This window comes from Ammodytes marinus (genome assembly GCF_949987685.1).
Source record: "Ammodytes marinus genome assembly, chromosome: 12".
Taxonomy (NCBI): Eukaryota; Metazoa; Chordata; class Actinopteri; order Uranoscopiformes; family Ammodytidae; genus Ammodytes; species Ammodytes marinus.
The window spans coordinates 24,448,829-24,520,917 of NC_137216.1; the positions used below are offsets into that span (position 1 = coordinate 24,448,829).

The 72,089-nt window shown below is 40.8% G+C and overlaps 1 protein-coding gene across 1 annotated transcript; it reads left to right on the forward strand.

Moving 5' to 3' along the window:
• Positions 1 to 13,419: 13,419 nt before the first annotated feature.
• arhgap20 (Rho GTPase activating protein 20) lies at positions 13,420 to 49,571 on the forward strand. Its single transcript, XM_080038682.1, is given in 16 exon segments — positions 13,420 to 13,692; positions 17,312 to 17,397; positions 25,441 to 25,617; positions 26,845 to 26,994; positions 27,761 to 27,802; positions 28,141 to 28,225; positions 28,400 to 28,477; positions 28,740 to 28,806; positions 29,597 to 29,803; positions 34,586 to 34,776; positions 36,165 to 36,329; positions 37,747 to 37,856; positions 38,453 to 38,642; positions 44,379 to 44,482; positions 44,484 to 44,491; positions 45,946 to 49,571. Coding segments are annotated over 16 exon segments (3,435 nt in total). The 5' UTR covers positions 13,420 to 13,599; the 3' UTR covers positions 47,628 to 49,571.
• Positions 49,572 to 72,089: the final 22,518 nt, after the last annotated feature.

Below are 72,089 nucleotides of genomic sequence, written 5' to 3' on the forward strand. Positions count from 1 at the left end.
GTGTATGTGTGTGTGTGCGTGTGTGCCTTTGCCCCTGTATGGCACGCTGCCAAGAAATAAACAGAGCTGTCCATTAGTCTCCTATGACTGTCTTCAAAGAGTCACACACAGACCGACTCTTTATCTCTCCCTTGTCTCTGTTCCTCAAAGACACACACACACACACACACACACACACACACACACACACACACACACACACACACACACACACACACACACACACACACACACACACACACACACACACACACACACACACACACACACACACACACACACACACACACACACACACACACACACACACACTTCTTGCTTATCTTTATAAATACCAGGATCTAATTTCCTGGACTTTCACCCTTAATTATATATATATATATTAAAGCCTGACTGTCAATAACTAAGATAGTAACATAAGATGCTAACATTTCCTAAGTTTAAAAATTGTGCAACAGTAATGAGGAGAATGATTTGCAAAAAAAAAACGCAAACATGCACACAACGGTTCTGTTATGACACAATGTGCAGCAAAAACCAATTCCACTCATGGATCCAAAGTTGGTTCTGCAAAGCTTAAAAATAGCAACAGGCGTTCCCTGGAAGCAGAAAGTCGTCAGAGAGCTGAGTTTGTGTGTGTGTGTGTGTGTGTTACTTTGTGCCATTAACACATTTCTGCGACTGTGTACTGTGTTAGTTAGCATCTGATTATTGGGCTTTTGTCATTTGTGTGTAGCAATGTGTTCATGGTTTGTGTGTATGTGTCCTTAAATTAAGGCGGTTTAACTGTGCCTAGAAAATGGAAAAAGTTCCACATTGTAATTCTGGTCCAGATCCTGGTTTATTTCTGGCACTGTATAGCTGAGACATGCCATTTAGTCTCATTAAGACAAACACACACACACACACACACACACACACACACACACACACACACACACACACACACACACACACACACACACACACACACACACACACACACACACACACACACACACACACACACACACACACACACACATGCATCCTTGCCTTTAATAAAATCCAGACCATTCCCTCCCTGCTCTTGCTGGTTTAGTGAAGCCACAGTGGAACGGGATCCCGTCAAATTACAACTTTAGAGAGCCGCTCCCTCGACCTCAGATCAGCTTTGGAGCTGCTCTCCAACATCCAACCCAATTCAATGTCAATGGTATAAAATGACTGCTATGGTATTCAGATGCGCTATTTCATGATTAAAAGTAACAAAATCTTCATAAAACTTGAACCAAAATTAGCCCAGTAAAGAATTTAACCTTGGCTTTCATTCAGTGAAGTAGTGTAACGGTACATTAAGGTACATTTTGATGTATTTATACTTGAACCTTTCTAGTTTGTGATACCATATGAAAATTATACTTTACTGGATATGAGTGGAAAATAATGTACTATTTACTTCTCTAAATTAATTTAATAGGCAAGGTTACTTTTCAGATGAAGATTGTATTATGTAAACATGCGACCCAATGATGAAATGTCCATTATGTTATATAGCAAACCAGTCAACAGAATGTAAAGATGTCAAAGCTAGCTCTCCTTTGACAACTTTAAAATGCTGCTTATACACATCAATGAATCAGTAACAATCCAATAATATATTGTGTCAATATCACAATATGATATAAACAACTTTAACTTGATTATGGCTGCTAAATCTTATGTACTCCAACTAGATTAAGCTTTCTGAATGCATTTAGTTGTAATGCGTGCATTTTCACAGTGCTAGCTGGTGCACGTTTGAAGCCATTTATCTCAATTCCTCTTCAACCACTGGCGTGTCTGTTACACATTATGTCTCAGCACTCATGTGAGCCCTGGTTCACAGTCATGCTCAGTCCTCAGTCTTCTACTGTTGACCTTTGACCTGTTGATTACTGCCTGTTTTTTGATGTTCATCCTTCCCGTAACCGGACAAGTTGCACTAAAGGAATCTGTCCAATAATTGTCAAATTGATAATGTGTTGCTCATGAATGATGCATTTTTCAATCTTGGGCCATCAGCTGAGTTCAGCATCCATCCACTATAATGATCCTGACCTCCGGTGGAATGTAGGCTTTGACCTCTCCACCTTTGACCCACAGCGCTTTGATAAGAGACGGCTGCTAGTGATAGCGACTCACACACAGCAGGGCACTGCCGACACTGTTAATGTGAGCGCCGACTGACGTGCTCACACCACGCACATACACACACATACACACACACACACACACACACACACACACACACACACACACACACACACACACACACACACACACACACACACACACACACAAGCTGGCAGATGGACTTTACAATCTCTCTCCTTTGCACTCACACACACACACGCACACACACACTCGTGCACGCAAACGCACACACACACACACACACACACACACACACACTCACACACACACACACACACACACACACACACACACACACACACACACACACACACACACACACACACATACACACACACACACACACACACACACACACACACACACACACACACACACACACACATGAGTGATAAACAGTTGAGGCCGCTGACTGATGTGTACATAAACACACTTATCCCCTCCTCTTAACGCTGCTGATTAGATTTTCTGTCTCGTCTGCCGGTCGGACTCCTCCAACAGAGAGTTATAGAGCAAGTGCTGTCATGACACTCTCTCTCTCTCTGTCTGTCTCTCTCTCTCTCTCTTCCTCTCTCTCTCTTCCTTTCATCCTGCTGTGCTTTCAGACACATTATTCAACGGCACCATCCACTCTTTCATGCAAATAAACATTGGCTACACATCATTGTCACATGACTGCCATTGTCACTACTACAGACGAGAGTCCGTATTATGTTCTCAAAGCCTTTTCCATTTTTGGTTGTATGTTTAGTTCCTACCACCACAAAATATTTTTTTTATTTATTTTTCTCAATTTTCTTTGGAACACAGACAAGCAGAGTTTATTTGAACACACTTTTCAAACACAGAAGTACTTACGCATGATAAGAATAATTTAAAACTAACAAGAGAAATACAATTGCTTTAAGTAGAACGTTTTAGAGAAGTAGAGAAAAGGCAATCTATTGCAGGAAAACAGAAAAGTTAGTAATTTCGATGTTTCTAAGTGAATATTGTTTGGTGAATTTCAGATCATCAGGAAGATGCTCCAATCTGTATACAGCATAGTAGATGCATATTGTATGGCTCTGACTCCAAGTAATGCTATAGCTGACTGTTCCACTAAGATGGAAGTTCATGCATACAGTGTCAGGTACAGTTTTTCATACACAGCAACAGTAACCATGGCCATGCAGCGAACCAGAATAGAACTACCTGTGTTTTTTTCTGCATCAACAGATAGAAGGTATGATACCCGAGGAAGTGGTGTTTTCCAAGCAGTCTAATTATTTGCTCCACCTTGTCAAGCTGTCAGACGCGTTGTTGCCAGGTCTGATGAGGTCAGGGGTGTAAATCCCCCTCCGAGAAGCTTAGCTGATGGGCCGGATATGAGCACATATGAAATGTCTTTGTGTCGTAAAGGGACGTTATTGCCTCCACTGGCTGCCAGCAGGGGGCCATTTGATTGGTTGGATAAATGTTGATGAATTCCTCAAATGATTTATACAACACCATTAAAGTAGTAATACATAAGTCAGCGTTTGCTTTTCTGAATTTCAATCCTACAATAATAATAATTATCATTACTGATAATCAAACGCGTCCAGTGCCCAAGATAACATCTTCAAATGGTTCTTGTTGTTTGAACCGTTGTATAGAATCCAATTGTATTCAATTTCCTATGACATAGAAGAGAGACAAGCAGCATTTTTGATTGATCGATTCATCAGCTTATCATTTCATTACTACAAATAAGATATTTCAACGATGTAACTCATCTTCATTGAAGGGTTTAAGGGAAGCAACAGACCAACATGTATGAATGAGCTTCTGCATGTTATCTCTGACTCGCTAACTCAACCGTTGCACGAAGGTCAAACTGTTTGGGAGCGATCCTTGCTCCAAGGCGTCAGTGAGATTTCAACTGTGAAATCAAACTGCTTACATTTTGTGATAATGTTGCTTAAGGGGGACCTTTGTACGGACCTTTCAGAGTCACCACCCAAAGGGATTTTTCCCCCTAAACTTACGCAGAATATGCTTATGAATGATGTCATGACTTTGTATGCTGTTTGGATGAAGAGGCCGCAAAACGTAAGCCAATTATGTTAGACTCACCAAAAATGAATGCAAATATTTCCTGGCAGTATGATGACCCACTGACATTTCATAAACAATTTAGTGGAAACTCCATGTGCGTTGTATAACTGTGTATCAGTGAATGCAAACATTTGTCAACCAAGACATGATTTAAGAGAGAGCTTCAAGCGGAATAAGATCTTCACAAACCAACCCTTGCACCTTGAATGTTACTTGCAATAGCTGCTTTCCGCAAACAACTACCATAAAACCTACCATTTTTATGCTTGGCTGCAATAGGAATCAAATTTTGGCTTTGGGATGTTTTTTTTGCTTTGTTTATGGTGGAAAATAGCTACACGCTGCTGCAGAAGGGTTGAGCAAACATTCACCGAGGTCAAAACATGACTGATTCCTGTCTAGGAAATAATTAGAGGATGGCCTTTGTTCGGAGATGTCATTGTTTAGCTGATGGGGTCGTGACATGAGAGTGAGCCTGCAGGATTGTAAAGGTGTGGTTTCAGTAAATGCTTCAGAAACAGGCAACCGGGTCAGTGTAAGAATGCGTAATTAAGTGTGGTCTTAAGTCTTTTAACCACAGAAAGACTTTTGCTGTTATATTCATTGATGCACTTTTGCAAAGGGCTAAGGACATGATTTACATTGTTTGGGAACACCAGATAGGTGGAGTTCACTGCAACATGACAGATAGTGTCAGGTAAAATGTCAATCTCACTCATTTGCATATCCTGAGTAGCTTGCATGCTTTACATGAATGAGTGAGTATTTCTCACAACCTTGGGGCATTTAGAAGAGGACCAAATGGTGATGCAAGGAGATACAGTCAGAGTGTTCAATACTTTTTCCTAGGAATGTGAATTTAAATGTAAAAACTAATTCATGTAACCTTTCACCATATACTACTACCACTGTACGATCCAAACCCCCATGCTCACACAGAACCCCTGCACCTCTCACATGGAAACCCTGTTGGGTTGAACCTGTAGCTGCTGACACAAGCGCGCGACCCCGTCACTGAGACCAAACAGTGCTGTCGCCCCTGAGGAAATAACTTAACCTGTCCTGCTGCATCCTCAACATGACTTTTAAAAAAAAAATAGTTTCTCGAAGATCAATCGCACACGCACACGCACAAGCACACGCACACGCACACACACACACACACGCGCACACACACACACACACACACACACACACACACACACACACACACACACACACACACACACACACTATTATATACTTTTACGTAATATTGGAACAGATAATGTAACAAGGTGCTTTTAACTTAAAATTAAAGTAATATAATATAATGGCATAGTTATGTAAAGCATCAAAACCAATAATTTCAAAACACACTCACATTTACCATGTGTCATCTGGGTTCTGTGTTGTGTATGTCAGGTGAAATACGTAACAAAACTAAAGCATGCAGCTAGGCCACATACTTCTGCAGGCAATGCGCCGTGACATACAGTCAGGATAATACAGTCACAACAACAACAGCGTTAAAGCGTAAACATTGGAGTGTTTCAATAGCATCCCTCACTCTGTTGGGAGACTCTGCTAATCAGATTAGCAGGGTTAGAGGGTCTGGGAAGTGGAGGAGGGGTCTCTATGTGTGTGTGTGTGTGTGTGTGTGTGTGTGTGCGTGCGTGCATGTGTGTGTGTGTGTGTGTGTGTGTGTGTGTGTGTGTGTGTGTGTGTGTGTGCGTGCGTGTGTGTGTGTGCCCAACTAGAGAGCAGATGTAACAGCCCAACAGCAAGGCTCAGACCGTCTGTTTCTCTGTCTCTCAGTATCTCTCTCCGTCTGACTGGCTGAATGATCGCCTGTCTGTGTCTTTGTGCGTGTCTCACTGATTGTTGTCCGACAGGTTGGGGTTTAAGACAATCCAGAGGTATCAGAAAATGTTGTTGACAAATGGCAACTTAAAGGTTCACTTAAAGCAAAATAATATATTTCTTTTCTTTATATACCTTTTGGGACATCTAATCGTCAACATAGCTTTTGATTCACCTGACAAAGAATTTATCTTTTTTCTGACATTTCATTAAATGAGTTTGTTGTGCTCACAACATTGGAAAATATGCTAAACAAATAATCCCTATGAAAACTTCTATGAACATCGGAGTAAATCTAAGATGTCTGCAAATAACAGTGAATCAGTTTAACCAGATACCACTAGGGCTGTCTTCTTACTGGAAAAAAAGTTCTGCCTTAGTTTTCTCTTATTTAAGGACTTTGCAACAGTGTTAAGAGAGAGACTTTGTGAGAAAGAAAAGATAAACTGGGAAGACTGGTTGTGATGAAAATGGGAGGTGAATGGGTTGGGGGTGGGGGGTTTGTCAGGTCTGTCCCTGAAATGACAGTTGACGGTAGCAGAAAAAGCAACCGCTTTGAACTTTGACAGCGAGGAGATGATTGGCTCATAGATGTTTTGGAAATAGTCAGTCTTTCCTCATTGAAATTACGCCAAGATTCATTTTGTAGAAATCTCGTTTGTGTATATATGTTTTTCTTCATGAAACAAGTCTAAAGAAAAAATTTAAAGTTGCTGTTATTTACAGCAACTTTACATAACTTTGGTTAAAGTAGCCTGACAGTATGATAGATTGCATAAACTTGTCGTGTGTGCTTTTGAGTCAAACGACTGTAATTAAAGAAACCCTGGTTGTAATTCAGTACTAAGAACCTGAATAACCCTATTTGGCTTCATACACGCAGAAGGTTGGCATATATACCTCTTATAACTTTCAGACATAATTTGGTTTTGAGTGGTCTTGATTTGATGATGACTTGATGGTTCCTCCAGTCTAGAACAAGCCCTAAAAATGTTTTACAAAACTGGAGCCAGGTCTGGAATATAGTCAGCAGCAATGGACCGCTAACCCAGTATTTCCACAGTCTCCAACACAATGTTGTTTCAATGTCTTCCCTTCACCTGAGTGACTACCCCTCTTCACCACAGGCTTTGTCTCAGTCTGGTTGAACCCATGGCCTGTCTCCTCCATACATGTCTCCACCAGGCCGGATCCGCCTACGCCTCTCTCTGCCCCACAATGTTTAGACAAAGTGAAAGAGACAGAGACACACTGACTGTGAAGGGAGAGTGATGCTTAAATTTCCGCCTTCTCACTTTGTATAACTGACCCTGATGTTTGTCTTAGAGGCTTGAGCCCATAAATCCCCTGGAAGGAGTAAACAGATCATGGTGGACTGACTCAGCATGCAAATACAAAAAGTATTCACCTACTGGAAATCTTTACAAGTCTTAAAAATGCTCGTCATTGATGCAATGTTTCAGGCTGAGTCAGTGATTCTGTCAAAATCAGTGAATATCTCATCACGATACGCTACCTGTACATGTGTGAGCTGGAAAAAAACTATGTTACACACCCCAGGCTCTGTAAAGGGGCAGGGTTTACAGAGCCTAGTCTGTGTATCAACAACAGATTTTTTTTCAATGCACAAACAGTGAAGACAGGTAGCGGATTGTGAGGAGACATCACTCATTTTGACAAAAAGTGATCTCCAAAATCGCTGTCTCCACCTTTAACTCTTAATGTTAGCAATTCAAAGCGCATCACATTTCAGATGTAAAGCACTTTAACTTGCCTTGTTGTTTAAAGGTGCTGTTAACTGGCCCTGCCTTGCATAAACAGTAGAAGCTTTGTGCAATGATTCTTCTGGAATAAACTATAAATAAAGGACATTTTCTTAACCACATAACTCCTGCATAAAATGCAAACTAAACTAGGTTTTATGGGTTTGGAAAGGTCCTTCAAGACCGTCTTCATAACTTAAAGCATTGGTCTTCTGATCAAACTTTTGACTACATGACATGCAAACTTTTGTGGCTGTGTGAGTAATGACTGTTGTCTCAGAGAGGCAAGGGCGAAGTACCAAGATGTTGTTGTAGCGCAGAAGAAAACTTATTTTGGGGTAAAGAGCCTCTGGCTTTAGCACGGTTTGAGACCCATCCCCTATAGAAAGTCAATGTTAGGACTTCTTGATCATAACCCAGATTTTCCTTTAACATTAATCAAGTAGTCAAAACTTAACCAATAATTAAGTATTAAGGTGGCAGAGCAGTAAACGATAATTAATCATTTTTAATGGTAATTTATAATACTTTAGAACAGGGGTTTTCAAAGTGTGAGAGAGTGAGCCCCCCCTCAGAGAACAAATTTCAGCTGAGCCCCCCCGCCCCCCCCAAAAAAGTTCTAAATCCCTGTGTGTTTTGAAAGATCTTTTAATTATTTTACACATTTTAAACAACTCTGTTCCTATTTTACACATTTTAAACATATTTTTGAAACATTCTAAACATCTTTGTGCGTTTTAAACACATTTTTTTAAACATTGTAACATCTAAGTATGTTTTTGTTCTGCTTTTTTTAATGCATTTGAACATCTTAATGCAGCGGTTCCTGCTTCCTTTAAGCATGGATAGTAGTGACTGAGTGTGCAGCGGAGTGAGAAAGATAGGCAGACAGACTTGCCCAAATTATTGACTATTGTTAAATGTTCACACACCCAGTTTTCTTTCGCTAGTGCCTCCAATGTCCTGCTGTGTGAAAATAGTAGCCAGCGGATTTTTTTTTACCTTTTTAAAGTGAAATGCATGAATCTGGTGCACTTTGAGAGGAAAATTAGAAGCTATTGAAGAAAGACACATGAATTTTCCATAAAAATATTAATTTAAAATAAAATATTATGCAGGGTCCTCTGGGTTGGGCTTGGTGCTCTTTTTCTTTAACAAGACATATTTCTCTGTAATATAGTAAATGCATTTAAATGCAGTGAGAGGAACGTAGCAGAAGAACTCTTGTCCAGCTATCTTTATTTCCACAGACGAGGTTGAAATAGGCTATAGACTATACACAGTGCATGGGCAACTGAAGGCAGCCCCATTTCCAAATGTTTTTAAATACACTCAATACACAATGTGCATGCCATGGACGTGAACATGACGTCACGTGATCAGTTAACCTCGGATTATCTCCCAGATGATCTGGTTCAATTATTAGGCTATTAACAATCTAGACCAAAACATTGTATTCCTTTTTTGTATGATAACTTACATTTGCTTAATATGATGTTGATATCAAAAAAACTAACACAAACTTAAAAAAAAAATTAAAATTAAAAAATCTCATATTCATCTGCGCCCCCCCCTGCCATAAAGGGCGTGCCTCACAGTTTGAAAACCACTGCTTTAGAAGGTAGTAGGAAATTATATTGTCTGACATTTTTCGGCAGTAGGGCAATACCTTCTATTTGAGCTTTGATGGAGGGTAGATCGTTTGATCTCTCTAACAGTATCAGTACATGATTTGCACGTGTAGAGTTTTTCTAGTGTTCTAAAGGTGTATATTTCTGCCAGTGACCAGAAAGTACAGTCTCCCACAGCATGAAAAAATCTACCACCCACATATCATTTTTTCCAGAATTTGTATAGCCATACCTCAAACTTTTGTCGCCCGGAAACCTCTGGATTTTGCCGCTCAGGGAAAAAACCCAAAGCAGACAAACAGTGGGTCGTTATTTTTGGCCGGCAACGTGGAAGTGTGGCTTCTTAAAGTAGCAGCAGTGGCGGCGGAGGCGGTGGTGGATACCGTTTTGGGTCACAGCGACTCTCCTGTCTGCCTTGAGCATCATCAAGTGTCACACATTCTCCCTCAATCCATCCATCCATCCATCCATCCATCCATCCATCCATCCATCCATCCATCCATCCATCCATCCATCCATCCATCCATCCATCCATCCATCCATCCATCCATCCATCCATCCATCCATCCATCCATCCATCCATCCATCCATCCATCCATCCATCCATCCATCCATCCATCCATCTATAGCTTCTACAACTGCTCATCATATCCTGATGTGGCCTTTCCTCAAAAATCCTGTACGAGCATGTGTGTTTGTTTTCAAAGTCAGGAGGGAGGGAAGGGTAGAGTGCTTTTTAAATAGATATTCAGCTATGTATAGCGTGCGTTCGGGTGGGCTCTGGAATGTGTTTAAGGTGGAGTCAGCGATTGAAGAATGCGTGTTGTCAAAATCAATTTTTGTCAAATTCAGTGAATATCTCATCATGATCGAATACCTGTCCGCAGGCTACTGTGTGTGCGCTAAAAAAACCTGGTCTTTAATACACAGTTTAGGTTCTGTAAATGGGTATGTCGCTAACTACAGTGGACAACTCTTCTGTTTACCGACCAGTGTACAGAGCCTAGGCTGTGTATGACTACCCCAAACACAACACAGACAAGCAGAAAGCCTTGTCATGTCATGTGCAGCTCCTGTCAAAATCTCTGGACTCTCTCCGGCTCATTTTCTCTCTCTGGATTGGACTGTTAGCCGTCCAAGTGGATACTCTGCCCGGCTTCAGGTTTTTCAATAGCCTGACTCTCCAGGCGTGACATGGGCACATTCCCCTTTCAGACACACTTCAAAGCAAACGCCAGATGATATTCACAAGGAGTCAAGGACACATATTGATTCTCTGACTTTGCATTTGAGGGGAGATTCCCTAGCGCAGATTAAGGCTTCCTATTTCTCCCTGAATTGAATACACTTGGCCAAGGTTATTTCAGGCATGAGGAGAAGTTTGCAGTGCACTTTAGGGGCTGGATAAAATGAGTGTGTGTCTTTGTTAAAGGTATAACAGAGAGATGTGTTGCTTTTGTCATGGATATAGATAGGAAGAAAACGCTCCAAGATGCACATTTTATTGTCGCGACCAGGCGTCTTCCAGTGACATAGTGGAACAATGAGGAAAGCAGGAACAAAACATTGCAGCAGCAGCAGACGTGGTCAACCAGTGGAGTTTCCAACCACATTTTTTGACACACCCTCAATTTAGTCTCCCTTTTTGCTTTGGGTACCTCCAGACAGACTATACTCTTGACAAACAGCAGGAGACAAAAACAGTCATATAACCCCCTTAAAACTTGGAATCGTGAGGTGCAATTTAGGTTGAAGAACAAATAAGACGTGGCCACACTGGGGCCCTCGATGAAAGGATGATTTTTGTTGCAGAGAGAAGGAATGTAGAGTTGAAGCCAGCGTTGTGCAGGCAGAAAGCCACAGTATGGACCAGCTGTTGATGCATGCAGCCTGTGACGTGATCAAAGGGAATGGCTACAGCGCTATCAATGCTCTTATCATCGTTTGCATGCCACTATTCAGGCGGACAGATACGATGGAACAATTGTTGCATACCTTTGGGTTTGTGCAAAGGAGACAATGGTTTACAATGGGCGTCATAACATAGGAACATCATCATGTAGGTTATCACAGTTTGTTTTGGAGTGGTAGACAAACAGCCATACAGATGAATTGGCCTCATGTCTCTGCCAAAAGGTTGACCTTACAAATGCAGTTCCAATGAACTGTGTTTCTTAAAATGGTTATCCACATTCAGGTATGGCTAGAATATTAAAGTCATAACTGCGAAACCAATGGAAAAAGAAATATAATCCCAAATGCTAAAACTCTGTTTGCATGGTCAACGGATCATTTAACTTCTCCGGCTTTGATGGAGGGTACTCGTCTTGCCTTTAGAATTTTAAAAGTAAACACTCCCACATCTCCTACAGTGAGGTGTACTGTATCCGTAGCTGTAAAGGAAAATGTGTCACGCGTCATGCCCATGTAGAAAAAAAAATAGTGTGGACATTCCTCCCCAACAGTCATGTTATTCTTGGCCCTCTGAGTACATTCTTACACCTGGCGGCCGGGAGGGGACCCTCTTCAAACCGCTTTCCTGTCGTACAAGAACAGTCAGCCTCTGTATGTGCCACTGACTGCCAGACAAGGAGAACATCTGATGGCTCCTTCATATAAAAACACACACTTGTGGGTACACACACACACACACACACACACACACACACACACACACACACACACACACACACACACACACACACACACACACACACACACACACACACACACACAAGCTTAGGCAGAGTAGAGCCAAAAGCATGCCTTCTTTCAGGTACATGAGCTGCGTCAAGACGTGCAGATTAGCACAGAGGAAGACCAGAAGTTAGTTCTGTTTTCAAAATAAAAGAGGCAAATAAATGATGAAGTGACCGGATTGTACAGATTAACAGTGATGGAGATAATTCAGACATTAGAGGAGGAAGTAGATCACCACACACAAACTATTAAATACCAAAAATTACAAACTGTAGGTGTGATTATATACTCAGAAATGAGCTTAACAACAATCAACTGTGAAGCAGAAGTTACATTTTATCGACTGAGCAGCCTGAGAGAAAACAACGATGTGATGGATCTTGCGTTCAAAATCGCATACTCTTTCTTTTTACTATACTGCATACTGCAGCTGTCCATACAAAGTATGTAGTTTGCATTCATTATGCAACAATTGGGACACAGGCCACTACTTACACTTGAAAATGTCGTCACAACATCAAGCTTTGAACTGGACCCTTTTGATTGAATATTTGTCACATTGCAATGGGTCAGAACTGCCAAAAAGACATGCTGTTTTGCGCACTCAAAATTGCATTGTAGGACATCCTGGTATTTTTCGGCATACTGCATACGACATCATGTATTGGGACATCTTAATTCTTTGTCTACCATACTCAATAGCATGGAAGTCTGGGTATTGGAATGCAAGGGTCAAATTCAAGGCGCAATGTTCTGACGAAATATTTAAGTATGCTACGTCCCAATTGTATGTAGACCTATAGGCATACTGCATGCAAACTGAATACTTTGGACAGCTGCAGTAGCCTATATAGTGGGCATATAGTAAAAAGAAAGAGAATGCCATTTGGAATGCCGGGAGGAATACAACTCTACCAGGAAGCCATCCACTTTGCTCAGGTATCTGGCTTTTATTGAAAACAGTGTGACATAACATTGTAGTTTAACAAGCACTCCTGACATTTGTCAAATATATCTTCGTCTTCAAACTTAATTTTACTAGGCCAGAACTTATTTAATTAGCTAGGCCTACTTTACGTCACACAAAATCTTCCCCTATTTCGTGTTTTTTTATTTTGAAAAGCAAGAGCGGAAGTCATGTGTTTTTGGTCCCCGCTTACTTTCCAACATCAGAGTGATTTGAGGCGCTCAGGGCGAACAGCGCTCAGACAGAGACAGACACACTGTAGTGGAGAGCGCCGTGCGGAGGTTACACATTGGCTACTATTCCTCCGGATCTATACCCTTCTGCATCATGGATTCTCCCCGGGCTCGTGCCTTGCTCTCCGCCGGATAAACTTTGGACTTATCGCTCTTATCATGGGAATATACTGTCGGCGCGCGCTGCCCAGTGGATCTGTACAGACTTGATGGAAACCATGTCACCGCAGCAGGGGACCATGGGACAGAACAGGTCCGACTCTCTGACGGGAGACAGCAAGGCGCTCCCAGAAAACAAAAAGGTACCAGTGACGCGTCTCTGCGGGAATGTAGCCTAGTTGCTGAATTAGGCCGATACTCATTAACGATCAATTCGTATTTTCCAATTAGCATACACTCGTGGTGGCTGAGTATCATATAATGATCCCTGCAAAAACTCTCAGCATGCTGTCAATTCACAAGAGTGAGTTCGAAGGCAGAATATTGTCTTTTTATCTTTAAATGCTTTTGCTTTGATTGCATAATTTTCTACTTTTTTTTGTTTTGTTTTACATTTATTTTTGTTCTGATTTTAATCTGCAGTTTGACATGATTCCAGTGAGGTCAGTTTTGGATCATGGATCATGATTAAATTGATGGTGCTGTGAGCTCTGGTGGGCATTCTGCCATGGTTGTATTTGATACAAAGCGCTGCAGTTAAGCCTATTTAAGCATTTGCTCTGGGGTTGTTTTTTTTTATCAGACCTTTGTATATGCTACTTGACGATTCAGTGCGTTTGATTTTATCTGATTAATTTTGCTCTCTATAAACTACATAGCGCGCACACAAATGCCTTTTAAAATTAAAGTGTAGCCTACAGATTTTTTTTTTTTTTATGAAATGAAAAGTAAACGAAACAGCCTCGTCATTTCCACATTTTGTAGTGGGCTACTTGTGTTAAATCGTGACTTGATTAAAAATGAACCTTCTTAGTTTTAACCAAAGCCCAATCTGACTTGACTGGTCTCCAATTAGTTTGTATAGCCGGGTAGCCCAATCCTGAATAAATAAAGCAGGATCTGATTGAGCTGATGAGTCCAGAAGGAATCGCATAGCAGAGCAGGATAACGTGCTTTTAATAGTATTTGGTTAATCAGACATGAGTCGTTACCACGTAAACACAGAGGAATGATCCCTCCACTGCGGAGCCATATGCTCTGTAACCCCTCATTACTAGCAGCAGTTCAAAAAAAAATGCACATTGTTAGGCTATAGATATTTATTGTAGTTTCTCAGCCCAGTTTTGGTCTAAATTCAAAATGCTCTTTTGAATTTGTGATTCTGCATCAGTCAGTCAGTCATTCGCTCAGTTAAGTTGTGGGTAAACAGCGTCCCCATCCAGTGCGTGTTTCAAAGGGTGTAACTGCACCCTTAAGCATGCAAGGATGTGAGTGGTGAAGGTGAGCGTAGAAAGCCATCAGTAGCAGGTAAACCATGACGTCAGTGTTTGTTTTAAGAAGTAGAGCAAGAGTTGTTGCACCTGGTAATGGGGTTTTAATGACAAACATAACCAATAAGCCGGATCCATTCACTGTGCAAACTCAGTGGACAGATTGACATCAAAATCAAAGTATGATAGTTTGCAGATCGTGCATGATGAGGAAAGTAGTTCCAAGCGCTTGTTATGGTGTTCCCCCTCCAATTTCGTCAACCCAATACATCACCATTTGGCAACAGAGCTCAACAGTTACTCATATTTTCGTAATGTTTTTTCCATCACTGCCCAGCTCTGAGCAGAGCTTTGTTGCTGGTGAAAGTGTGCCATGTGTGAATCTGCAAAATGTTGTTGCTGGAGCCCCTTTCCTTATTTTATGAGCAGCAGTTTGCAGTACTTTGGCCGTGGTGTTTGGGGAAGTTTCGCGCTGTGCTGCAAAGCTATTGGGAAGTTGTGAGAAATGAGCTGTCAGGCTAAGCAAAGAAACAGCAGATTTTGCTTCATCATCACCGACCAAGAAAGTCTTGCCGCTTAAATAAATGTAGCGTGTCCACATGCCTCCCTTCACTCTGGAGGAATTTGCATTGGAAGGATTGTGTCAAGAAAGAGTGTTGAGAAACCATCTGGAGCTGTTACCTGACATGCATGACACAAGGTACATGCCTAACATGTTACTATGGGTTAAGGTGTGAATACTGCACGATAAGCTGAAATGATAACACTGGTGTTTTTCTTTTCTTATGTAAGTGTTTGCAGTCACCTCACACATCTTACAAATGCTACTGTTGCTTTAGGAGAAATGTTGTTGATGTTACCGACCTAGTTGGGCCAGTTTCTTTACACAGAAACCAAGGAAAACCTCACTCTGATTTTAACCATAATATTTTCCATAAGCCATAGACCCAATTAAACTGACCCAACATGTGATGACATAGTTGTTGGGGTAATGCCATGGCAATGGGGCAAGTCTTAAAATCCTCATAACAAAAACAAAATAATAGCAATTTAACAACAAAGCGAATGCTTACTTTTCATTGATCTGATCAAATTTTTTATGCTTTGACCTTATCGTCAGCTGTTCATCTCCAGCAGGTCTGCTACTATAGAATGATGTATTTTTGAAAACGTTAAGAAAAATGTAAAGTTGGTGCATCTTTTCTTACTCCTTGCACTTAATCCCTACACCTAACCTTTTTATGCAATTGAGGAATCACACTTTAACCTTAACTTACAGACGATTAGAGCCATGTTGTCGATGTTAAAATTAGTGTGTTTTGTTTTGTTCTTGCTTTTACTCTTGCGAAGTATGAAGCAATCATGCACTGTGTGCCCACGCCAAATTTCCCCACTGGGACAATAAAGTTGGACCTAACCTAATTACTCCAATGTCCCATCTTGTTACACTTTAAACTGGGCGCCAGTTACTTTGGCCTGTTTGATTCACTTGAGTCAAAGTCTTGTTGGACCATTACCCATAACAAAATGAGTATAGGAAACTTTTATCAATTTTTTTTACTTTTATTTTTTTCCAAATCTTTTCCATGTCGAATGACTATATTGTATGTTTGGACTGGGGGTGGGGGGGTGTTGTGGGGCTCGCATGGTTTTGGTATGTTGGAAATAGATTTGGTTTAATTGAAATAGCTGCGGCCGTGTCATGGATGCCTGTCATACTTGCTTGCGGGAGCTCGCAATTTATCATATTTTTAGACTATAGGAAGAAGGATCATAGACATTGTGCAACTACTAGACAACATATTTCTCTACTTCAGTCTGTGTCCGTCTGTCACTGACTTTTCATCCGGTTAACTATTTAGCTCACTTCCTCTTTTTCTCTTTTCCCTCTTCACTGCTGTCACTTCTCCTTTTCGTTCCATCAGCTTCCTCCCCACGTACTTCCTGTTCTGGCCACAGCCAAAAACCAAACTCAAGCAATGCTGACTCTGTGCTTTGCAACTATTTTGTTTTCCTTAGGGGATGCAAATGCACTCCTGATCTTCTAAGCTCATCACTGTGTGTGACTTTGCAACGGATAACACACGTTTACATTTTTTTCTATCTGTTTACATGCTACATCCGTTCATGCTGCACCTATTGTACAATATACAGCATTTTTTATTTTGCATTCCACTTTATATTGATATGTCACACCTTATCTCTACACTTACATTTGTATCTGCACTGGATCTCACTGTCTTTGCACAACTTTTCTGGCTGTTTAGGTCTCGGGTTGCTCTTTTCACTTGTGTTTCTCTTATACTTTTTATTCCTTTTATATTACATTGTTGAAGGGAGCCAAGACTCAATAATTCCATTGCCCATAACTGCTGCTGCTGTTATTGTTGTGCATATGACAGATAAACAATCTTGAAAACTGGTGGTGCGAGCTATCACCTGACCCATTCACCCATCATCTCCTTCTCTCTCTCCCCTTATGATCGTGCAGAAGATGAAGACCTTGGCCCAGAGAAGACAGTCCGCTCCATCACTGGTCATCAGCAAAGCACTTACCAGATCCAGAAGCACGTCCAGGTACGAGCAAGCACACATACTGACACACTGATCGACCTGCTTTCATACAAGTCTATAGAACTGCTGAGGGGCTGACATCGCTGTTGGCCTGTAGTTCCTTAATGGAGCAATGAATGATTTCCCTAAGTAGATGTTGTTACAGATATGGCTGCTGCAGACAGCACCAAAGGAGGAGAAAGGAACCTGGCTATTCGAGTTTGACTGCATGGTTTCTGAGCAGTTTGTAGTTTGCATGATTGATTTGCTCAAAGCTTTTTAAGTTTACCATTTCCTTCCTTTTTTCCCCTAGTTTTGTATAAAAGCCAACCTTTTGTTGTTTCAAACTTGAATATGCCTTTTGGATGGTTGATGCATGCATTAGCTTGCAAACATTCCATTGTTGTTCACACTGAATTCCCTTAGCCTTTCAGCCCCAGAAACACAGATCCAGGGGACTTTAGTGGGTGATAGCATAGAGATTAGAGAGAGGGGAAAAAAAGTCAAGCTCGGAGGCCGCAGGTTCAAAGCGAGTGAGTAGAAATAGAGACTGGCGGTCGGCCCCTTCGACTCATTCATGGCTTAGAGGGGGGGTTTGAATGCCTTCACTTCTCCCAGAGCTATCAGGCCTTTCATCACTCTCCTATCGCACAAATCCCCTTCCTCTTTCCTTTTAACAGGGTCGGAAATAACCATTACAAACCCCAGGGGGAGGCTGTTTATTTACTAGAATTATTTTCTTTTCTTTTCTCCTATATGTTTGCCTCTAACACTTTTTTTTGGGGGGGGGGGGGATTGAAGAAAAAAAATAAGAATTGAAGGAATTTCATGGATTTTTCAACTACATCTTTAAAGCAGAAAAGTGCAAAGAACTTCGAGGCCATCGTCATTTCCAATATGAGCACGTGCCTTGGCAATGAAACTTGATGTGGTGCGACTGACATGACATGTTTATGATGTGTTTGTGCAAGCTGGTGGTAGGTATTTAATGTTTGCAGCGAGGGGGTCAGGCTCAACTGTGAAATTGGACCATTTAGACCGGTGCTGAGGGGAAACACTCAACACTTTTACTGGGTCAGGGCTCTTGGAGCAGTGTGTGTGCGTGTGTGTGTGTGCGTGTGTGTGTGTGTGTGTGTGTGTGTGTGTGTGTGTGTGTGTGTGTGTGTGTGTGTGTGTGTGTGTGTGTGTGTGTGTGTGTGTGTGTGTGTGTGTGTGTGTGTGTGTGTGTGTGTGTGTGTGTGTGTGTGTGTGTGTGTGTGTGTGTGTGTGTGTGTGTGTGTGTGTGTGTGTGTGTGTGTGTGTGTGTGTGTGTGTGTGTGTGTGTGTGTGTGTGTGTGTGTGTGTGTGTGTGTGTGTGTGTGTGTGTGTGTGTGTGTGTGTGTGTGTGTGTGTGTGTGTGTGTGTGTGTGTGTGTGTGAGCTAAAGTGTGTGTGTGTGCGGGCATGTCCGTGTGTGTGTGTACTGAAGAAAGTGAGAAAGGCAACTCACACAGAGAAAGGGAGAGTCGCTCAGTCTGACGTGTGTGTGTGTATATGTGTGCGTGTCTTATAAGTCTAAGTAGGTATGGAGCCAGGACTTGACACCCTCAGCTGTCGCCCCTTAACCTTTGACCTCTCATCAGGAGGTGTATGGGCCGGTGGAGGTGACCTGGGGTCAACACCTCCCATGTCAGATCGAGTGTGCGAGGTGTTCATTAATGTCCGGATGTGGACATTATGTGCACGCACGCATGGGGTGTTAACCAGGGGAGAGGTGGGATATTAAAATGGTCAGGTGACTCACAGTAGGTAGAGTTGGAAGAGCATTGTAGATGTTGTCAATTACTTCTGTATTTTTGGAAAGATCACCGTAATTATTATAATTTCTTTTGGTGAAGAAATGTATCCTCATTTGTGAAACCTTTTCAGACCGTCTCCATGCTTTGGTAACAGTTATATAAAAACAATAGCACTCCCAAATTCCCATTGATACAGCTGTAATGGATACATTCTTCATCCGTTCTGCCAACAATACTTCAGTGGCTCAGTTTCTCTATCCAAGTAAATCACTGGTGCAGTTGTTTTTACAAAGGGAGGAAGGTAACTTGCGTATCAATTACTGTAACTGAAGAGCTTATTTAACTCTGAGCACACAATCTAAAATCACAAATTGCTACAGAGCATCCAGCAGTTCTGCTTTCCTTTCCCACTAAGGAAGAGTCTCCATTTCAGTCATTTTCTGTCTGATTTCTCTTTTAAGGAAATCTTCTGCAGACAAAGCTCCATGATAAAGATCTCTAGTCTTCTCACCAAAATAGAACTGACTTGCTGACTGGTTGTCCTGGTGGATACACCTTGAAACAGTTTCACCAAGCTACTGTCTGATTGGTTCTTTCAACTCCACCCTATGGAACTAATTAGCTGTCGCTCACAGAAGTCCGGATTTGTATTACAACACAGGGGAGGTAATCTTATTTGATATATTCATTATGAGCTGGGTAATATCTCAGAAATCTAAAAATATTTGAACGATGGATGGTTAGATGGTATTATCTTTCTGTTCCTGATTATAGTACATTTATTATCAGTTGAATATTATTTTGAAGTGAATGGTTGAATAAAATGTGAGCAGTTAAATTCAATGAAAACAACTTTATTGTCCATCAAAAACAAAGTGACAAAAAATTGCCTTCATTTTAGTGGATGACTCAAACAACATGAAAAGATTGACTCCCATTAAATCAGACAAACAGTTCAGTGAAACAGCAGACACGCATGTGACGCTGCATTAAAAAGCAGGGTCTATTTCGCCTTGTTTAAAGTGCATATTGCGGTGGGAATAAGAGAGTTCAGAGTTCAAGTGATGTGATATGCCCGTTATCTTTGCCTCTTTAAGCCTGTATTTGATGACCTTAATTCATTCTAATGTTGACCTACTTTGGAGCATTAGATGGGATTCATGATAAAATGCATAATGGACATATGAATAATCGTTTTTCAAGAGGCTTTATGAGACTTATATATATTTTACAGCTTTTCATTAAGAGGGAGTCCTTTTCCTCCCACTTTCCTGTCTTTCGCATCAGGCCAAGAGGTGCTGAAAGGCTGCAGCTCAGTCACTTACGTCACACACACACACACACACACACACACACACACACACACACACACACACACACACACACACACACACACACACACACACACACACACACACACACACACACACACACACTTACAGTATAGTGTATTGTGGGCTCAAGCGAATAAGTCCCTTCCCCCCTCGGGCAATGAAATCTATACTGCAGGAAGGTGACTGCATCGTAAAGCATTAAAACATATGATTGGCTGACACCCCTGACCTCACACTTTCATTCAATATCTCCAGTGTCGCCCACAAAGTGACACACTCACAAATCTAAAAAACACACCACCAGACTGTGTGCAGACATTGCATGCAGACATAGAAACAATGCACAGACATCACAACAACCTGTTGTTTGCAAGGAAACAGATACTTTTCTTTTTGATTTGTTTGATTTGTGTAGATTTCTTTCACTGTTTGATGACATTTGGTCCCCATAATGAAATATAGAAGAACACACACGCACTCACACATCATGCAACAGATATTTCCTGCTTTTAATAATGAGATCTGTTAAGGATATCATGGCTGACAGCCCTTGGACAATTCTCTTTTTGAGAGTGGGAAAAAAAGGAAAGAGTTTCAGTATTCTGACCTCATCCCACGTGTGTGTGTGTGTGTGTGTGTGTGTGTCTGTGTGTCTGTGTGTCTGTGTCTGTGTGTGTATCCTCTGGCTATAATAAAAAGCTTTGGACGTGTGCCAGGGATGACAGTAGTTTGTCTATGGAAATGATCTGGAGCAGGCTGAGGTGTGTCGGGTGGAAATGGGGAATAGACGGGAAGCAGTTTGATTTTAATAATTTGATATTTTGAATGTTTTTGCTTCAGTGTGTGTGGGCAGGACGATGACATCTTCTTTGGCTTTTCCACAAAAATAGTTTAAGAGTTTCTTGAGGTGGAACTCCTCTGACTCTTTTACTCTAAGTGGCTGCCAATGCTTACTAAACAATAATCAATCTTTCAATTCTCAGCATAAAAGTATGTGTATAATTTGAAACTTTTTTGCCTTTTTTTATTAGTTGTGGTTTTCTGGCCAACAAACTCCACTCTTATAAACCTAGCTTCCAGTAACAGCAAAGCCCCTTTTTCGGATTTTTTTTGAAGGGTTTTACCTCAAGGAATTGTTGTTCTGTAAAAAGTTCCACATATTATGAGAATAGTTTTTATAGAATATATTTATTTTTCTCCAAAAATAAATGATATAGAAATATTTAGTTGATAATTATAGAGTGCGATTTTAGAAGTGTGTCCTTAGCATAATGTCTGTATTGTAAGTTTTATTGCAGTGGTCAACAAAAGCCCCCACTGTGGATTTAGGAGATGGTACAGACTGGTGTGTGTTTGTGCAAAATGACATCTTCTTTAATCTGCTGGCACTCACTCCCTGTCTGTCTCTCTTTTTTTATCTCTTTTACACACACACACACACACACACACACACACACACACACACACACACACACACACACACACACACACACACACACACACACACACACACACACACACACACACACACACACACACACACACACACACACACACACACACAATTCACATGCACACACAAACACACACTTAGCCGTCAATGGCTGCTTTCATCTAGGATAAAGAGGTCAAACTACTGATGATGCAATCCTCTCCATGCAGAAACACACACGTACACAAGTGGAACGGGTGATACAAAAACATAATTGCACACGTACAAACGCCCTCCTTCCCCCCCCGCACCTGACATATTCCCGATATTCACACTTTTAACACGTACACACACACTTGCACTTACTCACTGTCACATCTCTGAATCTCCTCTTTCACTGCGTTCTTTGTCCTAGTCAAAGTAAACGCGTTGTGTTATTAAAAAGGAGCGAGTAGCCTATTCTATTCATTTAGATCTTCTTGGTTGGTCTTGGATTGATGCCATACACACTTAAACATGCTAGCGGCCCTGGAATCAGATATTGTACCGCAGGCAAATCAGCTGCAGATACAATCATGATACAGATGATACACAAAAACACACACAGAGTCATTCTTGGGGTTATAAATACTGGGCAGATGGAGGGAGTTATATAAGTGCTTGTCATTGCTGCCCCGGGGGGGGGGGAGTCAGACTGCTCGGTAAGGGAGGGCAATTTGTGGGGACGTTACAGTGTTCTAATGAGGCTATTAATTAGGCTAGTGTGGGCATGAAGAACTTGAAAAAGAGAAAGAAGCCTGAACTGATAGCAGGAGAGAAAAGTGAAAGACAGAAATTATTTGTAAGAGAATGGTTGGATGATGGATTTGTCGGCAGAGAGAAAAGTGAAGAAAGAAAAGATAATCATAGAGAGAGAAAGAAGGACGAGAAAGAGAAAGTTTCAGCTGTTTGTCCAGCTGTTGTCCTCCTCAGGGCATAAATGTACAGGTGTGATAGTGTGTGAGTGTGTGTCCATGACTTAGAGTTTACTCATCTTTGCTATCCCTGCCTCCTCTGATTTAAAAGACTGAGTAGGTTTTTGAAAATAATCAGATAATGTCAGTCTAGATGAATGATTCAACTCACTACTACTAAGGTAACATCAATTCAAAAGTAACACTTTTTTGTTATTCGACCTAACTATTTATTTCAACTTAACATTTTGCTATCATTTCTGATACCAAACCTAAATGCTTGATTCTAAATATGTGTGGGTATGTTTTTCTAATTTGGTTAAATATGTTGTTCGACAACCTTGTCTTAATTCTAAGCCTAGTTTAGGGTATACGGAAAGAGAGCCTTGTTGGACACATTTCTGATTTTGGTCAACTACACTTATCAAAGCTAGATGGCATTTATTCTGATAAATTGCATCAACCTTTAATATAATCATCCATCCCCGGTGGTGCCACTTAATTATTCATGCTGGGACATTAGTATGCTGTGTTGTCCATTGTACACTGGCCCCTTTATTGTGTTCCAAAAAGTCAACAGTTCTCCCCACGGTGCCGTGCCTCAACAATGGCTGCCATGTATGCGCCGGCTGGCTGAGCACTCCAATTTATCAACATCACCTGATGTACAATGGAGCCATTAGCAGCTTGCCCATCACATTCAAAGGACCGCCGGATCAGCTGCCAATCTCACATTCAAGATGGAGGGATGTGCGGTGAATACGGAAGATGTTGTCTTTTTTTGGGGAGAGCGAGATGTGAAAGGGGCGTTCTGGGAAGGTTTGTGTGTGTGTGTGTGTGTGTTCCCGGATCTGCATGGACAATAAGAACAGAGGATGTGTGGATAAACTCAATAGGAATTTGTAAGACTCTTGCTCTGTATGCGGGTGTCAAACCCAAATACAACTTAATCCAGGAACCCCACAATCCTCCCAACGTCCCTTTTGCGGTGGTCTTTTAACCCTTAGAGCTGTCCTGTGGTGGCACATATAGCATGACATAAAAAGAGCATTAATGTTCAGAGCTCCAATAGCATGATGCTGGTTGAGTCATCAAGGACATGGAATATTCATTTCAAGCTCTGTGAACTATTGGGGGGTCTGTCAAATATTGGCACAATGCTGAATAAGTTCATGTTTCATGCAAGTATGTGTCTGACAAAGAAAGAAAGGGATGCTTGATTTATGGCAGTGCAGAGGTATGTCAATGTTTTTAAAAGGGGGGTGAAAATCATTTCACAATTTACCACATGGAAACTCTTTTCTTTTGTCCGGGAACAATGGCCGATTGTTGTGAAACTGTTGCTTTTGTAATTGCCATAGCAACATGGTGCCAGGCCGTTTTATAAAGTTAGTACTGCTGACCCAAACAGGTAATTGGTTTTATTCCTCTCACCACCGTCTTCCATCTGTTTTTATTTTTACAAAGTTTTTTAAGTGAGTTTTCAGCCTCATTCTTGCAGGGTGACAGGGTGCCCCACTGAGAAATCAATGCCTAATTGGCTGCATTCATAGCTTTTAATTGAATTCACTCTGGCCCCCCTTTTGGACTTATTTTTGGATGACACACAAAGACAGACAAAAAGGGCAGCAGCACTCCAGCAAAGCCATGTGCTCTTCGTTAATTAATTGCGCAACCAATCAGTTACGCAATGTAGCCGGAGGGGTTTGGGTGGCCGAGAGAATCCAATCTTTTCTCTCTTCCCAGTGACACTTCTACTGGCCTACTATTTTTGTTTCTATCATTTGTATAGTTCCTTCGTATTCTTTTGTCAAACACTTGGGAATTAAAATTGGCTACATGAATACAATTTTATTTACCTATTTACTACAGGGGCTGTTGTCGAAGGGGTTATAAACAGAATTGGGTTGTGTGTGTCAACAATATGTAAGAGAAGGAATGAAGAGTACAAACTGTGAGGAGGGTGTGTACATCCGTGATACAGCTGAGTGTGTGTGTGTGTGTGTGTGTGTGTGTGTGTGTGTGTGTGTGTATACATGGCAGAGACACAAAAAGGCATTGACAAGAGATAGAATACGTGTATGTGTGTTGGAAATGTGGGTCTTTTATCTGACAGTGAATGGTAAACAGGAAAGGATAGAGCTCTCAAACTATTTCCTCTTCCTCTAAAAAATCCCCCCTCCTCTGTCGTCTGTCCATCAGTGGCACAGATTGACAACAGATGCAGTTTTAATTTAAACCAAATTGAAAGCATTTGTATAGAAGGAAACAGTAGTTACAAACAAGACTTTTTTATGATGGGTTAATTGCAACATAACAATGGCATCTTTCTTCCATTTACTTTAAAGAAAGCTCTTAAAAGCCTGTGATTTTTGATAATTGGTTAAAGTATAATGGATAAAACCTATCTGACTTGACTTCAATTCACGCCCCAAAATCACACATCCCTTATGCAAGTGTTCAAAACCTGTTGTTGAGATTGAGAAGCAGGCCTCTAAAATACATACCAGACCCACAAACCTCTCCTTCTGGGGATCAATCAATGGTTTTATTGTGTGTTTTGTCCCTCAGGGAGAGCTGCCTGACGCCAGTGAGCCCAGAGACGTGTCCCCTGGTCCAGGCCTTGCTGGCCGAGTGTCCCGGCCGAGTGTTCCTGGATCACTCCCAAACGCAGCTGAAGACAGGACTGCAGATCCAAGAGAGACACCTTTTCCTCTTCACAGACACACTGCTAGTCACCAAGGCAAAGTAAGTTTCCTCACTGTGTGCCTTGCGGAATGAATGACAGAAGAGAATAAATGAGTGTGTGTTTATGTAGTTGTGTGAGCGTGCTGCCTGAGTAAGATGGAAAATGGAGTAACATAAACATAAACAGGAAAAAAGGTTTGTGAGACAAAATGGAAAAACAAGGAAACAAAAAAAAATAAGATTTGTTCCAAGTTGTCCTCTATTACTGATACCAGAAAACTATTTTTAGAGGACAGAATCTCCTTCGCTTTACTCCCCGGCTTTTTTCCCTTTTTCCCTCCCTTGTTTTCTCCCCCAGTATGTAATTATTTCTCAGCCAATTAAATCCATATGAAGCCTAGCGGAGATCAAAGCAGCACTGGCCTGCCTTTGGCCCTACAGTATGGGGCTCCCCAGCCACAAGCTGCCACACACACATTCAAAAATAGAAACTTAAAGAGTTTATGTTTTTGAAGTTCACACACACACACACACACACACACACACACACACACACACACACACACACACACACACACACACACACACACACACACACACACACATACTACTGCTCTGTGTACTTGTGTACTTACTACACACACACACACACACACACACACACACACACACACACACACACACACACACACACACACACCCCTCAGTGTAGACACAGCGGGACTTCTGTGGTTTTGTGCCGGTGGCTGTATTGCATTGTTGCTGAAATCAGAATGAGTTAAAGGAATGTGTTTTGGTATGTGTGTGTTTGAGAGGGAGAGGGAGAAGAAGTTAATAGAAGTTAATTGATAGGCATGTGCATTTGAGTGCCTGTATATGTGTGTAATAGAAGGGAGAGTGTATGCTGCATTTGGAGTTTTTCCCTCTATAATCACAGATGAAGCGGTAAATAAATACACTGAGCGTGTCTATCTGAAAATGCTGGAAATAGCTGGATCTTTTTATAATTCTAATCTATATGAAGCTGTTTTTTGAAAGACTGCTATGCACTAGTAGTCCAGGCATTATTATAGAGGTTTATGGAAAAATTAAGGAATGAAAAGTTAGAATACAACAGTAGGGGATCCGAGTACATTCCTTGTGGAACCCCTTTATAACGGACTTGCCATCTGGCATTTTTCAGAATTGTCTTAGAGTAAACAGGCTAAAACACATTAATTTTGAATGAAAGTCATAGTTAATAGCAGCCCTTGCATAGTTTAATGTAGCACACTGTGTCTTCTGCAGGTCTTCCACTCATTTCAAGGTGAAAGCCCAAGTGCGAGTGTGTGAGATGTGGATTGCCAACTGCTTGGACGAGGTGTGTGAGGGAAGCACCAACCCTGTGAGGAGCTTCGTCATGGGCTGGCCCACCTGCAACTATGTGGCCTCCTTCAGGTACACACACACACACACACACACATATACATGTACACACGTACAACATGACCAAGTTGTCAAAAGTAGATTTATTTTTCAAATCTATCTGAATTTGACAGACTTACTTTTTTATTTAAATGTCGTTAAATTTCCATTTGTTTACTATTTCTTAAATGCAATTTCTAATGTCTTATCTTGATGTATTTCATGCCCCTGTAAAGCACTTTGAATGGCCTTGTGTCTGGTGCTATATAAATAACCTTGCCTTACCTTATATGACATTCAGTAAATTCAGTTTCCCATGCCAATCACATAAAACACATTTGATAAAAGCCTCTGTGAGTAACTCCAATATACTTCTGAAAGGGTACACTATGTTCTGGAGTGAGAATGCACTGTTTAAAAGGGAACTGAAAGCTCAACAAGCAAACCACAAAATCCCTAAACCCCTTTTAGCGAGAAGGAAGTTCCTGGTCATAAAGCCGCTCAATCCAACTAGAAGAGATAACCACCCACGCACAACACGCAGACACGCGCAACACACGTACAATACAAACACATTCATATATGCTGTGCTGCATATTCATACCCTCCTCAATCCAAAATTGTAGTCATTCACACACACTCATTTTCCCATCATGGGGAATCCAGTCAGAATCCAGTCATAGCTTGGTGTGAAGCCTGTGGTTTTGCAAGAAGGAGTTGCGTAACAGCAAAACAGACATTTGCCGTTTACATAATTTCCTCTGATTTCTGATATATCACACTCTTTTCTCCTCTCTAGCTCTGAGGAGCAAAAGGACAAGTGGTTGCCACTCATCAAAAGGTAAATGGTATTATATGGAATTTATTCTAGCTTATTGGTTATCCTTGCAAATCAAATTTCCCTTTCTGGGAAGAAAAGATTTGATTTGATATGAAACAAAATTGATAGGTAATGACATTGAAATTAACTGGCCTGACAGGAGTTATCATTCGAATTAAAAAAGAACATGCAGTTTAAATAATGCTTTACAACTAATGCTTACATCATAAACATTAATTACCTAATATTTACCATGCCGCTTTCACTCCAAATATCAGTTTTCTAATGTCATAGCGCTGGGTTTGGATGTACTGTATGAACACAGCTTATACTCATATGATATTTTATTTTTCCAACAGTCGGATAAATGAGGGAAAAGAGAGGGAAGACCCTAAGACCATTCCTCTGAAGATATTTGCGAAGGACATCGGAAACTGTGCATATGTAAGATTCCCTCCTTTCCCTTCCCTCTGTGATTTTGTATTGCTTGTATCAGCACAAAAAAGAAAATTGTTTGATCGTTTCTTGTCCATCCTTAAGTGGGTTGAGTGCTACCACTTATGCAACACACAAACAACCAGATATTTCCATAATGTTTCCAAACTGTTTTTCCACCAGGCCAAGACACTCGCGGTCAGCAACACTGACAGCACCACTGATGTCATCCGCATGGCTCTGCTGCAGTTTGGCATTTCGGTGAGTAACCAAACACTCATTGCTGATACTTTTGTTCAGCAACTTTACTTTTGATGTGATGAGTTTTAGACAAATGTGTGATGTTAAAAGTAGCCTTTGCTGTAGTTTTTCCAGTCCAGATGTTAGAAATAGTAAGTTGGCTTAGAGTACAGGGTTCATTCATGCGTTTATGCAGGTATAAAGGCAGGAAAAACATAGACATTTTTTCATTTAAACGTTAAAATAAATTTGCTAAACCTGATTATCTTTTTCCCTGTTATAGGGCTGCGTGACAGACCACCGGTTGTGGGTGAGCTCCAGTAAGGACGACCTTCCATACCCTCTCATTGGTAAGCTTAGATAACATAGACATTAAAACCTTACTATTAAAACACTATTAAAAAATGGCTAGGGGGCGCCCTTAGCTCAGTTGGTAGGGCGTCCCCCCATGGGCCTCGGCCAGCAGCGGACCCGGGTTCGATTCCAGCCATCGGTCGTTCTCTGCATGTCACTCCCCTCTCTGCCCCATTTCAACTCTGTCTCTACACTATCAATAAAGCATAAAAATGCCAAACAATATCTTAAAAAAAAAACAACATGGCTATTCAACAGTGATGAAAATCACTCTACTCCCTTTTAGCCTTAAAATGTTTACCCTTACAAAAGAAAGTCACCTATTCCAAATAGTGTGTGATTTAGATTTACTGGTTAAGTCATACTGAAGTTCAAAAGTGAAAGAAAGGATTGCATCTTAAAAAAAATCTATTCAAGTTAAACAAAAGAACTCTTGTATCATCGCCTTCCACAACCAATATTTTGGAAAACCGACACTGATGCAGAAAAACACCCACAGTGGGAGTCAGCGCTGAATGAAATCAGCAATGCCTCAAAAAGCTCCACATCTGGGAGCATTTCAGAGCACTTTTTTGTCACAGTGGTATTTCCGTGACATTCGCTTACCATGGTCTTTTGTTCTGTAGTAACGTCCCTGTAGTAACTCTAAGGCTAATCACTGCGCAGCACGAGTGCCCCAATTTTTATCAAATGTTTTACTTTCACATGCACAGACTACACACATACCAGACCAATGACCTCACATTTCTAAACCTTGACCCCCCCCCCCCTCTCTCTCACACACAGGCCATGAGTTTCCGTTCAGCATTAAGATGAGCCACATTCGGGACGGTGGGAGCAGCAGCGGTGGAGTAGGGGCAGGGAGGGACCCAACCAGTCCTACAGATTGTCCACCGGGGGTGCTGCTGCTGGACCAGTGTCTGCCCCCAGACACCCAGTGCCAGTTCATCCTCAAACCCAACAAGGTCACCCAGGGACAGGCTCCACTTTTAGGTAAGACAGCTGCTCATGACCCCTCTCCCCCCCACCACTCCCCCTGTATGGGAGTCCAAACTTTTTAATGGGAGACATTTTTCAGAACATTTGGGTGACTTCAAATAACTGTGTGTGGTAAAAGTTTGAAATCAATTTCACCTTTCATCAGTGGACTATGTCTGGTATATAGAAATAAAAATCTAGACAGCTGCTCGGGACCCCCCCCCCCCCCCCCCTCCTTAATTGGGAGACATTCTTCACAACATTTTACTTTGAGTGACTACAGATAACTCTTTGTAATCACTTTCAAATCATCTTCCAAACCATATTCTGCAGTCTTCTTCTTCTTCTTCTTTTTTTTTTATACAATCAGAGCACACTATCTCTGGTGCTACCATATAAGCATTTAACTTTCTAGCCAAGTGAAGCCATCCTGCTGTTATTTCTTTTGGCCTTGAGAGAACAAAAACAAATTTTCCTGTGGGAAAGTTGCAGCGTCAAGGTGTTTTCCAAAAAACAAATTGCTTAAATTGCTTCAAACCACAAACCGTAGTCCTCGTTATGTGTTAAAGGTTCAGCATTTTGGATTCAAACCTGCATGGCTAGGCATCAACCATGTAACCACCGTCAGCGGTGGCCATCTGCTCAAGCTCGTGAAAATGATCTGTTAACACTCCAAACACATGAAATAACACAGAAAACACTGGTGGTTGATGTTAAGCTTATTATTGTACAATAAGGAGAAGATACCAAGAAAGAGCGGCGACGGTATGTGCTGTGAATATGAGCTTTGGAAAATATGTTTTTATTAAATCTTGACATTTTGAGGTTTTTAAGCTAATGGTCGGCCAGTGCCAATAATCTATCCGTAAATCCAATTTTCTTTTAAACCGCCAGACGAAATATGAGGATACAGACGTATTTATTGCAGCACAGAAAATTCTTCCTGGAATTTATTTCACTTACATAAACCATTTCACGTGTTGTTCGTGCTCATTGCGACACTCGTACATAAACACTGTGTTGTTAGTTTTTTATTCATTTTATTATCTTTTTATTGAGTAGTTCACGTCAACTTACAGTAAAAATTATATTTAATACAAAGCCAAGATAATTGGATTTGTAAGAAAACTAACAAAAAATAAACAAAACTTATTGTACCACAAGCATGCGTCTCCCAGCCTTATGACCATTTCCTTTCATTTGTTACTACTTGGCAACAAAAACAAACACCCAACTGAACTATTTACATCCAGAGTACAGTTAGCTCTAAGAATGAAACTGTGGTTGAGGAGAATTAGGTGCCTAGTTGAATGGTGGGAAAGGAGAATTTAGCGGACGAGGGGTTACAGAAGGGGTTAGATGAGACGCAGCTTCTATATAAGAAAAACAGCAGACAGACAATGAGGAAGAAACCATAGAAGGGAAGGATGCCTGTTGGAATAGGAAGATGGAAAGCGCAAAGAGATGACACAGCTATTGGGTAACTCTGAAGGTCATCGTAGGTGAAGGGAAAAATATACATATGTGACGGACCGAGCGAGAACAATTAACAAAGGGACCACAAAGGAACCTTAAAAGTTGTATAATGTCACTTTATTTGACCATGGACAATGTACAAAAAAACATTAGGCTTGTTTAAGGCAAGTAGATATGTCTTGAACTAGGTTTTTAGCAAATTGCTATTTTCCACCTGTAGACTCTGGGAAGGTAAGTGGACTAATAAAATACCTCAAAAATAAACAAGATACAATGATATGGATTAAACATTAAAAGGATTGCAAGATACAATGATATACGTACATAAAACATACAACAATATTAAAATAAGTGCTGCATTGCATATTTTATAAAAACATGCATATTATATAAGTGAGAGGGACAGAAAAATATGAGCGGGAGGAGAAAGGAAAAACAAGGGGAACGGTGGACAGTTACAAGGACGAGTATAGGGGGATTACAGATAGAGACCGGGGATGGAAAGAGGAGGAGACGAGGTTTAGACCAAAACAAGTTGAAGAGAAAAATGTGTTTTCCCGTCAAGGAGGCCACAGTTTGCCAACAGCAATCTTCAGCCTCAGAATGGTTTGCCTTGAGCGTAAAACGCGTCTTACATAATCGCTCCATACCAGAACCCACCACCTAATTGCTCACACCCGACCCCAAAACACGAATGCAATGCGCGTTAATGAGGTGCTAGCCATGGCAGAGGTCCCTTTGCCCCCTTTCAGGCATTTCTCCTAAAACAATCTTTTAAGCAATTCCAATCTCAAATGTTACTAAGCAAATACCAAAATAAAACTTTTTCCCCCCCAACATTGTCTCAATTCCTCCCAAGACTTGTCCATTGCAACACACTGCATTCTCCATGCATGGTTTGATTTGACATGCCTCCCCTGCTGTGATAGTGTCACGGTTTATCACAAACCCAAAGGGACTCATGATATCTGGCAGACTGAGAAATGGAATAAAGAGTAAACAGGCTGACTCACTGATTTCTTGGAAATGTGAATAAATGGCAGCTTGAAATAAATTGATTCTAGATACCAAAACAAAATCCATACCCCATTACTTGATATTGTGGAAAGACAATGTAACTAGCTTCCTTTCCTTGAAGGCCACCGTAGCTTCTCTAAGGAGGTGTTAACAAGGGAGCGTTGCAATCTATAACTTTCATCACTAGATGACTCCAAAATACTCCTAAATCACACACTGCACCTTTTTAAAGGTATAAATTAATCTGGAAAAACTCTAAATCTGAGTTAACCACTGCTCCAGCTATGCTAGTCTTGGCTATTCTTTTGGTTTTTATTGCTCATTAAGAGAAATACTACATCTAGCACCTGTTTCATAACACGTTAGCAGAAGATTATTGCAGCATGACAGACATTGCCCACCCAGTGTAGGAGTTAGTCTGTCTGTGTTTCCTCGTCCCCCCCTCTCTATAACTGCTGCCTGACTAGACAGCTGCGGTGATGTAACTCTTGATTCACAGCAGCGAGGTCATGTTTTTTTTTCTTCAACGATGGCGAAGGCGCGCTGAGAAGTGCCAGAGACGAGCCAGTAATTATGTTTCTGTCTAACTTTGTTCCAGAGTGTGTTTGGGCATGACGCCATGCACGGCAGATCGTTAAATAATAAATTCTGTGTGAGGTATGCAACATATTTGGTGGGCCTTTTTTAGGGGGGCCTGCATGCTGCTGTTGGGCCATCCACCCATTGCAAGAATATTTGGTTTGTCAAGAGCATTCCACCCTTTTGGATACAAATCACAATCGCTTGATAACGTGCAAGAAATATATATATATTTATATGAGAAATAATAAGACTTATCATCAATGTCAATACATTTTCCGTCTATCAATTGATCAATAAATTGACTGATCTATTTCAGCACTACTCCAAAACAGCTGTTCGTATTAGAACTAGAAAGGCATCTCGCAGTAGTAGCTCTGAAGTGGGTTGCTTATTTTACGACGCCCCATTGTGCTAACACGGGTTTGAATCATGTCTACACTTGGAGATTTAATGAAACGTAAATGTTGGCTGTACATTCTCATCAATTTGTGCTCCGATGCACGCGCAGTATGAGGTTTCATAACTGCAGACACATGCTGAGCTGTTATGTCATAGAGAACATGTAGACGCACAGAGACGGTGAGAGAGACAGATCTGCAGACAGACATTTGAAATAAAAACAACAGGTAGGTAGACCCGGTGACTTAAGTTGGAACCACTATGCAAACACTCAACAAGGAACCAATCATACAGAAGAATGAACCGCTGATTCACACTAACATCATTGTATTTAATTTGTGTGTGTGTGTGTGTGTGTGTGTGTGTGTGTGTGTGTGTGTGTGTGTGTGTGTGTGTGTGTGTGTGTGTGTGTGTGTGTGTGTGTGTGTGTGTGTGTGTGTGTGTGTGTGTGTGTGTGTGTGTGTGTGTGTGTGTGTGTGTGTGTGTGTGTGTGTGTGTGTGTGTGTGTGTGTGTGTGTGTGTGTGTGTGTGTGTGTGTGTGTGTGTGTGTGTGTGTGTGTGTGTGTGTGTGTGTGTGTGTGTGTGTGTGTGTGTGTGTGTGTGTGTATCCATATGTGTGCTCTCCATGTGTGAAAGCATTCATGCATGTTTGACACACCTTGTGTCTCTCTCCAAGGGCTTGGGACTGTGTGTTCCTTGTTCAGTGTTTGCTCAGTGGTTCCATGTCACCATGTCTCTACCTGTGCTGTTTGTGTGTCTGTCTGCAGGTCACAGTCGCAGGGAGCCTTGACATTCATGTCTATGCTTTCACACACTAAAGCACACAAACGGATTAACACAGACACCGACACAGACACGCACAAACCAATTAGATAAAGTTATTATGCAAGTGTGATGCAGTTCTTATGAAGGGCCACGGGATGGGAGGAGGTTTTTTTTTTCATTATTCACATTGAGAAAGAAGTTGAAATGTCAAGAATAAAGTTGAATTACAATTTCGAGCAAAATGTCTATGAAACTCGACAGTTCAAGACTGCCATAAAGTTGGAAAGATTTGATCTTCTGTGTACTGGACAGGTCAGGCAACCATGTCCAAAAAGTCCAACATCTGCCACTTTCAGGCTAGCTTCTAAACAATTAACGTTTTGGGCGAATCATCTAACTGTTGGTGGAGGTGAACTCTCTTCCCTTGACTGGTTGCACTCCCGTGACTTCAACGTGCATTACTTCCACACCACAAGTTTGATTGTATCTGAAAGCACAGCAGCTTCACCTCTTCCTCTTCCCCCTCTCTATCCCCCCCCACCACCTCCCACCTCACAGAGCCCGGTCAGCAGAAGTCTTTCAAGAGGAAGCGCTCTCTGATCAACTGGCCTTTCTGGAAGGGCTCCAACACCCAGCTGGACGGCATGCCCATGTCCCCCACCTCACTATCGCCCACACAGGGAAGGCTGTTCGGGAGACCGCTGAGCGCCGTCTGCTCTCCGGACCATGGCCTGCCCAAGCCTGTCATGGTGAGCGCACACACACACACACACACACACACACACACACACACACACACACACACACACACACACACACACACACACACACACACACACACACACACACACACACACACACACACACACACACACACACACACACACACACACACACACACACACACACACACACACACACACACACACACACACACACACACACACACACAGGTCAAGAGGGCCAGCAAGAGGGGTCAGGTCAGGACCAAGGCCAGAGAGGGGTCATGGGATGATTTTGGGGTTAGGGTGTATTTGGGGATATAGTGGTATTGGTATGCGGGAACAGCTTCATATTTCAAAAACGCTTTTTATGGAGCTTTTATCTGGTATAAATTAATTAAATAATTGGGAATTTTTTTGGGATTACTTGAGAAGTGAAACCCCGGTCTGTTGAATAAGCAATTCCAGACTGCACACGCAACCAAGATGTTTCCTCTCTGATTATATATGGCGTTCCAAATGCTCCTTCAGGCCAGGATTGTCAAGAGAAAAATAAACCAAAAAGGTTTATTAGATCTTTTTGTGGATTGCCTTAAGCTACTTATTAGCGTACATATTCTTCCCTTACCCTAATCTACAAGGAAAAACATTGAATAATTCTCCCAGTGTGGTGTTCTTAGAGGTTTTAATAATAGTGAAATTCCATTTAATGCTTGAACAAATAATTATTCAGTCAGATTTTTCCAATTGTTTTCCCCCACAATTTTTTTTTTTAATTCTAGGAAGTGAATGTATAAAACAGAAACGGTATGGGGTTGAGGAAGCTAAATTCACTTAATCCCCGTCTCCTCTGGTTTTAGAAAACATCACTGGACTTCTGGCAGGATTTCTGAGCAATTAAGTCCTTTGGTGTCAAGCTGTAAAATGCTTTCTGGCTGCAAATATGCAATGCAACAAACTGAAGCTTTTCAGTTCTTAGCTCTCAGTTTATTTTTCTGTACTGTTTGAAAACTTGAGCTCCTCTTTTCCATATGGAATAATAAAAATGATTTTATGTACGCAAGATTGTTGTAAGCTTGAAATTGTTGCACTCTTTCGGCATCTTTAAAAAAAATCTTAAGGAAAAACCATATGATTATCGATGGTTCATTATGTATTCTACTTAGTGCACTGAGATCACCTGTATTTGTGGTAGTTGTTTATAATGGTGTCTAATCTTGTGTTTGAGTGTCTGTTTATTCTCAGTATACTATATGTTATCGGGCCTCCTTCCGAAAAGCTTTTGGTAACTTATTTTGGGTTTCCCATTTCTCGCGTCTTACATTTCCCAAAAAAGTGTACCATCAAAAGATTTCCTAATGATAAGATGAAGTTTGAATAAACTAAACTAACTAACTAACCTTCCTTCTCTACAGGACATGTTGGTGTTCCTGTACCTAGAGGGCCCGTACACCCGGGGCGTCTTCAGGCGCTCAGCCGGGGCCAAAGCCTGCAGGGAGCTACGGGACAGGCTGGACAGCGGGACAGAGGACCCCGAAATCACACACCAGTCTGTGTTTGTGATCGCTGCTGTCCTCAAGGTAAACACATGTTTGAACGGTTATATACTTGTGAGGACATTCATTGAAATAATGCATTCCCTAGGTCCTTACCTTAACCATCCAAATGTAATGCTATACCATAACCCCAATCCTTGCACTAACCGTTACCTTAATATAATTCTAACCAAACCTTAAAACCTATAGTCTTAACCCTCAAACAGCCCTTTAGAGGCCTGTCCTGTTGTGAGAACCGGCCAAAAACGTCCTTACTTTCCAAAAATGTCTGCAAGGTCTAAAACTCAAATTCTCACAAAAATTGTTGTACAAGTATTACACACACACACACACACACACACACACACACACACACACACACACACACACACACACACACACACACACACACACACACACACACACACACACACACAGCTCAGCCTGGTCTCACTAGTTTGAAACCAGACAACAGCAAAGCAGGATCGACTGATGTGAGTCCAAAGTCACATAAGTCCAGACAGGATAATCTGTCTGTGCACAGCGAAGGCGGGCTGCCAGTCAACACACACACAAGGTGCAGCATTGTTCAGCATCCAAACCGGCCCAAACAGCCAACACAGTGTCAGGCATCCAGAGAGCTGCTACAGGGGCTTCATACAGAGCCGATTCATCTCCACTCAGTTTGGGGCTTTTACCTTTTTTCTTACCTGCACAAAGGACAATGATTAGGTCTCACCTCAGACAAAAAAAGAAATTTGTCTTTTGTCAGAAAATGGATGAGAACCAGTTATAATAATGAATTACGAGTTTGAGTTTTTTCTCAAGCTAAAATCTTTCACCCCCCAACTGCCATCACCACACTGAACAGTCACACATGGGCAACACATCCCATTCCATTTAATCTTCTTTTTGCACTGTATTGCATTGTGAATGTGTTTGCAAGGTTTTTGTATTATTTAAATTTTATGTCATTTGAGGACACATTTCTGTCACGTATGACAGACAGTAAAGTGTTTTATCTTATCTAAAATACATTAACATGGAAGTATTCATTAAAAGATTAATATTGGGATTTATGTTTTTTTTTAAATTGATTTTAGATGTTTAGCTTTAAAACCAAATTGAGATTTGGGATCTCTCATTCGGGATCTCTTTGTCCCTGTGTCTGCTTTTTGTGTGCGATTTTTCTTTTTGACCTTATTATCTTACCAGCTATTTCTGTTCATTCCTCAAGGTGTTTCGTGTACCAGATGACCTCAGTAATATGGCACTCTTTATGGGATACTACATTTAACATCTATGTCAATATATTTTGAACTTTTCTTAGGCTTATTTTTCATATATTTAAGGAAGTTCGTGGAAGGAAGTCTGTGAGGCCATTTTAAAGGCAATAATTTATAGTTTAAATGATTGACTTGAGATCTTGATCATTGAACGCGAGATGTCTTTTTGCACACAGGACTTCCTGCGAAACATCCCGGGCAGCTTGCTGAGTGTGGATCTGTACGACCAGTGGATGGATGTGATGGAAGGGGACGGAGGGAAGGAGAGGACTCAAGATATCCAGAGGTAGGTTCCTTCAATACACCATATGTACCGGTAATACCAAAACACCATACTGCTAATTTAAAAGTAATTCTATACAACATGTTATATGTCACTTTTTCCACAAACACACATGTACACACAGCAGGTCATACAGATGTTCCTTATACAGTCTGATGAACAATTATCAGAGGCAAGACCTGAATGAGTTAAGTGTTCTGGAGTGTCTCTTTTAGTGGCCAAACACCTTACGCTGCCTGAAACCTTGTTGTTTTTTTTTTTTTTAAATACGCAATGTTTATGTCTAGCGAGAGAAAGAAGAAGAACTTTAACTTGCACTTTAGTTCCAGAAGCAACAAACTGAATTCCTTTTTGCTTGGGAAAAATAAAATAAAAGGAATAGTATAAAAGCAACGATGAAAATAGTTTATGGTGGGATTCCTGTGGAGCCTGAGATCATCAGCAAACAACATGAGAACACACACACACACACAGACAGACAGACAGACAGACAGACACACACACACAGAGAGAGTGAAGGACAACATGTGCAGTGAAGCGAGTGCTGTAATGATTTAGTTGACAAGATGTTCTTTTCCTTCCATCTCTCTCTCACTCAGGTTGCTCCACCTCCTGCCCAGCGAGAACCTGCTCCTGCTGCGACACGTGGTTGCCGTACTGCACTGTATCCAAAGCAACGCCCTCGACAACCAGATGAACGCCTTCAACCTGTCCGTCTGCATCGCGCCCAGCATGCTCTGGACTCCAGCTCCCAGCACCCCCGAGATGGAGGGGGAGGGCACCAAGAAGGTGAGGGGCTACACATGCATAAGCACACACGCACACACACACACACACACACACACACACACGCACGCACGCTCGCTCACTACATACACACACACACTGAGACAGTGTGCAGACTCTGCGGAATGTAACGATTCAGTGGAATCATAGTAGCAAACTGCTTCCGCATGGCTGCGTACGTGCCACTGCGATGTATGAAACACATGTGATTAGATAGCAGACGGGTAAGAAGAAAGCGTGTTGTGTTTGCACACGTGTGTTCGCATGCACTCACAATCTCTGTCAGCTTAAAAAAAACATTTGTCAGCAGACTGAAGGTTTCCCTGCGGATGTGAGCGTTAACCCCGCAAGCAGGAGCTGACCCACTAGCACACAGCTGTAATACACACACACACACAACCACACACACAAGCACACGCATGCACACGCACACACGCTCAGTCACGTTCACATGTCATCGCTGACAATCAGTCATAAGCTAAAATCACAACATTCTTACGCGCCGCTGAGCTCGAAATCCCCGAGCTTAGAGCAAGACTTGACAGGAAAGAGGAAAAGCTTCACAGTTTCATGCCGACTTACTCCCCTAGCCCATAGAATAACATGTGTTTTGTGAACCACTTATGTCACCGTTTAAGGGTTAGTTATCCCAGATTAGAAAGAAAAACATACTTTTTCATGTGTCACCGGTGGTAAATTGTCTCACAGATGGCTTTGGTTTTGTTTAGTCAGCCTTTTTAAAGTATTTCTGGGATCAATTTGACGTGATGTTTTTCCTTAAAATGTCCACAGAAACTGTTGACCGGAAACACATTTTATTTTTCCAGATATCTGATTATAACAATTACATGCCAAAAATCTAATAGTTAAAACAGTAGCGGTTGTAGTGACCTTCTTGTGATTGTTTTTCGGGCACTACATTTCCCTTAAGTGTAATTTTTTGTAGAACTAAAGTTTATCCCAAAGGTGAATCAACATTGCCCACTCTTTGTGCCTCATATCTTGGCCTGCCAGGCTAACCTGAAATGACTCACTTCCCGAGCAGTAGCTGCAGCCAGGGCCCACATAGAAATCCCCCCTTTTGCCCACCGGAGTCTGTCATGTAGTCAGTAAGACAAGGCATACAAAAGCATTTTGATTTGTGGTCTATTTGGCAATACAGTTACACACAATCTCTGTGTGTGGCTGCTTTGCTTATCTTGGTGTGTGTGTGTGTGTGTGTGTGTCTCTGTGTGTCTCTGTGTGTGTGCTTAACTTGGTTGAGGTTCATTGAGAAAACATGCAAAGAATTTCCTACAGAATCCTGAGGCCAAGTGTGTGTTTTAGCGGAAAATGGTGCCTCTGAAACATCCGTTTCTTAGAAACACACACACACACACACACACACACACACACACACACACACACACACACACACACACACACACACACACACTTGTCAGCACAAATACCCTCAACACCCGCAAATACCTAAATATCTCTTTTGCAAATACTCCCCTGATAACACTTCGCACACTGCCTGTTTGTGTGTGCAGCCTCAGCGAAGGAGGCCCCTTTTTCTGGGAAAAAACCTTGAAAAATAACAAAGTGGGATTTGGACATTTCCCCCCTTGTGGTCGGAGCCAGTGGCCAATTTAAACTGGCGTGGGCCCCTGGACATGCAATGGCTGGTTTCCAAACCTTTTGTGGAGGCACGTGAACGCTCATTTTAGGCCAATTCGGCTCAGTCTTGGTGCCCCTGCTTCTTTCAGGCAGCATATAATTTAGATGTTTTTGGCCGAACCTAAAGACGGGTAGGAGTGTCTGAGGTAAATGGAGCTTTAGTTTTAGTATGACTTAAAATGGAAACAGAGACACAAATCATTAAAAATAAGTTGTTTTTCTCTTGGTTCTTAAAAAAATGTGAACCAAAAGTTACTTCTTGTTTTTCAAATATTTTCATTTTATTTATTATTTTAATCGCTGTAACAGACCGTATCCAGTTGTGGAAACAACAAACAAGTGATACACAAACGGCTCAATAGACTTTTCTTTGCACACTGCTGAATGTATGTTGTTAACTGATAACTTCGGAAATTACCCTCTAACTCGCGGACGTGACATCTATTGACACACACACACACACAAACACACACACACACAAACACAAACACACGCACATGCACGCGCACATGCACACATACACACACACACACATGTGTAGATAGTGCAGGTGCTCCATGTATTCTGCGGTAGTAATATACAGTATACTGTGTATATCTTTTGTGAAAGATATGGTTGATTTCCTGTTTTTCTGAACGGTTGAGGGAGAGTTTAAGATAACATCCTATTGAGTTAAAGAAGAAGAAGAAGAAGAATGGATCAGCTCTGAATGGGCCGTTGATGGAGTGGTGAAAACCTCCTGGATACCTACAGGCCTTTTTTCTCTTAGTGTGCAGTATCAGCGGGCCTCTTCAGGTGACAGGGAGGAATTCTGGATGATTGATAGAATTGAAAGACTTGCAGGACGGCTACATGAAGGAGAGCGTGGCATGTAGCACCACGGAGGAAGAATTAATGTGGTAAAAAACAATAGAAAGAAAAAGGGAGGGGTTAAAAAGGCTTGTGCAATAATCATTTTATTTGTCCTTTAATTGTTTTGATCAGCATTTGCAAAAATCAGGTTTGTGTGTATCAAGAGTTCACGTGCAGTGATTAGTAACCATAGAATAGTCTTTCATACCTTCATTGAGAAATGCTAGCCAAGAAACTACATTTACTTTTAATTATGAAGGTGATGAGCACAGGTCCAATAGCATTGTTTAACAATTATGATTAAGTTTGCTGTAGGACCAACGTGACATAGAGACATGTTTTTATACATACGATGTTAAAAAGAATAGTTCTATTAAAGAAAGCATTCACTTTTTCAACCCAATATTAGCCCAGTTTTAACTGAGTCAATGTTTTACCTGTAAATCACCTAATCTCTGTCGCACTGAATGGTGCACAATTACAGGATTTATTTGGTAAGTTGCACCATCAACTGAACAGTGTTTCTCCATTGACAGAAGCATGTTTACCATTGCCAGATAAAATGCCTGTCAATGACGTGCTGATCTTCAGGAATGAGGCAGTGGAATGTGGTTGTGCAATGATAGTAGACAGAGTAGTATTCACATGTAAATGTAAGAGATCTTTACTATAATCAGAAATGGGTCTAGCCTCTTACAGATAATTGCATTGTTTCCACCCTAACTGAAGCAAATCACTTGAAGAAAAAAGTAAACAGCTTGTGAAATGAATGCAGTAACGTGTGCAGATACCAGCACACTGCAGCGGAAGGTAATCTACCTGCTGCTTTCGTAGTCAGAAATTTCAGAGGCGATGAGGAAGGATAGCACATAGATGAGACATACAGTACGTGTGTTCATATTTGATCTTGTGTAATTGTATGATAACTGTAGATACAAGTTATGTATAGCAGAGCTTAGAGTTGGACATTATCAGAGTAAAGTGTGTTGTTAGTGTTAGGTTAGTGTACACACAGAGGAGATAAATCTAGAGGGGTTAATGGTGCATTTGCTCTTTGGTATTGTAGGGGATTAACTTTGTCTGATGCTTCAACGAACTACTGTGCAACTAATACATTTATATAACTCCTTCATCTGTCGGGTACAAAAAATTAACATTTTTTGTCTATTTGCTTTTGTCATTATATAACCTCTCAAGAACATCCTCTGTAAAAGGGAATCAGTGGAACAACCAAACCGATGACATAACGATTCACAGTTTTGTCAGTAGCGTACAGCGACATGGAAAATGAATTTGTCTAAAATACAGTTGTGCATATGTTTTAATTTGGACCTGCTGATGAAAATGAGCTTTAAGCTAACGCTGGTACTGTATATCAGATTGTAACATTTATGTTTATCATTGTAAATGGTACCATGCAAATAAGATAGATGGACCATATGCGCTAGTTTAAGCACACAGCAAAAACATTCATTAAAAATGTAACGTAAACCCAATTTAAAGAAAATCACAGCTCATAATTTCAACAAGTACTAGGAATCAGCGTGTTAAAAGAATCTGAGTGGAAACAGGTCACATGAGCTCATCCGATTCTCACATTCGTTTGATGTTTTGAAGAAAAAATTTACTTTTCGATCATAAAAATAGGCAAACAACTGCAGCCCTGTTGTGCACGTTTTAGCCATACCCACTCTCCTTCTGAACACACATGGACACCATAAAAACATACGCAAAAACAACAACATCTGGCCCGACAAACAAACAAACAGAGGGGGGTCAAAAGCCTGGATTTCCATAGTGTTGCAGGAGCAGAGTGAGTGACGCAAGGGGAAACTCATTTATAAACACAACAGGGAGATTTTAGTGGACACCTTTATCTAAAGATGGCCGACTATTTGTGTCTGACGGGAAGACATGTTTAGTAAATTGTGTTGGTTTAGTTTAAAAGGTGGCGTTTTTCAGCCAAAGTAACTGGGATTTATTTGAAGACCATTGCCAACTGGGCAGCAAATAATTCCTAGAAAGCGCATGCACTGTCGACATTTGCCAAAATTTCACGAAATTTGCAGTGTGTGGACTCTTTAAGAAATCTGTGCAGATTGGTAGGCAATTTTAATATGAGGCATTTCCTCTATTGTCTTTTTAGGGTGATTTGCTTGTGGGATAACATGAGGCACTTTCTTATAAGACATTCAAGTTTTCTGGAAAAAGCTTTCGTCAAAAACTCCTACACTGGATTTTGTCGTTCTTGGTCAATGGACAAGCATTTGAGGAAGTGATAGTCAAAGCAAATACATGGCGTCATATATTATCATCAGTACATTATCCAGGTCTGGGAAGACAACAGTTTGATGTTTTCTCTATCGATGTGGAATGTAAATAGTTTAGTTGAAAGTTCGACATCAGCGCAAACAAACAAACTCAAAGCTTTTTCTCAGAATGATAATACAGACAGCTTCTCACAGCTGTTTAGAACCGATATCACAAAGGTATTTAGGTCAGGATTTCACAAAAAAAAAAAAACAGGCAGTAGCTGCACTGCAAGCAACCACACACACAAGCTTTAGTTTCAGTGTCTCAGCACGCCATCACAACCAAGCCTAATCAATGTCAGAATTATGTGAATAATATATACTTTTCAATTTTGGTGTGTGCGTGTGTGAAAATCTGTGTATGTGTTCCACTCAAGTTGCCGTGCCTTTCAATGTCAAAATGATCACTTGGCTGTGTGTGTGTGTGTGTGTGTGTGTGTGTGTGTGTGTGTGTGTGTGTGTGTGTGTGTGTGTGTGTGTGTGTGTGTGTGTGTGTGTGTGTGTGTGTGTGTGTGTGTGTGTGTGTGTGTGTGTGTGTGTGTGTGTGTGTGTGTGTGTGTGTGTGTGTGTGTGTGTGTGTGTGTGTGTGTGTGTGTGTGTGTGTGTGTGTGTGTGTGTGTGTGTGTGTGTGTGTGTGTGTGTGAAAATGTGTTCCACTTAGAAAAGTTGTAAGTTTACTCAAGTTGTCGTGCCGACACAGACTTGGAAAACAGCATGTTTTGCTGAATTATTTCCTGGATTTTGGCTTGTCCCCCTGAGGAAATGCTTCAGCAAATGAGGCTCTGCATCAACATTAGCAGAATTGGACCAACTCTACAACAATTATAAGACGAATGGTTAGCATTTGCAGCCATAAAAATGAAAAATGAAAGCGTCCATGCTTTAACCAGGTGGTGATTTTTCTCTTTGCCAGGTGTGTGAGCTGGTTCTCTTCCTCATAGAGAACTGCAGCGGCCTCCTGGGAGAAGACGTCACCTCGCTGTTCAGAAGCTACAGCCAGAAGAGCAGCAGCAGTGACCGGATCAGGTGAGAACTACTATACTTTTATGTATTTATGTTTAATTTTTATTTCCCCTATATATAGTTGTGTTAAGGTTGTATGTTTTAAGTGTATCTCTTGCCTGTATTATTATATATATTAAAAAAAGAACAGTCAGCAGAGTAAAGGGGAATTGAATAGAGCAAACGAAAGAAGATGATATGAATAGAAAGTGAACGACAGATGAAAAGATTCTGGATTGTTTTAAAGAAGGATGCCAAGCTTGTGGATTTTTTTTTTAATTGCCCAGAATTCACAGTTATATATTTTTTTTTCACTGAAATGACACAATCAGTTTCCATTCCACCATTTCTATCAACTCATAATCCTAACAGTCACATTGTATTACACTCTGTTGGACCTACGTGTTGAGATGTGCGGTCGGGAAGGGGCTGAGTCAGTAATACGACAGGAATAGTGTGTGTCCAAATTCCTATTTTTACCAGAAAGAAGCAACAATAAAGATACAATCTGAATATTTTAGAATATTGGCTACCTGACTACTGATATACAGTACTTGACATTGTATGAAAATGACATTCTACTGAAGAGTTACTACAAATGTCATAAGAGCCTGAAAAGCCACATTGTACATGATAAGGTCAAAACTGCAACTAAAAATAACCTTTTAACTGTCACAATGCAAAAGCACATGAAGCAAAGACATGCACACATAATATCTTCTCGTAACCTTGTAAGTGCTTGTTAACAGACAAAGCTTCAGTGTGCTACACCTCTAAAAGTTGTAACTAGGTGCTTTGAGAGTGAGTAGCATGTGTGTATGTGTGCGTGTGCCAGTGTAACTCCATCTGTTAGGCTCTTTCAGGCCTGTTGATTGGGGTCAGCGGATCGACCCGACAGTAATTTAATGCCGGAGGTCACAGGTGCTGATTAACGCAGCACTGAATCCCCCTCATTCATAAATACCACTCACTTTTCTTCCTCACGCTATAAATAACCCGTTGTAGGGGTCAAGGTGTACACAGCAGGACGGCGTTTTGTCCCCTGTTCTCCTCAGCTAAAGCAGTGAACTGTGGCTTTCTTCGTTTTAGTTCTGGTGTCAAGATTCTCAGTTTCTCTTTTAAGACTTGTGTGTGTGTGTGAGCTTTGTGGATAAAGAGAGCAACAGAATGTTGGCGATATTTGGATGCATTTTTTTGCAGTTTGGTCTGCCTAAAATTGGGATTGTTAATTTTGGCTACTAGGTTACTACTAGGGTGGAAATATCTGAAATTGCAACTACTTTTTTTAGTTGAGAACTACTTTATCATGTTAACAAGTTAAAAGTAAAGGAAGTCTTTGTGTATTTTGTTAATTTTGCTAAATTGTTGTATATTTTTTCTCTCTCAATCCCAATTGGATATTTAATAGCTGCTTTTTTAATTGTAAAAAGCATCATAACAATAACATTTACTTTCTCTCTCTCTCCCTCTCCTCGCAGACGTGTCTTCCTTCCAGATGAATGACTCATCCTACGACAGCCTGGAGAACGAGCTGAATGACGACCCCGAGTCTCCCTACGCCGAGCAGCTTCCCCTCCGCGACAAAGACCAGCCGGACAGCCGCAGCCGAGACTCTGTCATCACCCTGAGTGACTGTGACCCCGACCCCGACACGGAGACAGACCCCCACCTGCAGCTCCCTCCTCTGGCCAGACCGCGCAGGTTCAGCCCCGCGGTCCGACAGCCCCGCAACCGCCAAACCAACACAGGCATGTCGCAAGGCCCCAGGAGGCTTAGGAGGAGTTCAGAGCCTGTTTTGACCCTGGCTAGCACGCCGCAGTCGTCCAGTGCGGTGTCGGCTTATATTGATAACCACGGACTAAAGGTGCGGAAGGCTAGCTACGACGCCGCCATCAAAGGTGAGGGCGAGGAAGACGAGGTGTTCCTAGAGCAGAGGCTGAGCGGGCTGCAGTTGAAGGAAGTGGAAGAGGATGGTGGTGGCTGTGAGAAAGTGGGAGGAGCCAAGATCCAAAATGGCGGAAGGCGTAAGTTAAAGCACGCCCCTCCGCCCCCATTGCGACTAGACGCCAGCTGTTCCAGCCTGTCGTCGCCGGCGACCTCCCCTACCGGCTCGTCCCTCAGCTCTTTAGACTCCGCCTTCTCCCAGTACTCCACCGACTACACCACAAACGGGGCCCTGCCATTGGCCGAGCCCACTCCTCTCTCCCCAGTCTTCCCCGGACGGCCCCCGCTGTCACCCAGGGGTTCCCCTCCCAAGAGAGAAGCCCCTCGACCCAGCCAGTCACCGCCCCACCCACAACCCCATGGCCTACACCCAAACACATGGCTCAAGAAGGACCGCCGCATGTCTCTGAAGCATCCTGATAATGGAAACGCTGAGGAAGACTTGCCTTTGGTGAATGGGAAAACCCAGCCAACCAGTAATGGCTACATCTCAGTTGCTGCCCTAGACTCTGTTGTGATGAACCAGAACCTCCAGCGTAGATCAAGTAGCCCCCCATCCTACCAGCAGGCTTTGCTCCAGTTGCAGCGCAGTCGCTCACCTTTCTATAAGGGGACGGAGAAACCGCTGACGGTCAAAGAGCTTAGGCAGCTCCACCACCAAACCAGCACCTACAGACCCTCCAACCAAGCCTCCAATAACAACCTCATACCACACACAGGAAGTGAGGTCACACAGAGGCTGTCTAGCGGTGACTGTGCGCAACCCCCGCAGGGTGTTTTCTTTGGACAAAGCACCACCACTTTGGTCCTCCAGAGGCAAAAGTCCCACTCTATAACTCCTGTCAAGGAGGGACACAGAGGGACAAGGACCCTTCCCCGTCGAGCTTCTGAACCTAGTGCCAAGGTCAATGCGAACTCTTTAAGCCTCACTCTGGACAGACCGCGCAACTGGAGAGGTCAGCCCCAAGATGGCGGCCTGAGAGTGTCGGAGGTGGAGCCCAACCACAACGAGCCACGCTTCTGCCTGTCTCCCTCCGCCACCCGCGCCGTAAAGGACTACTTTTCAGGAGAGGATACGGAGGCCTGCCTGCGGAGGAGTCAAGAGGTGACACTGGCTTTAGTACAGGGGAAGAGGGACTGGCAGAGCAGGCACTGCAGTGACCCACGGGTTGATGACTTTGACCAGTTGTTTTTCGCAGAAGAGTCCTACGTGTAAATGAGAACTTTGTACAGATAAATTGTATATAAAAGACTTTTTTTTTTTAATCAACTGATTTCGTTTTTGATGTGTTAATTGTCCTCTATACTGTAAATATAACTTTTTCTGTCTTGGCAGCAGTTACAGACGAATACAAGAAGGTGTTGCCGTTTACTGTGATGGTACATTCAAGTTATAACATTTAAAAAAGGTACAGATACACTTCCAGCTTCCGTGTTTCACTTCCTTGTGGTGAATTTGTTGGTCATAATTCACAATGTTTTACAACATAAGTTTTTAAAGTGCTTCCATGTATTTGAGATTGACGTTGCCATTGGGGATCCTCAAACATTTATTCAGTAATCCAGAGAAGATTTAAAAAAAACAAAAAAAGTTTAATTGGACATCTGGAATCCTAAGCAATCATTAAAATCTGCTGTCAAAATGGTTCCTCTGAAAAATATTTTTCTCCAGCAGTGTGTCCTGCGTTGCCTCCGGAATGTCACGTTCTGCGTAGGCTATGTGCAGTTCTTCAGAAATGAAAAACAAGGGACAAAGAAGCCTTTTTCTTCTCTGAAAGTATTTTGAAATCATTTTTTTAACTGCAAAACATATCACAAGTCTATGAAATGTGATCAAATCAGCATGAAACTTCACTATAACCATACTCGCAGTACATTATCATACTCAAAATGATCTTTTGCAAAAAACCAAAACATGTCTTAGGCGATGTAAATTTTGGCACAATAAGTGTTTGTTGACGCTGCTCTCTGTAGCAGTAATGACACCAATATGGTCTTGATGACTTCATGCATTTACTATGAACATCTACTACACCTGTGATGTTCGCTGGGAGGAGGAACGTTGAAGTACGAATGCCTTCCACTGTACATAGTCACTTCTTAAAAAAGGCTAAACATCTTAGAATATTTTAATGGCATTTGTACCTTTTTTATGACCCAATTTGCAATCTGTAAAGTGATTTTTATTTTTATTTTCCTGAGAGAACAAAGTGTTTGTCTGTTCTGAATCAGTGTATCAATAGGGGCTGGTATTTATTCATATGAGCCGAGCTTGCAGACACACAGCACGCGGTGTTGTCCTGTGTAGCTCTGGTTTATATCTCTGTGACATGGGAGGGAGCTGAGAGGGGTTGGGTGGAAGGAAAACTGTGTGGTTGTTTTTGAGTGAAAGAATATGATGTGATCAACAGCTTGTCCTGAACAAGATTGTGAGAAAAAAATGGTGCCATCAAGGGATACAATGTCCTTTATTCCTAATGTTATAGCACTTCATTCTTTACACCTAGAAAACCTCTGTTTAACAAGAATGACATTGACACATTATCTCTGTGTGTGTGTGTGTGTGTGTGTGTGTGTGTGTGTGTGTGTGTGTGTGTGTGTGTGTGTGTGTGTGTGTGTGTGTGTGTGTGTGTGTGTGTGTGTGTGTGTGTGTGTGTGTGTGTGTGTGTGTGTGTGTGTGTGTGTGTGTGTGTGTGTGTGTGTGTGTGTGTGTGTGTGTGTGTGTGTGTGTGTGTGTGTGTGTCTTGAATAGTCTGTGTTAAATACTTCAATACATTGAACAACTGTTTTTCTAATCGTTGTATGTTTTTGTCCGTAATAATATGATCTTTTCATTGCAGTGCTGACACTTAACACCACATGACTTTATTTCACTGTGCATTCATGTACTGAAAAGTAGTTGATAATATATTCTTAGCACAATGTAAGAGCAGTTTTCACAAGTATTAACACAGTGTTCGCTATTCCTCATGGCCACACGCTGAAATGATGTCATTGTCATGTTAAGTGTTGCCATTTTAAATGCTCTCAACAAGTACTTTATCCTGTATTTTTATTATTGTAATTTGTATTTCCTTAACAGTGAATTGTGTTCAACGTGTATAATTCTGCATATTTATGATACAGAAATATTAAATATATATAAATATATATAAATATATTATCTTGGTATGTTGTGTTGTGTGAGAAAAAAAATCAAATGTGTATTTTTGTACATGCCAATTCTGCTGCTGCTGCTGCTGGCTCTATAGAAAGTATATTTGCTATGAAACGCACCATTTGTATAGTGTGTACATCTGATGTCCAATGCTCACGAGAACGAAATATCATTGATTTGAATAAATGTTGCTCTTGTGAAACTGCTCTGCGATCAAATGGAATTTATTTCTTGGTTGTGGCTGCTCCATACTTGAGAATGGTATTTACTCTGGAGCGCAGAATACAATAGAAGAGATTAGGAGTACAATGTAGTTCAGGTGGAGGAGGCACTCGCATCAAAAGATTTGGACATTCAGAGCAAATGGTTTCACAGGTGGATTTGGTGGGAATGGCCCTTTGTAGGGACTTCACATTCTTTCCCATTGCCATTCAATACTCTGCTTCAAAATACACATTACAGCAACATTAGATTTGATGTTTTATACTAGACTATACATTTAAAATAGGATTTGTTGGTTGGACAATACTTGGCTGTTGGCATCAGCTGGCGAGGCTAAGAGAAGTCAGACAGAGGGTTGCATAATTCTTGTGATCATTTTGTGAGTTATTTTTTAAAGACCTGTGTGGTTCCCTTCTGACTGCAGCCTGAGGTTTCCCAGATATATCTGTTTAAGGCCTTTGAGTTAGTAAACAGAGCCTACAATTTACTCACACAAGAACCAAACTTGGCTTTATAATTGTTCCTCTAAACTTAATTTATTATTCTTTCTGAAAGCTATTTAGCACACAGTTTAACAAGGAACAGAACATCAGCAGTTAGGGTTTACTCCGATAGGACGGTGATGTAAACCAAACACAGCTCGGTTGCATCATGGGAATGTGCTCCATAAAACCAATAAAACTCACAAATCACACGTTTTGTTTTCCACAAGAATGTGTTTTGATCTTTGGAGCTCCTCAGACTGGATGGATTCAGTGGAGAATGGGAGAATTCTACTTTAACTTTTCTCTTGTATGTTGTGTCTCTATAGCAAATAAAGATTACATAAATAAATCAATTAAAAAATGTCCTTGTGGTGCAGTTCACATCCAGCGATGGCGGGATGCTCTTCCACTACGCATCACATTATTTTGTTGGCTTAAAGCTATAGTGTGTATCTTCTGTTGTCCTCATGAGGAATTCTGATTGGCGCAATCAGACACTTTTGGCGCATCTAGATGAAGTAACCCTTCCGGATTTTATACATTCAGCTGAACATCTAGGTTTTTTCCATGCAGTGTAGAATCCAAAAATGAAATATTTCTTTGGTGCTTCTTGGAATTTTTCTGAGATCCTACGCCAGTGTCAGGATGCTTCACCAGTTTTGTAAACGCTTCCATACTGAGAAATACAGAGAGAGTTTTGTGGAGCTGATAGGCTTAATCAACTTTGTGTAGAATGCAGTGTGTAGAATTTTGGGAATTTTTTCATAGCAGACTTGGTAGAAAATAATTATAATATCCATTAGTACGTTTAATTTAGTGTATAGTTGCTGAAAAAATGTTTTAGATTTATTTATTTTTTCCTTAGAAAGGGTCTCTTATATCTCCATATCTCTCCATACCATGGACCAAGGCATGGGCGCCACCATGTTGGAAGCATCATGGTTGGAATGTCTTCAGGTGCATTGTTTAGAATTTAGAATTGTTCTTGTCCTTGAAGGCCACTGTAGCTTCTGTTATTATAAGAAAGGGTTGGGGTTACCCAGGGAGCGTTGAACTTTGTAGAACTTTCTTGATGATTTCATATTACACACTGCACCTTTAACTAGTTTGGCGATGGCTTAAATATAACTGAGATTCCTTTATATGAAAAATGTACACACTATTGCTTTAAGGTGGTTTATACTATATAGCATCCACGTCAACATGCCCCTGTGAACAGAGTCAGACCAAGAAAAAAACCTTTGTTCGTTTTAACGTGCTTGGAAAACCAGAATAGTGGAGTGAACAGGGTCTAGCTAGAGGTATACTGTGAAAAACTTAACGACCTGAAACAAACCAACAGAAAAAAAAGTAAAATGTACTTTATGCGCCACATATCTCACAATTTGTGTCTGTCAAGGTGAAGCCGGCAGCCATGTTGGAGTTCTTCATATTCACGTAACAACCTGTTGCTACACTTGATTGATGCACCTGTCTGTGCGAAGAACAACGGGAATCCTCTTGAAAGGAACAAACTGTACCAGAAATGTCAAGACGTTTTGTGATATATTTTCGTGACCTAAATTGCCTTGACCTGGATGAGGACGTGAGCATGGTCATAAACTTTCTTTTGTTCTGTTGGCAGTCTGAACTGGTCATTATAGGTATGTTGACCTGGCTGTCGGTTTACCTGCTGCACGTGTCTGCCTCAAAATGTACAAGAACATTGGCAGGGAGTGCGGTTTTGAGATGTTTTTATAATCACATCTTACCTATAGATGGGTTCATGATAAATAAATAATTTTATTTATTTATTTATTTTTAACCTTTATTTATACAGGTATATCCCATTGAGTTCGAAGACTCTTTTGCAAGGGAGACCTGTTCCCATTTACACGTTACCATTCACACACAAATTCATACACCGATAGCAGGCTAACTATCGACATTCACACAAATTGATAGGCCTATCTCAGATAAAGGGCAAAGTTAATCAAGTTTCACTCTCAATCTCTGAAGTTTTTCCGTAAACTTGGGCTATGAAATGATGCACATTGAAAACAAGATTGCTATGAAGTCTACTGTAGTTGAATAACAGCTATATAGTTCACAACCTGTGATATAATACAAGTAAACTGCAGAAAATCTTTAGTTTACACTCTGGAAATATGAATGTAATGACTGGGGCCTCTTGAGTTGCTTAATAAAATGCTCCCCTTTGTGCAAGGAAATTTACAGTAAAGATTACTGCACTATCACACTATAAAATGTGACTGCTCATTGACTTCAGTTGTACAGCGCATAACGATTAAACTAAAAACATGCCCTACAGTCATAAATTAAGAGTAAAAGAAGTGAACTCTAGAGAGAACTTCAGACATGATTTATGCTTTTGATAGAGAGAAATTACAACATAAAAGCCAGTCTACGATACAATAAAATGAAATAAAATGTGAGGAAGTTCATATAAAAATGGAATTCATGTGCAGCCTGATCACATTAGCATGTGTGTGTGTGTGTGTGTGTGTGTGTGTGTGTGTGTGTGTGTGTGTTTGTGTGTGTGTGTGTGTGTGTGTGTGTGTGTGTGTGTGTGTGTGTGTGTGTGTGTGGAGCCAATCAGCTTCTGAATATCTTAACGTCACGCTGATCCACAGAGACAATCCACATCTGCAGCAGCTGTGGATCTCTGCTTTCCATCCCTAGTGCAAATAACACCACGGGGAGGGGTACAATTTCCCATTGGGCCGACTTTAACCAAAGACAACTGCACTGTACATCAATACCATGTGCTTTAGATGAACTGCGAGATATGGACATTCCTATTTTACATATAATGGGCTGCAGGGCTGTGAAGAGTAGCTCAGCATGCTGAACTCTCAACCTCACAAAACTGATCTGGTGGAGCTGCCTATTTTCTGCTCTCTCTCTTCTACACCACTTTTAAGTATCAAATTGTAACTGCTCATCTGTTCTAAAAGGTGACCCTGCAAGTATTTGTCACAATATATTGAAACAAATAGTACTCAGAACATACTGAGATAACAAACAGAGTAGCAGATTGTGATTTTTTTTACTCAAAATTGGGTCACCTTCGGGTTTCACTGTAGCTTCACAGCACCAAGGTTATGGGTTCAAATTGGCCCGTGAAGCCAGCTGAGGTTTTACTGGGGAACCGATTTGAGTTGTGTTGTCCCAATGTTTGCATGGATAACCATCAGAAGTACTTTTAGGCTTAATTTTCGCAACCAACATCAACTATCTAGTCAGGTTATCTCCAGTGTATTTCTTCTTTATGTTTATTCTCGTAAGCCTTTTTTTTATGTCTGCATAGGCTTGCTGCGGGGTTTTGCAGGTGCAGTTCACACTCTTGCAGATGCTTGCGCCCTGCCCTCCTGGCAACACAAGCGTTTTCTTTTGTTTTTAAAAAAGAATGATAAGAGCTGCTTGGCTTCCATGCGCGATTCCTCTGCCAGCTGGTAGCTCTCGTAGCAATGAGGTCACGCTTTGATATGATCCTTCCCACTTGTGAATTTCAGTAAAAACAGCCATTAATCCTGTTTTCCTCCCAATGTTGTGCTGCTGACCCACTCTGAAAAGCATGCACCATGGACTCTGGTGATATTCCCATATTTTGTTTTTTTGACACACATACTGCAGCTACGTTGACATAAACAGCTACGTTGCTATGAAAAAGCAGGTATGGTTAAACTCTTCCTTTCAAGCCCCACCGGACCCCTGCCTGCATGTGGTGTCGATTAAGTTTTGTATGTGCAAAATATCACAGAATAATGGCACTGACAGAAGAATAGGTCTGTGCCAACTTGCCTCCTATTTTACAATCCTCTTATCCCATGTGGTGAAAGTATAGCTGCTGTAAAAAAACAAAAACAAAAAAAGCATATTATAGCATTGTTTCTTCTAAGCTGGAACCCGCCAAATATGATTGTGTTGTGGGGTTTATGGCTCTCTGTAGGCTAGAGCTACACACCCATTAAAAGTAAAAACATTTCATTTTTTTTGCTTGACATTTTAACATCCAAGTTCCACAAATTGCAGGCGCACCTCTTAAGAATGTTAGACCTCCAACATAGTTCACTTACATAACATGAGAGAAGATTTATGGGACTGAGGGGAATGTGACGCAGCGACGGAACAACACCTGTTAGAAAGTCGGGGAAGAAGAAAGAGTGTGTGTGTGTGTGTGTGTGTGTGTGTGTGTGTGTGTGTGTGTGTGTGTGTGTGTGTGTGTGTGTGTGTGTGTGTGTATAAAAACGTGATGTGAATGCATGCAATCTATAGAGGACTAGTATGAATGTGACTGGTGAATATCAGAGTTAAGCGGTGCAGATTAGCCGACAGTTTGCATGATTTCATTGCTCTGTGAGAACTAATGTAGAGAGTTAGTCCAGAAAACCAGGTACAACAGTATGCAATGTATTTACATTTAAATAAACTGAGCACATACTAAGCACATAAGAACACCTTTTTCTGAGTAACTCCAGATTACATTCAGCCAGACTAGTCTAGTCTCTCTGCACCCTTGTTCATGCATGGTGTTCTACTGCCATTAGCCAAAAGGATCATTGATAGCCTGGCATTTCCAGACCTGCCACTAGGCGCTGGCAAATTAAATTTGCTGCGCCTGTTGGTCTGGGCACTCTCCATTGAAGCTCATTAAATATGTCATGAAATCCTGAGCTACCAATCAAATCGTTCTATCTGATATGGGCGGGCCAGAGCCCTTTGTATGGTGCTCTGGGGCGGACGTAACCGGATGACGACAGTGACGTGCATGCGCCATCGAAGCCGTGATAGTAAACATCAAAGATGGCTGCGGATAGGTTGTTTGAGTTTCAGACGGCTTTGGCCTCGACCCTTAACGATTTGGAAGACGGCACTCAAATCTTTCATTAGCAAGTAAGAGGAATGTTCTGTTTTGCCGACCGACCACGACAAAAGTTTAATTTAACAGTTAAACCGCTGTTCGCTAAATGAACAGGGCTTACGTCACCTTGTGCATCGCTCTGATTGGTTGTAGTGCTATTCCAATTGGCATTTGAAATGCACAAGTAGGAGCCGTCCCTTGAGTTGGAAATTACTATTGATCGTGGCCAGACCCTCTATCGTTCAAGATATCAGGGTCTGGATTTCCAGGCTAGATCATTGACTGATTTAAATTTTATTTCAGCTATGTCTGCTTTTCCTCTCATCTACAAAGGCTGGAGTCGGTGTTAGATTCCTGCCTACAGTTCCAATTTAAGCGATTATTCTACCTCATTTCTTCAGAGCACACACATCTGTGCACATACAGATATTATGTACATCTTATGCTATAGCAGATAGTGAGTAGATATTCACTGATTTTCACAAAAAAGTAATTTTGACAACAAGCATCACTGACTCCCGCTTTAAAGCGAGCACATTTATTGGATCTCTGCCTCAAATAACCTATCCAATCATTATAATTACAGGCAACGATGCAGACATGAACGTACAGGGACACACCCATGCTCTCTTATATGAAACATGGGGAAACATCTTGAAAGCTTCCCTGCCTTTTTTCCACTTGCTGATGTGAGCACGGTTGTATTTGTGGGTCTTTCATGTGTGTAGAAGAGGGTGGGTGGGAGGGCACATGAGTCCGACCTTTGCTGGCATTCAAAGACACGGATTTGCCCTTACTTTCATCTAGCCCTTTGTCACCACCATCAATGTTCCCCATGAAATGAATGCCAAAAAGCTTTGAAGATCCTTTTTTCTCTCTGTCAGGGGGAACCCCAGAATATTCCATGGGAAATCCCTTCATACAGATATACTCTAAACACTAATTCCTGGTTACAATTTATATATATAAATTATAATCATTTATTTTTCCATTGAAACATAAAGAGAAGATTTGTTTTTGAGCCTTACATCCGACACCAATCAGATGCTCAGAGAAACCTGTATAGGACCTAGCAGAGGAATCTCACCGTTGCTCATGATAGTTAGTGGGTGTGCAGAACAGCCCTGTATTAAAGTAAAGGAATGCAATGGACTGTGTTGGTAGGGCTGTGTTGTTTCAGGTAGCCTACAGTTGCTGTGATGACATATAATCCAGGAAGTACAGTTTGACTGACTCAGAAATCTGCCAATGACTATGAGAAGGGATTTGTGAAAGTCTCCCTCGGTGATGCTGCAGTCTTTTACCAGATAGGTGTCAAAGGGTAGTGGGTTGAAATCTTAACTTGTTACGTGAGTGCTACCTAGCTAAAGTCTTATGGTATGCTTGATACATTGAAATGACAAAACTAAGATAATACCATGATGATCATAATTTCTTTGTACATATTCTTTATTAACTAAAGACAATAACATTTGTCTGAAGATTCACAAAGCTTGTGAATGAGAGACAAAGAATGAGATTCAGCATGTACGGTAGCTGTGATTTGCAACTCACAGTGGAACATGGAAGGAAACATAAGAGGTGGCTAAAATGGCGGTTGAGGTTGCCCGACACCAAGGCTTCAGATGCACAGTCCCCCACATCAACACCCCATGTCCCTCTCTTATTAATGACACTTATGTGAACCATGTTGTTGTTGATTTTGAAGGAATAAAGTCTTGGTTATCCTATTATTTAGAATGTTTTGCTATTTTGGTCATAGTGCACTAGAATGCAATGTATGTCCTCTTTTCTATTCATTTTCAGTTCTATTTAGAAATTACAGTTTTACAGTGTAAAGTTCCGAGGTGGATTATTGGGAAATATCTTGTGTCTGTACATGCCATTGGTTGTATGTGTTGTGCATTTGTATATGTTTGTGTAACAGCAACAGCTGCTGAGGTTTCCTAGAACCTAGCGGATGACTTTCTTCTAGGAGACTGCTCTGGGAACAGTTTCCTGTCAGAAATGACAGGAAACTGCTTATTACAGATTTGCTTTTTACAGATTTGGTCCAAACACTTGAATTAACTCATTTCTGGACTTAGGATAAGTGCTATGTTAAAGTCAGTGTGGAATTTACACCAACAAAAACCATCCATCTCACTTGTTGTCCCTTATTACCGACTAAAGCTTTTGATGTGACACAGGTGTGTTCCTGCTTACACACATGCACAGACACAATGATACAACGTGACTGTTACCACCACGCCCCAGATCCAACTTCTTTGACAGAGAGATCACCGAGCACATGATGTCATCTGAGGTTGAGAAAGAGTTTGCAATAATAGCAAAAACAGCATCAAGTGCAAATTCGAAAATCTATATGAATAAGAAAAACACGGTCTAAAATCTATGATCATACAATGAACCTCATAACTAGGAAAATTAAGATTAAAGACCACCTCTCTTATAAGCATGTTTCAAATGAAAACCTCTACTCTGCACTTGAGGTAAACAATATGGCCAAGATTCAAGTGTTTTAAAGCCAATTACAACAAGAAAGACACATCGTAGTGGATTGAGTCAAAAGCTTTACATTTGAAAAAAAAGCTCTGTTCGCTTTATGTAACATGTTTTTGTGTGCATTCCTCCAAGTGATTCGATTCAACAGCATGACCTCAGTGGAGGAATTTGGCCAGCATCGGAGGTCAAGTTGAAACGGTGGAAAGTGACGTGTGTGTGTGTGTTTTACTTTTAACTACCTTGCCATAGGTGGCAATTATAAATTCATGACCTCCAACCTCCTTACATAAGCACCCTTGTTCACATCATTCAGGCTTTTTTACAGTTCCTTCGCATGGGTATCCAAAACTTTTGATATGGCCAAAATATAAAGTGTACTGTATATGTTTCTTCTAAGAAGTGACTCCTAAGAGCTACCTTTCAACATACAGGTCTGGAGGCACCATTGGAGGTCTGCATCTCTTGTGCAACAGTGGCTGTGTGCAGATATATAATTTTTGGAATGTACAACGTTAACAAAGGTCACCAGATCTGGGTATGTGGAGCAAAGGTATCATATCGCATGAAAATTGTATAATAATCTGATAAGGATTCCTCCCTCTAAAGGTATTTTAAACAGATCCAGCTGGGAGGAGACAAGAGGAACGACCAGAAATAAATCAAAAGGCAAAAACAGTAAATGTTGCCTGGGAACATATTAGGATTCCCCAGCACATATCTGTGCCAAAAAAAGGATGGATGGATTAAACAGTCAACTGTGAAAAACATAGTAAATCTCTTTCTCTGACTCTTGGCTAATGTTATCAACTCAACACTGTGTCAGATTTACGATATGAAAGTGGCCCTAAATCAGAACAAACTGACTGGACTGGATGCTGTCGTTTCTTGTCGGTGTAAACACCAGTGAAGTGCAAAACAGGTCAGGGGTCCTTTATCCTGCAGTCTGAATGTATCATACAAGAAATAATTCGGTGACACACAACATTGTGGTTACGTTTAGGCAAACTTCCTCTATTAACATGACATTACCTATGTGCTTAAATGCAGACCCATAAAGAGATTACTTTCTCTCAGTTTGGTATTGAAGAACTTGATTGGCCTGAGTCCTTACCTCAACCCCATCCAGCACCATTGGGATAATGTGGAACCCTGACAGTGAGCCTGGCCTCATCCTCCAGCAACAGTATTGGACCCAATGCTCTTGTGGCTGAATGTAAGTTAATCCCTGCAGCCGGGTTTTAAAATCTTTTTTGGAAGCCCCAAACCAGAAGATTGGCAGCGCACGTTAGAGCAGCAGATTAAGGCCAAGGACATGTTTAACAATCACATATTGTTGTATTGTTTGGATGTATATACTAGTGGCCATGTGGGGTGGGCCTGTATTTGTAGCCAGAGCAGAATGTTATACTCCCCTGTAAACTGAGGTCTGGAAGATGGCCACCGCAGTCTTAACACTTTCTTTGTTTATTGTTTTCCAGCGGTTGCTAATGATGAAACGAGATATTTGACATTTTTGTGTACAGCAGCAGAAAAGATGTGGGAAAGTTTACAAAGGCTATATTTTTACTTTTCAAAGTGTTTTAATGTACCAAAGATACACCATAAAGAAGAAAAAAATATATATATCATAAGGAAATCCAAATCAATACATTTAAACATATCAAACCGTATTGTGATCATCATAAATCACTGGATTTTATTTGACTTTCGGTGTTCTTCAATGTGACAATGCGAGCGAAGCAATTTAGGATTTATAAGCCGAAATCCTAAACCCAAAAAGCCTTCTGTTCACTTCAACTTTCACCCTGCTTATCAAAATATCCCTCACGGTCTTAGCTTTGCTCCCTAACCTCTCTCCTGCCTTTAGAAGTACCCACAGAAACGATTCTGGCTTGATTATTATTTCCTTTTAACTTTTCCACCATGAGTCTCTGCCAGGACTTTAATTGACTGTCGGGCCGATCGGGCACGCTGTCACAGCCCAAAGATTTTCCTTGGATACTAATGCCAGATGTGACTTAATTAGTGATGTAACCCACTGCGCATAAAGTCCCCTGGCTGTCTCTTACTGTAATGGTATACATTGAAGCTGACATCATGGTTACGTAACATCACAGCAAGAGTTCGGTTTTTGTGGCAACAAAAGGGGGAAAGGTGAATGGGTCGCCAACATCTGCGGTCTGTTGGTACTGTTTTTCTGTAAAACACTTGATTTTACATCTCGTTTTTATCTACCAGGGCTGTTACAGATGATTATATTGATAAATACATTTATTGCATTTTCCTTTCACTGTCAATTCTTGCAGTTTTTTGCAAAACTATCGCAGAGAAAAGTAAGATAGTGATGCAGCAGCGAACAAAATGACACTGACTATGTAACACTATAGTTACTCTTAATATTCGCCATCAACTAGATTTTTAGATTACGTTTGGGACATGGTAAAAGCACGGAGGCAACTTCTTCAGTGTAACTTGGTCCACTTCAATAATTGCCACAACAGTCTTAACCTAACACATAACTTTACCTTTGTAAGGCCAAAGAAGTGCAGATGCGAGTGTGATCAGCAGATCTGTAGATAACTGTGAAATAACCCGGTGAAGACATTGGAGTAGCCAAAAAGGACTAGAGTGCACTGCTACTATAACAGTACGTATAGATTCCCATCAAAATCAAATCGGCTGCACGGGTGTGTCCCGAAGGGGGCACTGCAGTCGTGTCAAATTAAAAACATTTATGATAAAATATTTGATTAAAAATAACTACAAATATCTCAAAATTAAACCGCATCTTAAACCCTTGAAAAATGTAATAATTTACAAATTATTACAGGTCTATATCATTTTAAATGAGTTTAAGGTTAAACAAAACCTATTTAGAATTGGGTACCTTTTAATGTGAAAAATAAAAGTTAAAAAAGAGAGAATTAGAAAAATTCTGTTTTGATTTGAAATTATCGACTTAAATCTATTTTATGCGACACAGAATTACCATACAGTATAGTATATTGCCCTTTCCACAGCTTTGACCCATTTATAGGCAGGACTTCATTATATTGGAACAATAGTTTATCACATTATCGGATAACATCTTCAGCTCTTAACACCATAAGAGGAACAATTCCAATTTTCATCGGCTCAGTAAATCCCTCAGAGGGATTTTTATTTACAAATACCCTCAAATCTGATTAATTTAATCATTGTAAGTGGCTCTAAGAGGCTTTGGCAGAATTTGGTCCATGACCAACTGAACAATACTAGAAGGAAAAGTAATATTCAGGCTCGTCTCTATCGCTGATTGAAGAATAATCACCACGGTGACCGACTTTCTGCCTCTCTATTGGCTCACAGCCCTGCGGTTGTCAGGGGAGGCAAGAGTTCACCAGCTGTCATTCACCAGCCTATTTGCTGGGATGCAATTCAGATTATCAGCATGCTTATCCTTCTGTGTGTGTGTGTGTGTGTGTGTGTGTGTGTGTGTGTGTGTGTGTGTGTGTGTGTGTGTGTGTGTGTGTGTGTGTGTGTATGTGTGTGTGTGTGTGTGTTCAAAAATCACTTTTCAGCAGTCTGAAAGCACTTTTCAACCAAAGGTTTCCAGGAACATTGAAACCACAATCTAAACTCAAGAACAAAACTAGGCTCTAAAAGCCCTTTTTGCTCCTGTTTCTATTTCCAATGCTTCTGTGGAACCGTAAAGATTGACTAAAGACAGAAGAATAAAACAGCAAAAGGTCAAAATTTGTTATTTTTATTGTTGTGTTATTATGACGTTTCGGTTGAATGTAATTCATGAATAATACGGAACCTGCAGAGGAAAAGTAGACTGAAAGCTTAAATCACGCCGCACATCCTCTCTCTTTATAATGTATATCTTCCTCTTTTCTTTTTTCAACTTTAACCCTTCCTTCATCCAAATATTACAGTGATCCTGAAATCACCTAGAATTGACCCATCAGTGACAGTGAACCTTGTAAACTCTACCCTAGTTCCTAATTCCTGCTCATCTCAGGTGTGTGTGTGTGTGTGTGTGTGTGTGTGTGTGTGTGTGTGTGTGTGTGTGCGTGCATGTGCGCACGCGTGTGTGTCAAAAGTACAATAAGAACAGTAACTATGCTAGCCATTCAAGCTCAGTCTTTCACAAATATACACCACCTTGTTTGGATGTTTATTTCAGCCTTTTCCTATCCAGTTAGTCTAAGTCAGGGTTAGGCTGGAATGTAAGGAGGGATCAGTCAAAAATGTTAAATTATCGTTTGAAACAGTAATAAATTACTTAAAGTAATGCAGCAATATCTCCAGGATCTCAGCAGGTGTCAGGAAGAAATTTCTATATTTGACGAGCTTGGCATTTACAAAAGACGCATGCTTTTGGTTCGTTGGCTCTAAACAGCAATTGGGAATTCAGAATTGAAGTGCACAGAGGTCATCCAGAAAGCAAGCCACCCACATCCTTGACCAGAGCACTCCCGGTTTAGTCTGACAAACCCAACATTCCTCAAGCAACTTCCTCCCTTTCGTCTGACAAAACCAGACAAGTCCACGGTCCAAAAAATATAAAAATAAAGTGTTAAACGTAGAAGAGAGACAGACATTCAAATTCCACCAGCAATAACGACTGCTTTGGACTTAGACCAATCTGATATAAAGCCGTTGGTATGACACCATAGATAGTATGACACGCATCCCCTCCTCATCCCTCATTCTCATTCATCATTGTCTTGCCAACAAGATATTAGCATTATTCAAAATTAGTACAAATGTTTCTCCAGAAAATGCAACCTCTAAAAGCACAGGAAGTACTTTGATTATGTGTTAATACAAACATTTTGAAAAATGCTCCTTTCAAGGCACGGAAAGAATGTTTCAAACTGCTGTCTTTGCCTGCAGTATGTCACACACCTGTCATAAATTTACCGAGTTACTCTTCCAGAATCTTTGAGCTTGGAAAAGTCTTGTGTACAGTTTAACGAGAGCATTTAGCCAAGACCTCTCATGGCAGGATGTGCCTGGACATGCAGGAGCCAATTAAGCATCGGAGGTAATTTGCTAAAAGACAAGTCGGACAAATCACAGACAGTGGCCCGCGGCTAGAACGAGATTCCCCACAACTCAGTTTTTTTTTCAGCTCACGTGTTGCTGTGAGGGGTTAAACCAAGCCCTCACTCCAAGTTAAACATCTGCCATCTTGGATCTGATGCAGGTGCACACACTGTATGCATCACCTCCCGCTACTCCCTTCTGACATATAATTGGATGCTTTGTTATGAAATGGAAACATCTGAAAAGATGACTTAAAGGTGCAGTGTGTAAAGGGAATTGGCATTTTTTCAGAACAGACGAAATTCAATGGAATATAAAATAATAAATATGTTTTAATTAGTGTGTAATCGCTTTTAAAATAAAGATATTTTCTATTACCTTGGAATGAGCCTTACAGTGATTGGGGTATCCTCCACAGAGGCCGCCGTGTTTCTACAGTTGCGCAGAATGGACTAACTAAACGGCCTTACGCGTTTTTATATATGTGGGTGTCCCCCGGAAATGCACTTGTTGAAAAACCAATAAGAAGAACTTTAGAATAAATAACTAAATATATCTTCACCTCATCACTTAATAATATTGTGAAAAGACATGAAGCAGTGGTAACTAGCTTCTTGTCTTAAAGGCCACCGTAGCTTCTGTAAATTCTCCGAACGGGAAGGGTTAGCATGGGAGCGCTGCAATCTAGAATCTCATGTCGTCATAATACGCCTTTTTTCCACCTTTAATGAAAACATTTGTAATTCAGCATTCCATAACATCAGGTATAGAATATAAATAGTCAGAATTATTACTTATGATACCTGTTTTTTTCTGGGGTAAGAAAGCAGGAGAGTTGAGGAATGTGTGTAAGACATATTGTGGATCGTTTGAAACCGGCAAAAACAAAACATGAGGAGGAGGAGGAGGAGGAGGAGGAGGAGGAGGAGGAGGAGGAGGAGTGACCTGGACAGAAAGGGGAGAAAACCAGATGGAAAGGAAGACACCGAGTGAAAGAGCTGTCAAGTTCAAAAGGCGTTTTTCGTCTTTGTTAAAAGCTTCAAAGCATGGAGTCCCGTCAGGGTCAGTATGAGGTCGGCCTGTTAGAGTAGACTAGTGTCCACATGGGCAAAGGTGAAGAGTTTCAACTTTGGTGGAACCAGACGGAGAGAGAGAGAGGGAATCCTATAACTTTCATTAGAGCGAAAGTACAATTCACTGTGGACATCCAGTGAACTTCATTATGAACTTCAGGGGAATATATATATTTTTTTAATTATACTCATTTGTGCAGCTCATGATGTAAGAGGAAAAGGGAAACACTGATAGAAATAAGTTAATATTGAAGTTAAAACTGGCTCCGATTGTGCACCTGTTTAGCCCCAGTGGTGAGATCGGAGCCAAACAGTGAATCAGTGCATCAGTAGTTGAGTTATTGCTGTAACGTAGCAGCTGAACAAATGTAGTTTTTGGCTGACAGGACGATGGTCTTCCCAAGCTTCCAAAGTAATTTTTTAAAATTTATTTAAATAAACAAACACAACATAATCAAAGAGCAGGTGCTAGACGTGCAAGACAGATTGTTTGGCATTGTCTACATGGATATGGACATACGGAAAGAAATGTAAACAACATAGTAGATCATGCAGAAACTCAAAGGTCTGCAGGGTCCGTATACGGTTGCCAAGTCAAATATAGGATATGACATTTAAATAACAAACTCTCTTGTCAAACGCATGGCCAACCAAGCAAATTGACTAGGTTTCCTGGAGAGCAATAAAAGGTCACTGATGTAAACGCGCCTCTGCACGCTGCATGGGGTCTGTTTTTTTTTCAGACAGAAAAGCTCAGATTTGATCCTGGCACAGCAGACCAACAGATATCAACAGCTTCCCTTAACAGTCCCTTTTATACATATTGCTTTTTCCCTCTATTTTGAAACTTTTGAAAATGTGCATAAAAATTTAGATATATTATTATTTTTTTATGTAATGAGGAGTTAATAGAACAGCACAACAAATTGCCCCAGAGCGCCTTGGTATAGCTGAGTGCAGCATGTCACAGAACTGCTCGTCGACATTTGTTTCAGGTAATTCCTGTCTCCCTTCCTAAATGTCCTGTCTACGCTTTTCCGCTCCACTGTCAATTAGAAGCAAAAATGCCTCACAATTAAAGAAAAAAAAAAAAAAACAACAACGGCACATCCTTAAGGGACCCCAGGGACGTTGCAGCCATGCACCCATTTTGGGAGTTCCTGCTCCAGGAGCATTGCACATTTTCAGACACAGCGGTCTCAGCTTCAATCTCGCCCGCCTTTACAAATATTTACACCATGATACCGTATTTAAACAACTCTAAACAAAAATACTGTGTTTACGGGTGCGGTCACGTTTCTAATGGACTTTACTGGCAGCCTGAGAGCGCATGTCCACGTCATCTTTTATGTTTACCAGAGTGGCATTTCTTTTTAAGCTTTGTATATCTATCTACACTGTTTACATCTTCATTGAGCATGTGTATTACTGTGTGCACATCAATGAACAGGTCATTTTACTATTGACAATGATCTCAAGCACAAGGAGCCATAAAGATAGATAAAACCTTAAAATTGCCTCAGAAAAAGCATTAAGACGAATAGGTGTCAAGTCAAAACAGCTGCTCTGTTTTGAAGTGAAGTGGGTCATAGATTGGACTCCGGGAGCTTTACCGACCTGCGTCAGAGCAATGTGGTACTCCTGTTTGGGCCTCAATAAAACAATAACACACACACACACACACACACACACACACACACACACACACACACACACACACACACACACACTAACAGGGCAATTCAGTTCAAACAACTTGAACTCTTCTCTCTCTCTCTCTCCCTGTGTGTCTGTCTCTGTCTGAAGATTCCCAGAGAAGAAGATGTTATCGTCCCAATACCAAAATAGGTCCGAGGTACAGAGTGGAGGGTAGGGACGTTACTAGCAGCTAAGCGACCTTGGTAACAATGGTAACAATAACAGTGAATACATGTTGCTGCTAGAAGACCAAAACCGATATTTTAAAACTGTAATTTACCAGCAGCTCAAATTGTATCTCTCAAACATATTTTCCTCTCTGTAAATATAAACTGTTCAATGCTGAAACCATCATTAAACTAACATAACTTATTTTTTTATTATTCTAAAATATAACAACTTGGATCTTGTTTTTGTAGATTTGTCCACTGATAATGTTAACATTGTACTCCACCTTCAATGCTGAGATCTAGGAAAGCGACTTCAACAATGTCAGATTAATTATTATTATGGATATAACATCGACCTGCCATATTTGTTGTAGTTGTCCACACAAACAGTTTTGTGGCTTAGGGTAAGTGTGCTTTGGACGATCTTGCAAAACTATTTTCTTGTTTATTACTTGTCTGATCCACTGCCCACTCATGTTTTGGTGCTCCCGTGGATTCCACGCTTAACTGCATTCTTGTAAACGATAGAACTCGTGGCCAAAATGACCCAAAATAAGACAAATAAGATGTCATGACCTTCCCAGAGCTTGTCAAAAGTAGAGACACTCTTGGATACATATCTTGTGAAGCCACAGTAGGCTTTTTTCTCTCACTCACCTGCTTCATGTCCCTTCACATAATAAGCACTATAGAAAAAATAACTAAATACATCACTTTAATCTGGGGAAAGACTTGAGGCAGGGGTGGATGTTGTCATCTCGAGTAACTAGCTTCTTGTTCCTTGAAGGCCACCAAAGCCTCTGTAAATTCTCTAAAATGGGGTTTGTAAGGGAGAATTTCACAACTATATGTCCCAAATACCCTGATATTACAAACTGTACCCTTAATTGAAACTAAAAAAGGTCATTTAAAAAAAAGTTAATTCCTTAAAAAAGCTGTGTTGTTGCATTGTTTCCCCTCTGTCATCCCTCACTTACTTTTCTCCTGCTGCTTTCTCTCTCTCTCCCTCTCTCTTTCTCCTGCTTCTTGTCACTTAGAATTTCCATTTCATCTTCATTTCACATTTTGTCCCCCCCCCCCCTTCTCTACACCTCCTCTGTGTGTCTGGCCTCTTTGTAGTTGTGAATCCACCATATAAAGCCATGGAACAAGTTAACTAGGCTGAAGAGGCGACACGTGCCACACATGTCACTGTGACTGACTGGGCTGCACGTGAAAGTGCCCCTTCTGAGGTTAGGGTTAAAGTGACAATAATCTGACAGTACCTAATATGGAAGAACAATACACAACACAATATCCTGAGTAAGACCTTTACTTACTGAGAGCATTTATTTACTTTAGTGTTACTATTGTAGATTGTTATCATACACGATTCAATTATTGTTATTGTTTTTGTCTCACAGAAAATGCCTTCAGTAGGTGGCTCAAACAACTAGTTTAATTTAAAAATACTACAACTCTTAAAAGTTTATGGGACAGTCACATTTGTTCTATGATGATTATAAATGACTTGCAACAGCAAATGAAACAATCAGCGGAGTTTTTTTTATAATTACAATTTCCCGGGAACCTTGATAAATCAATTCACGGCAAGCAGACTGAAAACTAAAAGTTCCTCGTAGCCACTTTAACTAAATATTTGTGAACCATTTGTCACACAAGGAACAAATGGTTTTGGGTGTGAGAGACACAGAAAGGGGCAGGGAAGTCTGAACATTTGAGATAACAATGGTTGGCTTTGGTATTTTACTGGGCTTTGTTGACAGTAACAAAAATAAAGAATACAACCAGCCTAATTCTTGAACTTCTTATTGATATTCCTTTTGCTTACATAATGAACAATTTGACAATCATTCTTGTTATTGTAAAATATAATTAAAATGCATTTAATGTAAGCCTTAGTACGACACGTCCTTGCTTTGTATGAGCCAGAGACCTCCAACTTAACAAAGTTATTCCTTCTATTCCTCATTTTACAACCTCATGACTCCAGGTCTGGCATTTATAGTATTTTAGCTGCCGCCCACCACTTTACAGAAAACAGGCCAAGAAAATAAACCTGCTTATCTTAATTTGACTCAACTAGATATTTTTAGGGATCAGTGTTAAACCTCCATCAGATATCCAGCGCTCCGTTTATCACCTGGACACAGTTCAACTTGTAAATGTCAGTTATGGGAGCTTTTGTTTTGGTGTTGAGCGCTGGCAACCAGAGCAACACTGACCTGGAGCAGTAAGCGTATAGAGTTCTGGCTTTGCCTTGCAAGGTGACGTGATGTTTTCAACAGTGTAGAGAAGAAAAGGGGGAAAGCAGCCATCAGTGAATCTGAATGCCAAAATAAATATTATCCAGGTTTACTAATGTGCTGCTGGCTTGGGAAAGTCCTGAATAAATCAGATCATGGCCCCTTATTGTAATAAGAATGTTAATTGTAATTCATCGTTATTGTTATTAGTGTAAGTAGTGTAAGTAGTAGGGCTATTTTGATGTAAAACCGGGACAAATAGAAATTGGCCAAATGGAAATATTCTCTGTTTTGCCCAGTTGTAGGCATTTTGAAGGCATTGACAAAAAAATATATACACACATACACTGCAATTCATAAATTACTGTGTGTCCCTAGCTCCAATCTAAACAATGGAATTTAATTGAAATTACTCAAAACACTGAGAAATAACAATTTAACTGTCATATTATATACTTAAAAGTCCATTCTGTCAAATACAAAGTAAAAATGTAAAAAAAAATACAGAGCATGAGAAGTGATGGCTAGAGCAGCAGCTGACCAGAAACGGAAAATTACAGAACTCCTGCAACAACTGATAATATAGCAGTAAAGCAGTGCACAGTTTGACTTACCGGTGATCTATGGAAAGTGCACAAATGGAGGAGACAAAAAATATATGTATGTATTTTGTACTATATGGTACCACTCTGATGCAGGTCCCGTCTTTTGGCTGCAGTGGCTATGTCTGAAAAGGACAGTAGGTACAATAATTCAAGTTATTGGTTGACAAATAAATCAATAGCTTGACATGCAGCTGTAGTAAAGATAGAGAGTAAGACAGTTATTTAAGAATTATCTTTTCTTTAAAGATTTAAAAAAAAGGGAGAATGTTTCTAAAGGCAGGAACAAGTTAATATTGAATAAATCATTCACTGCTTCTTAGTTTGCTGTAACCTTTACCTGCTGTACAAATGCCAGAAAGTTCAATCGCGGTCAGTGAGCATTCAGTCACACTAACATACAATGCCAAACCAGCTCCATATGCAAACACATCGGCTATTGTGAGCTGTACTGTAGCAAATAATGGGGGCTGTGCACAGTGTTGACTCAAACAAGACAAGCCTCTGTTTGCTTAAAAACTTCTAAGAATCCATAGACAAAGAATGCCACGTGCATGCAAATATCAAGATTGCACTGTTTGCTTAATAATTTTGAAGACAAAGGGAATCAAAGGTTTGTGTATGAAATAGCAGGTAGGGATCTGCTGCCCTCGTGTGGCCACAGAGGAAACTTCCAGTCAGATTTTGAACCAATGATTTCTGAGTTGTCTTTTTTACATTGGAATCAAAAAGGGCATCTATGCACATATTGTTGTAAAGTTATTGACCATAAAAGCCCGGAAGAAATATAGCGTCTATGCGATTTCATTTAAATAAATAAGGTTGGGTTATCAAACTCCACACAGCTATGCTTGTCCTATTGTTGTTTGTTGGAGACAGAGACCTTTATGCCTTCTTGATGCTACATTTAAAATCAGATTTGCTGAGTCAATTCATTTCTATAACCTCATTGGGAGTGCAATAGAGATTGAGCAGAATGTAATTCAATGTTTCTGACCACAGAGACGGGAATGAGATCTTGAAGGTCTCGCCCTCATATTTCCTCCAGGAAGATAAGGAGCTACAGAGCGGCAACAATAATCATCATCACATGGGCGAGATTAGCCTGGACCGCTGTGTGAAGGTCAGAGTGAAGTGACCTGTTGGTTGGGATGGCTAATGAATCAGGGGATTTCAATTATTATTATTTTCATACACCTACAAGCCCTACAAGCTCTGTTTTGTCAACTACAGATGTGAGTCTTTCAAAAATGTGATGTGTCATAAAAATGGACCCTGTGGTAGATTGAATTGATCTCCTGAGTATAAATAAAGGTTAAATGAAAAAGAAAATTACTCCAAAAGTAACACACTTTTTCTGTAATACAGTGAAGGGAAGTCCGGTATATGATGTGCGCTGTCAGCAAATATTATCTCTGATCTTGTTCCGATGTGTAGGCCTACTACTTCACATTGCATTAGTTGCTTTCTATCGGTAACATGAATAACTTTACTCTCCGCATGTTTACCGTAATTGAACTAACATCTATCACAGACAGGATTTTTCTGGAGGCAGGAATATTCTCACTGAATGCTATAAAAAAAGTAAAGATATGCCAAGCAAAGGAAGAATTGGTTTTCAGGTCATGGAGGCTGAAGTGATAACATACGCCCTCTAGTGGTATTTTGATTCCAGTCTCTAAAAATGTCCCTGTTGTACTTAACATTATACACACACACACACACACACACACACACACACACACACACACACACACACACACACACACACACACACACACACACACACACACACACACACACACACACACACACACACACACACACAGAGACAGGTAAAACATGATCACTTTTGAACCAGAAAACAGTTTTTCCTTTTTATCAACAGAGAAAGAAATGTCACATTTGATCCACTGATTATAATCAGTGGATCAAATGTGACATTTCTTTCTCTGTTGAACATAATCCTGTTTTTTTTTCTGCAGTACCTCTGTATCTCTTGTTGCCCTGGAGATTAACCAACTGCTGTCATGTCCATAGGTGGCCTTAAGGTGTCAGTGTTGTACAACACATTTTTTTTTAAACAATCATCAGAAATGGAACTTTAACATTTTACAGCCTCTACCATCTGTGTGTGTGTCATGCACATAATCTTAACAAGCACACATTTTTTGTATTGTGCTATTCATTCATAACATGCTGGTTGCTTGATATAAAAATTGCAAAGGAAAAAACGAATGAAACAGATTAAAAGTTAAGCAAACACACTGAATAAAATAATAGTAATACAATAAACTGTAAGTGGATCAAATTAACTTTTTTTTTCTTTTTCTACCTCTAAAAAGTTTAATCGAACCTATGTCTGAAAGCAATTTATTTGGTCACAGTTATTTATGGAGTATCCGCAGTGTTTATGCATCATACATGAATTCACTTTCAGATTGTATAAACTGGGTTCAGAGAATAATTTCTTACTTTTTTCCAAAGGCTTAAAAGACTTACAGAGAATTATATTTACCTGTGATGGAAGAAGAGAGAGTTATACTACTGGAGTCAGTGCACTCGTGAGATTACTGTAATCTCATTTAGTGTACTACGTTATTTCCTGTAAATGCTGAGTGAAAACACTGGGGAGTAAAAGTGAGAAAACAACCGCAGCCTTGAAGAGACTTCAAACGAGAAGTGGGAGGATTGTGAATAATATGAAAATGTGTTTGGCATGTTTCCACTAGAGAAAACTGTGACATCAAAGCAACCAAGACCAACCAGTTTTACTCCTTGTAAACATGAAGCACTAAGTTATGAAAATGCATCCACTCATCATTACATACAATACAAGAACTGTACATTGATGTGACGAGTTCAGTGAGCAACATTCACTTATAGGAAAAAAGCTACGCACTACAGTTTAAAGTGACTTGTTGGAGAATAAAACTGGAGAATGACATAGAAGACATTTGCAAGTGCAATACTTTGATCAATTTGGTTGATCTGTGTCACATTCTTATTAAAATGTTTCACATTAATGTCGGGCGGCGATAATGAAATAGGCCAGAGATGAAAAGCGAATGAATCAGCCTCCCGAGAGATCTTCCCTTATAATCTGGCCTCCATTTTCAACTGACTATGTTCTCTTTCTCCTTGTGGCATCCAATGTAGTAGTGCAGTTATTTTGCTAGCTGTAGCCTGTGTTCAGAACTGATGTCTGACACACTCTAGACTTGTGTCAAACATACTTTCACATATTTTGTGGGGATGGTCCCAAATATTGTGAAATCAAAATAATCATCAATAAACATCTGAAGCTCTATACTGTAAAACTACACAAATATAGATTTATAAAATTGAATAATTTAATATCAGCACTAAATGAGACATTTTTCTTACATAGCATAGCATACTTTTTTTATACCAATATAAATGTGAAAGGACATTCAGTGGGTTTTATCAGAATAGTATTGCGATGTCATATTGACATGCAGCAGATTGCAGTGTGTGTTTTCTCATTACGACTTCAGGTTTTTAGGCGGGCTGCATGCCAGTGACTCACAGCACAAAGATGACACATCTCCTCTCCTCCTCACAACCACATGGCTTCAGTCTCACAACAGAAGCTATT